The sequence below is a fragment of the Copadichromis virginalis genome, linkage group LG17 (genome assembly GCF_057382275.1).
Source record: "Copadichromis virginalis isolate Kocher_CV1m ecotype Utaka linkage group LG17, C_Virginalis_male_GT1.1, whole genome shotgun sequence".
NCBI lineage: Eukaryota > Metazoa > Chordata > Actinopteri > Cichliformes > Cichlidae > Copadichromis > Copadichromis virginalis.
In genome coordinates this window covers 38,399,762-38,468,483 of record NC_140634.1, presented here as the reverse complement: position 1 = coordinate 38,468,483, position 68,722 = coordinate 38,399,762, and the positions used below count along the sequence as shown (strand labels likewise).

At 40.0% G+C, this 68,722-nt stretch overlaps 7 protein-coding genes across 9 annotated transcripts; 2 read left to right on the top strand and 5 right to left on the bottom strand.

Moving 5' to 3' along the window:
• Nucleotides 1-4,678: 4,678 nt before the first annotated feature.
• Nucleotides 4,679-7,378, bottom strand: LOC146689908 (placenta-specific gene 8 protein-like). The gene is made up of 4 exons (XM_085436446.1): nucleotides 7,250-7,378; nucleotides 5,596-5,701; nucleotides 5,314-5,501; nucleotides 4,679-5,235 (listed from the first exon to the last, which is right to left on the bottom strand). The coding sequence occupies exons 2-4, from the start codon at nucleotides 5,660-5,662 to the stop codon at nucleotides 5,002-5,004; spliced, it is 489 nt and encodes a 162-aa protein (XP_085292572.1). The 5' UTR covers nucleotides 5,663-5,701; nucleotides 7,250-7,378; the 3' UTR covers nucleotides 4,679-5,001.
• Nucleotides 7,379-10,884: 3,506 nt separating this feature from the next.
• Nucleotides 10,885-21,868, bottom strand: LOC146689907 (cornifelin-like). Of its 2 annotated transcripts, none has more exons than XM_085436448.1 (4): nucleotides 21,820-21,868; nucleotides 12,015-12,120; nucleotides 11,696-11,883; nucleotides 10,885-11,417 (listed from the first exon to the last, which is right to left on the bottom strand). In XM_085436448.1, exons 2-4 carry the CDS (start codon nucleotides 12,079-12,081, stop codon nucleotides 11,187-11,189), a joined length of 486 nt encoding a protein of 161 aa, XP_085292574.1. In that variant the 5' UTR covers nucleotides 12,082-12,120; nucleotides 21,820-21,868; the 3' UTR covers nucleotides 10,885-11,186. The 2 variants fall into 2 exon arrangements, with proteins under 2 accessions (XP_085292574.1, XP_085292573.1); XM_085436447.1 differs by lacking the exon at nucleotides 21,820-21,868 and adding an exon at nucleotides 16,821-17,043.
• Nucleotides 21,869-35,093: 13,225 nt separating this feature from the next.
• Nucleotides 35,094-37,269, bottom strand: LOC146689906 (cornifelin-like). Its single transcript, XM_085436520.1, has 4 exons — nucleotides 37,153-37,269; nucleotides 36,035-36,140; nucleotides 35,716-35,903; nucleotides 35,094-35,437 (listed from the first exon to the last, which is right to left on the bottom strand). Exons 2-4 carry the CDS (start codon nucleotides 36,099-36,101, stop codon nucleotides 35,207-35,209), a joined length of 486 nt encoding a protein of 161 aa, XP_085292646.1. The 5' UTR covers nucleotides 36,102-36,140; nucleotides 37,153-37,269; the 3' UTR covers nucleotides 35,094-35,206.
• Nucleotides 37,270-42,843: 5,574 nt separating this feature from the next.
• Nucleotides 42,844-45,414, bottom strand: LOC146689905 (placenta-specific gene 8 protein-like). The gene is made up of 4 exons (XM_085436519.1): nucleotides 45,298-45,414; nucleotides 44,513-44,618; nucleotides 44,191-44,378; nucleotides 42,844-43,323 (listed from the first exon to the last, which is right to left on the bottom strand). Exons 2-4 carry the CDS (start codon nucleotides 44,577-44,579, stop codon nucleotides 43,087-43,089), a joined length of 492 nt encoding a protein of 163 aa, XP_085292645.1. The 5' UTR covers nucleotides 44,580-44,618; nucleotides 45,298-45,414; the 3' UTR covers nucleotides 42,844-43,086.
• Nucleotides 45,415-51,794: 6,380 nt separating this feature from the next.
• Nucleotides 51,795-54,132, bottom strand: LOC146689904 (cornifelin-like). Of its 2 annotated transcripts, none has more exons than XM_085436692.1 (4): nucleotides 54,100-54,132; nucleotides 53,162-53,255; nucleotides 52,838-53,025; nucleotides 51,795-52,755 (listed from the first exon to the last, which is right to left on the bottom strand). In XM_085436692.1, the coding sequence occupies exons 2-4, from the start codon at nucleotides 53,226-53,228 to the stop codon at nucleotides 52,546-52,548; spliced, it is 465 nt and encodes a 154-aa protein (XP_085292818.1). In that variant the 5' UTR covers nucleotides 53,229-53,255; nucleotides 54,100-54,132; the 3' UTR covers nucleotides 51,795-52,545. The 2 variants fall into 2 exon arrangements, with proteins under 2 accessions (XP_085292818.1, XP_085292819.1); XM_085436693.1 differs by lacking the exon at nucleotides 54,100-54,132 and adding an exon at nucleotides 53,973-54,089.
• Nucleotides 54,133-61,774: 7,642 nt separating this feature from the next.
• LOC146689903 (macrophage mannose receptor 1-like) lies at nucleotides 61,775-65,116 on the top strand. Its single transcript, XM_085436445.1, has 4 exons — nucleotides 61,775-62,182; nucleotides 62,402-62,788; nucleotides 63,481-63,831; nucleotides 64,052-65,116. The coding sequence occupies exons 1-4, from the start codon at nucleotides 62,149-62,151 to the stop codon at nucleotides 64,393-64,395; spliced, it is 1,116 nt and encodes a 371-aa protein (XP_085292571.1). The 5' UTR covers nucleotides 61,775-62,148; the 3' UTR covers nucleotides 64,396-65,116.
• A 1,398-nt stretch (nucleotides 65,117-66,514) lies between these two features.
• On the top strand, nucleotides 66,515-67,768 carry LOC146689902 (C-C motif chemokine 20-like). The gene is made up of 4 exons (XM_085436449.1): nucleotides 66,515-66,678; nucleotides 67,014-67,125; nucleotides 67,323-67,422; nucleotides 67,510-67,768. The coding sequence occupies exons 1-3, from the start codon at nucleotides 66,582-66,584 to the stop codon at nucleotides 67,420-67,422; spliced, it is 309 nt and encodes a 102-aa protein (XP_085292575.1). The 5' UTR covers nucleotides 66,515-66,581; the 3' UTR covers nucleotides 67,510-67,768.
• The last annotated feature ends 954 nt before the right edge of the window (nucleotides 67,769-68,722 follow it).

The window sequence follows — 68,722 nt, the reverse complement described above, 5'->3', positions numbered from 1 at the left end:
AGATTTAACTCATTTAAAGGAGTTTAGATTTTGCACCCAGCTGTATAACCCTATTGTTGCAGCCCTACCAGCCACAGCGCCGCCTCAGACCCTCAGGCAGGCTCTTTTAGCTTTACACGTTTTACTTATGTGAAGCATTCACTTAACAGTGTTTTTCACAATGGCTAAAATAATAAACTGGTGTTAAACAATCTTTTCCAGCTTGGAAGCCACGCCTCCTGTGACACTGCTGTGTTACAGTGGATAAGTCAGCCATGTGTGAGATCTCTGAAGCTGTTTGCATTGATAGTGTGATTTGATAAGCTCTTTATCTGCACACAGTTTCCAGGTCAAATTAAGCCCATGCTTTCTGTTTTGTACGACATCATGTTCAAACTGACAGAGATTCATTCATTCAAGAGGATCTTTGCATGCTTTGGATTTTGTGTTTGGCATAGATGAAGTTCACAAGCGGTCGAACTGATTTACCACTGAGGAAATGATAGGTAATAGTTAAACCTTAAAACTCATTTCTTTTATTCAATCTTTAAGCTATTAAAAGAGTCAGATGACTTAACTAAGCATAGACCTGCTGCTGGTCATTGTTTCTTTGTCATTTAAGTGACGCAGATATTCAATTCCTAATTTGATGACGTGACAACAGGTTAGTTCCTTGTTAGTTTTCAGTTTCAGAGCTGTTGGACTCGACCTGAAACAGTGATTTAAATAAAACAAAACAAACAGCAACAGCACAAAAGCTTCTCAGAGGATGTAAGATAAAACTGAAAATGGGGCCTGAACTCTTTATTGATTCAGTTCAACATTCTTAAACTCGTTTTGCTATCAGAACAGGAATAAAACCAAAAACAACTGACTACACAGCTGAGAAAGGCCACATGTTAACTGGGTTACTCTCGATACTGATGACGGTTTTTCTTGTAATGCTTTAACTCACTTTTTAATTTATCCAGTCGCAGTACACCACTTTGCAGTGACACAAGTCACATTTAGAGTTTGTGTTATGTAATTGCCAATTGTGACCACAGGGAGGCACTGTGTGACAAAACTGCTTTGAAAAAATGACAAAGCAGTAAACTTCTCTGATTCTTCTCTCTTCTTGTTTTATGAGAAAGTACATCCGTTTCTGACTCCAGTCTAAAAATAGTCAGGTCACCCAAGAAGTTTACTTTTAATTCTTTTCCTGGTTTTACTTGTTAGGCAAGTCACAGCAAAGAACTCCTGATGTTTCACCTTGTTGGCTGTTTGTCTGCGGTGAGCTGTATTCCTATATGACCTCCTTCCTTACCACAGATTTAATGTAAACCCAGAGAGTTATCAGCTGTTTAAGAATCAAATTGTTTGTATTTGTATCATTGTTTCGGTATTCCTTATAGACCTTCTTTACTGTCCTTCCTCTGTGCTGTGTAATCACTGAATCTTGTCAGATTTGTTTTTGACACCAAGCATCATTGTAAGTACATATAAAACGTGAGTTTTTAATTTACTCCATTTGGATTCTGTGTTTCTATTTATAAAAGACATTTTGTCACAAAGACCCAGTATTTGTGTTTCAGTCTTTGTAATTATGTTCTTTGATTATTCTTGTTCATGTTGTTGGGTTTCTTTAGCTCAGTGATCTTAGTCGCGTCACCTCAGCCTGTGTTTGAGTCTGTGTGTTGTTCACCTCCTGTCACTGTTAGTTACTGTTGTCTCTGTGCTCCATGTTCTGTTTCTGTGCCTCCCCTGTGTTCCTGGTGTGTTGTCTCTAGTGAACATTTATTTCTGCTTTCTTATTCTCTTCATTTAGTCTCCATGTGCTTGGTTCTGTGCCTGTTGTGTTTCCTGTTTTATTTTGATGTGTTAGTGTCTGCGTCGTACCCTCAGGGTGCTGTGTTTATGGTAACATCTTAGTTCCCTGTTTCCAGTTTTCCCCTTAGAGCTTTGTGCTTTGAGTTTCTAGTTTGGGTTATCGTGAGTTTTCTCAGCAAATAAAGCTGTGCTTTGAGTTAACAGATCATCTGCAGGGGAATGGCTTATTTGAAGAGTTTCAGTCAGGTTTCAGAGCTCATCACAGCACAGAAACAGCTTTAGTGAAGGTTACAAATGATCTTCTTATGGCCTCTGACAGTGAACTCATTTCTGTGCTTGTCCTGCTAGACCTCAGTGCAGCGTTCGATACTGTTGACCATAATATCCTATTAGAGTGATTAGAACATGCTGTAGGTATTACAGGTACTGCACTGCAGTGGTTTGTATCATACCTATCTAATAGACTCCAGTTTGTTCATGTAAATGGAGAGTCCTCTTCACACACTGAGGTTAATTATGGAGTTCCACAGGGTTCAGTGCTAGGACCAATTCTGTTTACATTATACATGCTTCCCTTAGGCAGCATCATTAGAAGACATAGCATACATTTTAACTGCTATGCAGATGACACCCAGCTCTATCTGTCCATGAAGCCAGATAACACACACCAATTAGTTAAACTGCAGGAATGTCTTAAAGACATAAAGACCTGGATGGCCGCTAACTTTCTGCTTCTTAATTCAGATAAAACTGAGGTTATTGTACTCGGCCCTGAAAATCTTAGAAATATGGTATCTAAGCAGATTCTTACTCTGGATGGCATTACCTTGGCCTCCAGTAACACTGTGAGGAATAGGGATGGGTACCGGAATCCGGTGCCATGATGGCACCGGTTCTGACATAAACGGTAGTAACCAGACCGAAAAGCAGCGCACATTTCGCTGCTTTATTTCGGTGCTTTTTTTTTTCTGAGCTGTGATACACTTTAGATTCTAGCCAATCATTTTACGTTTCCGAGGATAGTAGGCAAAAGAGGCAAACTCAGCAGCCTGCAACAAGTGCTTTAAGCTGATACTGTGATACTGTCAAAGGAGGTAACACCTCGAATCCGATGAAACACCTGGCGACGCATAGCGTTTTTTTAAAAGCCGAGAAATGCACTGAATTTGATAGCTTGCTGCGAGACCTCACACCGAGCACATCTACTGCGGGTGGGTTGCCTGTTATCGGACCCTGAGTTAGCAACATCCCCCAAAAACCCGAAGAGGAGAGTCCTGGCCCCTAGCCCTGCCAGTGTAGCAGAAATGATGACGGATGATGATGCAGCAGCAGCCGTTCTTCTCTGCGTGAGTAGCTTAATGTTGTTCGTGTTTAATTTACGTTGAGTAGGCTAACCACGTTATTACATTAATGCATGTAAGGTGAACTAGCAAACACCGTCGTAGTTACATGCAGCTGTCTTCTTGTTTGATGGCAGATGCTCCCTTCACCCTGGCCAAAAAGGCTAAAATGACCAAAGAAAAAGAGGAAAACAGCTAAACATGAGAGGTTTTTGGACAAAGTGTGTGGTTTTTTTTTTTTTTTTTTTTTTTTTTTTTTTTTTCCCCCCCCCCATTGTTTAAGCACTGCTTCCAGCCAAGAGTGATACCATATATGCCCCATAGCTGCAGAAAAGGCTAACATTGTTATCTTTTTACAAAAAAACAGCTAAACATGACAGGTTTTTGGACCAATTTTGTGTTCTCCATTCTTTAAACACCGGTTTGAGCACCGTTTAAGCACTGTTACAGTTTCAAAAGTACCGGTTTGGCACCGGTATCGGATAAAACCTAAACAATACCCATCGAGGAACCTTTTCTAGTCCTGACAGGGACTAGAAAGAGAGAGCAGATTTCTCCTGTTTTGGCTTCCCTTCATTGGCTTCCTGTTAAATCCAGAATTCAAAATCCTGCTCCTCACATACAAGGTCTTAAATAATCAGGCCCCATCTTATCTTAATGACCTTGTAGTACCATATCACCCTATTAGAGCACTTCGCTCTCGCTCTGCAGGCCTACTTGTTGTTCCTAGAGTATTTAAAAGTAGAATGGGAGGGAGAGCCTTCAGTTTTCAGGCCCCTCTTCTGTGGAACCAGCTTCCAGTTTGGATTCAGGAGACAGACACTATCTCTACTTTTAAGATTAGGCTTAAAACTTTCCTTTTTGCTAAAGCATATAGTTAGGGCTGGACCAGGTGACCCTGAATCCTCCCTTAGACGTAGGCTGCCGGGGGATTCCCATGATGCATTGAGTTTTTCCATTCCAGTCACCTTTCTCACCTTTGTGTTAATAGACCTCTCTGCATTGAATCATATCTGTTATTAACCTCTGTCTCTCTTCCACAGCATGTCTTTATCCTGTCTTCCTTCTCTCACCCCAACCGGTCGCAGCAGATGGCCCCGCCCCTCCCTGGGCCTGGTTCTGCTGGAGGTTTCTTCCTGTTAAAAAGGAGTTTTTCCTTCCCACTGTCGCCAAAGTGCTTGCTCATAGGGGGTCATATGATTGTTGGGTTTTTCTCTGTACCTATGAAGCACCTTGAGGTGACTTTTGTTGTGATTTGGCGCTATATAAATAAAATTGAATTGAGTTTAATTTTTCCGTCTGATAGTCCTGCATTTGGGTCCTTCCTCCTGCCACACAGCACACACTTAGACACATTTTAAGAAAGACAAATTAATGAGGAGTGAAATTAAAAAAACAAAAAAAGCCACTGCAGGACTCCTGTTTGATCTTTATGGTGTCATGAAAGCTGTGAAGAGCACATCAGGTCTTCATCAATCTCAGTAAACTGTAAACTGATCTGAGGCAGAGTTTGGTGAATCTAAAGTAGGATTGCAAAATGATCATAAATGTCTTGGATTTCATATTTTTATTGATGAAAAAACACTTTACATCAGTTTTAACTTCAGAGCAGATCTAACACCACGTTTAGCTCTCTACATGCAAGTATGTTTTTCTCATTAGCAGAAAAATTAATAGACTAAAATTCAATCCTCTGTATTATTACTGAAGCTATGCAGTGACTAATCTAAAAAGGCGACTCATGCATTTAAACTAAATGTAATTTTTATGATTATTAGGAAGCTGATAGAAATATTTAACGATACTCTCAATTCAAAATGACTTCATTGTCTCGTATCACTGATAGAAACATCAACACAAACTCGGATTTCTGTCACTGTGAGACCACAGCGAATCTTGGTTGAGCCATATAAGCAGCTGGCACTGGTTGTGAAGGCATCATCATGGGTGCCTGCATGACTGGAACAGGCTGCATGTTCACAATGTTGTTATTCTGTATGTTGACCACAGTGGGGCCTTGCTTACGATGCTTTAACTCACGATGCATCTGACACCAGGAGCACGTGGCGCAGCAATAGGAAATTGCAATATCCTTACAGAGAGAGCCCTGCAGAGAGACGGTACAACCATTATTTCTTTCTCCATTTCTGCTTCATGACATTGTCTCATTGTCACTGCTTTATACCTTGATGCCATATCTGTTTCGCATGGCAACCCTTAAAGACAAGACTGCAGGAGGAACACAAACAGGTATCCCACAGGCTGTTAATCCACCAGAGCAACATGTATCACACAAAGGGAGACAGCTATTCTCTCCAAACCTTCCTGCAACGGTGCTGGCGAGGCAGGAGCCGCACCAGAAACCATAGCAGCCTGAAAAACAGAAATACATCACCAAAGTGGTAACATGTCTGAAGTGCCTAAGACCCCAGAAATGACAAGAAAAAGATCTTAAACTTCTTCTTACAAGTACTCGCATCCTCAAAGCAATCCAAGAGACCACTGTCCCAGTCTGTCAAGGGTTTTTCTGCCATTGTGTGTTGAGGTTCAGCCACAGACACTAAATAATTACTCTGTAAAAGCAGAATGAAGTAGAGAAAGCCCAAATACAACAATTGCAATTAAAGTCAGCTTTGTCTTCACCTTTGTCTTCTTTCAGCTGAGACAGAAAGCTAAAGAAACAGTAATCCGTGCCCTTTTTACAACTTGGTTGTATTACTGTAAAGCTTTATATACTGGTGTTACCATTTTGCCCTGTGTCGTCTTCAGCTGCTGCAAAATGTTGGATCACAGCTTTTAACTGGCTGCACAGTTAAAGTGCTTAAATGGTCTTCCCCGACCTTCCCTCTCTGAGCTGCACTTGCTTTTCCACTCACATCAACTAACCGACTGCTCCTGGATGTGTCGAGGACACAGCGGAGGCTCAGACGGACTTTTGCCGTAGCGGGTCCCAAGTTTTGAAATTTGTTACCATTTCACATTAGAGAGGTCTCTTCACTGCCAATTCTTAAACCCAGTCTAAAGATCCACGTCTTCTGCTTGGTGTTTGACCCAGTTTGAGATATTTATCATTCATTTAAAATTCTTTTACTCGTGTTTATCTTGTATTGATGTTTTTAAAAAATGTTTGAATTCTATTTTATATTTAATGTATTTATTAATAAGAATATCTCTAGAATATCCCAAAATCTGACATGTTTGTGAACCAGGACACGGACCCCATTAAGCCAGGTGACGTCTGGTCCCATTTGGCTTTAGTTACGTAGTGAGGAACATGTTACAAGTTTTGAGGGTTTTTTCAGGGTACATCACTTGTGAATCGGGACATTGTTATATATAGCTACTTTGACATAGTCCGATTGATTGCAAGGCTAATTTATGACGTTTTTATATTTCTATTTAACCCTTTCAGGCACAGTGTCACTACAGTGGTCAGCTATTGATGGTACACTCAAAAAAATGAAATTGGGTCGTTGTTACATGTACAAGATTCAAACTTGTAATTTGAACTAAATAATTTCATGTTTCTATGGTGAACGTATTTAAATCATGTACCATTTGCATGAAATTCAACTTAATTTGTTCTTGTTGACATGATACAATCTAGTAAGAGTGGTTAGTTGCCCTGACTTGCCTGGACTGGTTCGTTGTCTCTATGAAATCATCAACACTCATATTGGTTCATTACGCAAGCCTAGCAGTATTTGCCTTGATTAACAAAGTATTTGTTCAAACAACAAGATTTCATTGTGTTTTCCTAAAGTTTTTAACTTATGCAGAATGAATTAAAACAAATTTCACTTTACATACTTCAATAAATCACTTCAAGTAAATGCAAGTATACTACGGTGATGATGATAAAATTGAAGATCAAAAATCTTTTTTTTTCATGTCTAAAGATGAATAAAAATACTTAAGAAAAGAAATCCAGATTGACACTGTCACTATTCATGCATGAAAGGGTTAAGTTTCTATTGTATATTCACCCTCCATCCATAATAAAGAAAACTAAACCAATAAAATATCAGAATCTCTGATAAATGAAATAACTGAACTGGCAGCATCATTAACATCAAGCACTAAAGAAAAAAAAGAGATGACACAACAAACTCTTCACTTACTTCTTATTCTGCACTCTGATGTCTCTCCTCTCCAGCACTCAGTCACACTCTGTTCTTCTTTATCAAAGGAGGTCATGACACACAGTCCAGTGAAACCATTGGACATGTGAGCATGACTGGTACTGAATGTATTTGAATATTCAATTGGCTTCACAGAGGTTAAGTGTGAGTGAACTACTAAAACCAGTGGTTTGATGTAAATATTGGCTACTACTAACACAAATAAGACTTAAAGAGCAACGCTCTAATACATGTGAGTGAAAAGCGCAAGGGACTGAATGAATAACTGAATAAACGTATAACTGACTGCTGGATTGTAGCCTTTTAGTAAAACTTTGTAACCACCGAGAGAACTCTGGGTTCAGGATGAAGGCTACGAGATCAAGCCTGTCATCATCACTAAAAGCAGCTTGTTAAAAACACTTTTAAATTGAGAGTTTCAGCATGAAAACTACTGCAATTTGTAACTCTTGTGCTTATTTGTGGTCATAGATCAACAAAGTCAGGAAAGTGAAAGTGATGGAGGAAGAGAGCCAAGAGCTGTGGCTATGAAGAGTTTGCTGAGTATTCTTGGGAAAACAGAGATGGGAAAGTTGACCTGTGGTTATGCTTGTTCCTAGTAGAGGTGTTAGGGTTTAGTTTACATCAGTGTGCTTACCATCTTTCTCTCTTTTAACTGCGGTCAATAAAATGTCTTTGGTTGTGTGTGGAGAATGCCCACAAACACCCAATATAATACATTTAGAGACTGTAGTAGTTTGTGGGGCAGAGCTTCACTTTCATGCAGTCTTTGGGTGAATCTGATATTTAAAATGAACAGAACCTTTGTCTACATAGAAACAATGTTTGCATGTTTGAAATGTGCCAAACTATGAGTAGGTGTCTGTTGCATGGATTCTTTTTCCTTGTTTCTCCAGATATCACTTCCTTGTTGAGCTAAAATGATAACACTGTAAACTAGTACACTTGAAGGATTACATTTAGATTCCCAAATTTTCATTATTTTATTTGAACTTATACTATATCCATTTGCAGATGCACACAAGTATGGTTTTAAGACAATGCAGCAGTATGAGTGTGCTGGTTTGGGACAAAAATGTCATCTACCTACCAACAAGCAGAGGGTAAGTAGAAATCCTGTCCATAGGCTTGATTTTTTGCATTTGCGCAATATCTCTGTTTTAGAAATCACATGACTATCCAGCATTGCAACCAGGAAAGAGTTGCAGTCTTACACACCTCCCTGCAGCTTCTCTCCCCCTGCTGTGACCCCAAACCCCATCACCATAGCAACTGTATCTGCTCACAGACCGACAAACCAACCAAAACTGACTTAAGCATAAAACAATCACAAAGAAAGAACAACATAGTTTCCTCAGCTCCATCAGTGTGTCCGTTATACCCCATTCCTAAAAGAATGCTTAAAGACATCGTACCATTAGGTAATGATTCACACAAATTACCATCATTTATCTCTGTTAATGGGGTACGTACAAAGGGCCTTCAAGCTGGGAGTGATTAAACCACTATTTAAAAAACATCACTTTGTTTTCTCTGTATTAGTATCTCTGCCTTATAATATAAAGCACCTTGATGTGACCACTGTTGTGATTTGGCACAATATAAATAAAATTGAACTGAATTGAGTGTCTCTGCAGGTCAGTGTATGCCAATGAGGCCATGCAAAACTGTCAATGAAATGATCAGAGCCTTTATCATCCTTTAATCAAGTTGGTTGAACCTTAAGTGTGTTTATGTAGCAATTGGAAGAGAGAGTATTTACGAAATGTAGCGTATCCTCACGACACATTATAAGAGTATGGGGAGGGTTTTTATGGCTTAAAATATATAAAAATAATATAATAAACATGTGGTTTCTACTTGGTGGATTCTCACCAATCACGAGGGGTGTCGGAACGTAACCTCTGGGATAATCAGGGACCTTGGTTCAAGCCCTGACTGGAGTCTTTCAAAGTAGAGTTTGGTTGGTCTCCCTGTGTCTGCGTGGGTTTCATCTGAATACTTCAGCTTCCTCCCACACTCATCTGACATGCATGTCAGGTTATCTGGCTAAGTGGAAAAACTTGCTGTAGGTGGCAGGTAGACAAAGTCCTCAAAGAATACAAAATTAGTCCAAGTTTATCAAAAATTAAATTTGACCCCAGCCTTTAATATGCTCTGAGGAAGTTCATTGGACAGTAAAAGTGTGCTTATGTAATAAAAAGCAGAGATTCTGCAATTCTGCCTGATCTGTTAAGGCTAATGCTGAATGTTCAGTTTCATTTCTGCTTAATCGTAACTTAACATTTCTGTGTCACACGGAAGCAAATACAGGATGTACATTCTTGATGTCACATTTTTGGTCTGTTAGTCATTAAATGCCTGTTGGACTAAACCAGCTTTTCTTACTTTCTCACTAACTGCTAATGACAGTTCAGTTTCTGTTCTGCTTAAACCAACCTTATAGTATAAAATATAAACTTCTAATCAAAGCAGTTTTTCCAGCTTGCATGGCAGCCAGGTGCAGTCTCCTCTTTGTCAGTGTGATTCATCGAACGCATTATTAGGATGCACTTGCCAGGTCATATTAAGTCTTAAACCCTGAGCGTCACTCGTCCATAGAGATTCATTTGTTCAAGAGGCTCTTTTCATGTTTGGATGTTCTCTTTGATGTTGACAGAAGTCACAGGTTTCCTACAGAGGTAAAGTTAGTTAATTTCTAAAACAAATTATATGAATACATCTGGGTCCTCTTTATCTGATGATCTTGCAGCTAAACAATTAAACTAACCAAAGAAGTTAATTTTTAAAACCCTTTCCTGCTGTTGGCTGTCAAGCAGGAGACTGTTTTTCCTTTGCCAGTCTGTTGCTACTCATGGTGATAACTTGGTCATCAGTTCCTTATGATTCTCTCGTTGTTCAGCTGTGTACTTACTTCGTTTCCTTGAGCCTACAGCTTGCATAGTTTCAACTTTCAATTCAATTCAATTCAATAAAACTTTATTGATCCTGAAGGTTGACCCCAAAGGAAATTGGGACAGTTGGCAGTCTTGTGTCGGGTTCTCATCCGCCTTCACCCCGTTTCACCGCTTCACCTTCAGAAGTTAGATCTTCCCCATCTGCCGCTCACTCGGCCTCCTGCCCACTCTGAGGTTTAAATCAGCGCACACCTCACTCAGTCTCTTTCTTTCAGACGCTCAGTTCCCCTCTCTCTCACTGAACCAGCTTCTCCTGTGTTTTGCAGCCTTACAACTCAGTGAACCCCGTTTGGAAACCCTGTGTCATTATGGCTAAGTTGACTGTGTTTTGCCTTAAGAACGTGATTGTGATCACTGTTTGAGTTTGGGGTTTGTTCATCTCCTGCATCGGCCTCTGGGCCTTGTTACACTTGTGTAATTTTCTGAGTCTTTCCTTGTATGCTAACATTTTTTTCTCCCTTTGTCAAGGAGGGATACCCAGCATCATAGTTATAATAAATGGCTCTTTATATTGAAAACACCAGACAAACATACTGCATGACACAAAGCATCAGTGTAAAGTCTGAAACAAACGCTTCATGGTGGATTTTTGCAGTTGAAACACTCATTCAATAAACTCTCAAAAAGTAGGATAAGACTATAAAAATGGGGCCCAGATTGTAGATTGAATGTTTTTATTCAGTCAGTAAAATATTATTAAATATTTTTATTACTATATTATATTATTACTTATATAATCCTTACATTTCTGCACTTGCAACTAAGATTCGCATGGGTGAATCATCATTCCCTTCATTTATGTTAACTCTTAACACAGATAATTTTCTTGATAACTAGGAAATCATGAAAATTAATTTAACATAGTTTAATTTCAAAATGAATATATAACACTCTTTCACTGATAAATATGTCAGAACACACTCAGACATTCTGCATTATCAGATCTCTCAGTTTCACTTTTAGTGAATGACAACTCCTGGTTGAGTCATGAAACCAGTTGCAACTGGTTGCGCAGGCATCATCATCACTCCTGGCTGAAAAGTTGGAACAGGCTGCATGTTGATGACAGTGTTATTGTGTAAGTTGATGACAGTTGGTGTTTTCTTGCGATGCTTTAACTCGCGATGCATCTGACACCAGGAGCACCACTCACAGAAGCAGGAAATTGCAATGTCCTTACAGAGAGAGCCCTGCAGAAAGAGAGTACAAGCATTACAGATGTGGTGTAATTCAGGTGGAGGAGCAGGTCATCTACCAACCAGAGGTTTGGTAGATCAATCCCTGGCTCTTCTGGTCCACATGTCACAATATCCTTGCAGCAGATACTGAGTATGTGTGTGAATGTTTGACAAAAAACATTTAGGCATAGTTGAAATCAAATATGGATGTTTTTGATTCAGTGAGTGAGACTTGTAATTCCCACTAAAGTCCAGCTTTGAGTTCAGTGTCATCATCTCACGGTTCATACCTTGATGCCATATCTGTTTCGCATGGCAGCTCTTACAGACAAAACTGCAGGAGGAACACAAACAGGTATCCCAAAGGCTGCTAATACACCAGAGCCACATATATCACATAAAGGGAGACAGTTGTTCTCTCCAAATCTTCCTGAAACAGTGCAGGCGAGACAGGGGCAGCACCAGAATCCATAGCAGCCTGAAAAACACAGAAACGCATCAACAAAGTTGTAAGAAGTCTGAAAAGATGAAGGCAACACAAATGAGAAAAAAACTGTAGTCCTGAAAACACAAATGCAATTTATGAGACAAATTTAACTGGCTTCTTACAAGTATTTACATCCTCAAAGCAGTCAAGGAGACCACTGTCCCAGTCTGTCAAGGGTTTTTCTGCCATTGTATGTTGAACTTCACCCACAGACACTGAACGATCACTCTGTGAAAGTTGAGAAGCAGGAAAAAACAAAATAAAATGAAAATTAAAAGTACAAATTAAATGAAAGTTAAAATTTTGGAGCACTTTCTATCAAACTACAGCAAAAAACTATATGCCGTCGATCTCTTTTGTTTGAAAAAAGAGATCACTTTTATCATTATTAGAGCATTTTCCTTCAGATTAATGAAAAATTTATTCTTTTCACGGTCAAATAAACACTATACTGAAGAAACCAAAGTCTGTCTTAAGGATTTTGTGGTCATTTTTTAATTCTCCAACTAAGCTTTATTAATATATCCATAATTTACATGACATTTTATGTAAAAAGGTAAATATACTACAGCATTACAGAGAGAAACACCTAAACATCCACCATGAACAAGCATTTGGGGAAGTTGGAAAAAAAAGCTTTCTATAAACATCCAAGTGACTTAAAAACAAACAGCAATACATGGTTGATATATCTCAAAAAGATGGCTTGTGTAATTTGAAACACGAGTACAGTAACGCATGGGTAAACAACTCTCTCATGAACAGGATATGTAGACTGGTTTGGAAGTGAAAATCTATTACGCTTACAGTTCAGACAGTTTAATAACTGTCTGTAACACAGTGTAAAAACGGGAATAAAAGCATAAATATTGATACTATTTTGATTAAAATACGCATTTCACAATGGGAATAAACATTGGTAAAAAGCAATTAAATATAATAAATCCTCATAAAAAGCATGTAAACATAAGTTTAATTAATATGTGGATAAATGTTGTGGAGGCAAGACTTTGTCAGATACACTGAGCAACCAATAGTTGACTGGTCTGACCCTCCCCCTGTGTGCGCTCCTCACACACCTGTGTGTGTGCTCCTTGTGTACCAGTCAGCTAAGAAGGAGATACAGGCAGAGAGAGATCAGTCACTCCTGTTGTGGAGAAGCTAACTGGATGTAAAAGCTTTTACGGCGAAAACACTCGGTGACAGTGAATTCCGAAGGCCGTGAGCCCACGCGAGCACTGTGAAGCCCTGCATAGCATTTGCTACTTCACATGGTAAGCCCCAGTCAGTGCATGTGCGCTAGCATAGCATACTACTTGCCGCTAGCTCTGATGCTAATTTCCGCTAGCCATTTTGCAATGAAAGTGCCCTTTCCGAGGCTAAAGAAATTGACTATGTGCACGTTAGCATATGCTACTTCCGGTGCGGAAACTCCTGTGGGGAGCTTTGTTTCCGGTGTCCTATTCACGCCCTGTTTACGGTCCAAAACAAGTCAAGAAAATGAATGAATCAAGCGGCGATTTACATTTCTATTGATGTCTTGGGCATTTACACAAAATATCTGTAAATGATGTTCATCAACTTGTCGATATTTTTCCCCCGCGCCTCAGGGCAAAAGAGAAAAGGGATTCAAATGTTATATTTCTCAGCGGTCCCTCGTTTATCATGGGTGTTATGTTCTAAAAATAACGAGCGATAGGTGAAATCAAGCAGCCAATTTTATAAGATACCGTTCACGGTAATACCGGTATAATGTTAAGCAACGATAGGAAAATGAAATATCGCGATAGAATGGGAGTAAAACGCGCATGCGCAGGGCCTTTGTTTTCATGCGCACATGGCCGATTGTTGAGTGAAACAGATGAACCAGAATTGGTTTGTAAAAATGGTGCAACTTCAGTGATGTGGAACTGGTTTGGTGTTTGTCCGTCAGATACACAACAAAGCACATTTTTTTGCAGAACATGCAAGCGGCCGTCGTTATTGTCGTATTTGTCGGACTAAGATGCTCTTAAATCTGGGAGTAATCTGGGTCCTAAACTCCGTATGCTTCAGGTCAAACAACACTGCAACAAAACTGTCTAAATTCTTTCATCTTTAATAAAACGATCAGCATTGCTGCTTTACCAGGTGTAATTATAAAGTTTAACTTCCAGGCATCCATGAAAACAAAAGTTATTACATTTAATGGAGTTAGAAGTTAGCAGGAAGCTAGCGGAAGTTAGCTCGCTAGTTTAGCTAGTTACCTAAGCATGATACAGCATGTTCTGACTGAGAGATTTCTGAAAAAATTCAAACGTACAGTTCTGCTATCACTTCCAACATAAATGAAGACAGGAAACTAAACAACAGTGACGTTTGTAGGGTTACTGAAGTTGGGCTAGCTGGTATATAATGATGTGCTACGTGATCGCTAGCGACACAGCTATGTTAGCATAACATAAACAGTGAAGCTGGAGGACGAACACTAACACTTTTCCACTTATAAAAGTTAACGTGAAGGTTCCTCATGGTTAGAGACAAATGCAATCGCATGGCAGGATGCTGTAAACGGACCAAACTTCAGTCAGGAGAAAAACTGAGATAATCCATCCACAATACGAGGTTAGTTATTAATATACTGCAACAACATGGGAATAGAGCAGCTGCTAGAGAATTCAACATTAATGAATCAATGGTACAGAAGTGGAGGAAGCAAGAAGAATGAGTTTAATAAAGTTTGATTTATCTGACTGCTTTGTTTCGCTTAATGTGCCTTATAATCCCGTGCACCTTATGGTCCGAAAAATGCGTACTGCACACTGCAGTTTAATGTTGCAAAGCACCTCTTTTTAACGTCAGTGGATATTATACATGGTTATGCTCAGGATATGTCAGCCCATTTCTACTGGAAATGCCTTTTGGTTAAACTTTCAGCAAGGAATTTGCATTTGCACTGTTAAATTTTTATAAAGCTTTAATGTACATAAAAACCAGCTTCTTGTTTAAGTGAAAATAAATGGAAGATTGTCTTTTTGCGCTAGTAATGTTGTGGAGTTGTATTTTGTCTCGCATCAATTATATCGTCGGTTATATCATTATCGCAAATTTTCAAATATATATCGTGATAAATATTTTTGGCCATATCGCCCTGCTCTACTTCAGAGTCACACTGCCAGCGATCGATGCAGTGATTCTGTACTGTACAGGAGAGACGTCACGGAGGAGATCGTCTGCAGCGATCAGGACGCAGGACACAATGTGATGTAAAAAAAGCATGCAAACTTGCAATAAAAAAATCTGTGAAACAGCGAGGTGAAAGGTGAACCGCGTTATAGCGAGGGACCACTGTAATTTTGAAGGTAAGTCACAACATACCCTTCGTAAATACTAATGTATAGAAACCGTTACCAGCAATCATTCATTTTTTGTGTGGCTTTTTTCACGGTTTGTTAACATGCTGTGTAGGTGTGTACTTGACTAGCTGATATCGACATAACGGGGGAAACATCTGGTTTGACTGTTCTTCACCTGTAGTTTGAATGCTGAACATTTGCCTGTTTAAATCATAAGACCAGTCACTATACAGAGATGTGCTTCTGAATGTGGACGATGTGTCTTCTGCTTGTGTTGAGTGATGTAAACAACTGATTGATCTAAACTCGATTGATCATTAGATTTTTTTATGACACAACAGTGGTGAGTGTTCCCACCTTCTGCTCTTTGTAACTTAACGCAATCTTTCCGTTTTCGAGTTTTGGACATGATTTTGGAGGATATCTTCGCAGTAGCGATTGACAGCAAAGTAAAGCTACCGGAAATATACAACCCCACATCCGATCTCAAACCAGGAAGTTAGCATTTTCTCGTGCACAGGGTCAATTAGCACTGAGTCTGTTGCATTTTCATATTACCATGGTATTGATGTAAAATGTGTGGTTTTTTGCAAAGTTGTTATGTTAGTACATGTTCACTTTTCTCATGGTCCTAGTTATGGTTCTGCACACTAAGTATTAGCAGTGTGAAATTAAGTGCCTTCACACACACTTTGCTTAGCTGGAACTTTATAAATCTTAAGCCAATGTGTATTACTAATGCACTGCTGAGCTATTTTGTATTGTTCTAAATGTGTTTCCTGTGCACTTTTTTCCTTTGGAAATTAGAATAAACTTGCTGTACAACATAGAATAATTTGAAAGAAATTTAAAACCACTAAAAGCAGTTAGTAGTAATAATAAGTTATAGACCTTATCGCTTAAATGTTGAACTACTGTGTTCTGACCTGTCCCCAGGTCATTTTTTTTCCTTTGCTTATTTTGAATGGATTGGTTTTGAGGACCTGAGAAGAATCGAGGATCCCTTTTCCAGTACTGGATGGCGAGCCCCAGTCCAATTAGACGGATGAACTGGTAGATTGTAACCCAACTGGAGTGACTATTGAACATTGACGGACTGAAATTGACTTAAAAAAAAGGACACAAAAGACAATACAAGCTTGGGTCTTATTTTGTTTTCAAGAAGCGTGTTCTACTTTTGTTGAGTGTGCACGACCTGCTAAACTTTAATAATTGTTAATAAATGTAATTTTGTTTTCTACACCTACTGTGTAAAAGTCCTCTGTTGTCAGACACCCTTGGCTCCTATGTCTGATCTGGCCCATATTTCCTGTCTGTCCTCGTTTTGTACTTCTACACTGTTAAATACATTTGAGTCTCTTTTTGTTTCATTTAAATAAACCTTGACGTTTTACAGCCACACCCTCATGATGGCCTCTGCTTCTCCAAAGAGGGCTAACAAACAAAACACACTGCGTGTACACCCATGTAATCCAATAAATTATAACGTCAAAGCTTTCTCTTTGTAAACTGCCTCTAGTATCAGGTACAAACAACAAAGTACTAATCACTAAGTTTGTGTGAAAGGACTTGTAGAAAACTGGAAGGTCTTACCTGCCCCTCTGCGCACCTCTTAATGACTGAACGGAGGCTCTTTGGACTGAGTTTATTTCAGTTGGGTCAACACAAATAACACTGCAAAGCTTGAAACTCTGGAAACGGAAAAATGAAACTCAAATCCATTCAGCAATGCCCTTCATGGCCATTGTGTTTTAACCTGTCAATACAAGCGCGCACACCCACACAGCTGTACAAGCAGGTACTCACAGACTCACGCTGTCTCGGTTAGCTACTGCCTCTAGATGTATGTGGTATTGTTAGTACTGTGTGCTGTTCATTAACATGTATTAATTATTATTACTTACTGCTTCTTTTCATATGTTGGTTGTAGATTTTTCTGCTGTTTTTTTTTCTTAAATTTTTTCAGCAGTTTTTGAAGCAGAGTCTCAGTGTTTTTTTTCTCTCTCACTCCCTTTTCTTCTGCTCTACATTTCTTTCCCTCTTCTTCTGTTAGCTTTAACCACAATTTCTATTTATTCTTTTTCTTTTCTGCTCCCAGGTCTTGTCCAGTTGGACCAATATAGCAAATGCCATAATGGTCCACTCTGAAGTAAATCTGTTGGGCAGTTTTTGGCCTTCCTACAAATATTCTGATTTCTAGATAAGATAGATAAAGAACTTTATTGTCATTGTAGTTATACAACAAAATTTGTTTGGTAGCTCACAGAGGCCAGCAGCAATAAAACCAGAAGCAGCATAGTAACATAATAACCAAGTAAACGTAGTAAAATATAAAGTAAAAAGAAGGCACTTAAATAAAACAAAAAACAAAAAAGAAATGCTAGTATTTAGAATATGGTAGTTTGAGCGCAAACGGTATAATATAATATAATATAACAGTATCTACAATGTGGTAATTTTAGTGCAAACATTAATGCCCAGTAAATGACTTTGTACATTAGCAGCAGACATGACATGGGGTAAAGTAGAGCGAGGGAGAGTTAGCTATTGTGTGCTGGGGGAGGGGTGACACAGGCTACAGCTCTGGGGAAAAAGCTGTTGTTTAGTCTGTTTGTGCGGGTTCTGATTGCCCTTATATCTCTTCCCTGATGGAAAAATCTGTGACCTGGATGGGTTGGGCCCTTGATTATGCGGCTAGCTTGCTTCTGTAAACGACTAGCATAGACCGTGTCGAGATTCAGGAGTTTGATTCCAACTAGGGCTGCCACAAACGATTATTTTGATTGTCGACTAGTCACCGATTATTTTTGCGATTAGTCGACTAATCAGATCGTCATCCATTGGACGTACAACGTACACTTATTGCACCAGCACGCATCTGCTCTTATATAACTATCATTAGCTTACAGCTTTAAGTGTTTAAGGTATTTGCTAGCTAAAAATAAAGACAAGATGATAGTTTATTAAATTTTAATGAAATTTGCAGATTGTTTCGGTGAAGTTTAATAAACTCCTTGCTATCTAAAATATAACAGGACACCGGAGTATATTCTCGAGCATCTCACACTTCTGATAATCAGTTGTCTGCTTGACGTCTATTTCTTGGCTCTTCTGTAGTCTACAACGATCTCCTTTGTTTTGGCAGTGTTCAGAACCAAGTCGTTGTTTCCACACAATTTGGTTAAATGTTGGACGTCCTCTCTGTAGTCAGTTGTCTGATAATCAGTTGTCTGCTTGACGTTTATTCAGCTGTGTAAAAACTATAACTTTAATCTCAACCAAACCGATTTACTCAGGAACAATTAAAATACTGGAAAAAAGCCAAACAGTAACATTATTAAGTTATCTAAGTGACTTATATATAATTTTTAACCTGAGTAGTGAAAGACGGCGGTGGGTTTGAAAATGATTTGCCGGGAGTCCGGTGTTCTCACCAGCTCTAGTGAGCCTTGAATTCCGGCTAGCTATCGAACTGGTGGGTAACAGACGTCTCCGAAAACGTCAGAGCACTTTTGAAAATATGCGGTGTCTTGATAAACTGAGCAGATATTTGCTTGTAGCCTAGCCCGTATGCCGGCTCTCTTTCCCCGCTTTTGCTTCCAGTCTCTTCGTCATCTTCAGTGTCTCAAGGGCGGTATAATGAGTGTTCAGCTGAGCTCCGCAGAGCGCAGGATCTCCAGTGGGATGGAATTTAGGTTTCCAGGTGAATAATATTGATGCCGATTTCAGATTTCAAGCAGTTTGGCTTATAATTGTTGAGTTAGTGCATGATAGAGTAAACTCAATATACTTACAGTAGCGTTTTTGTTTTTTTTTATGTTTGGGAGCTCCAAGCCGCTGTGTCTGCATGCGTCGCCAACGAACAGGGCGAAAAGAAGCAACAAAAAACTCCCAACTAAACCTCAACAAGTGCGGAAACAATCAAATAATCGGGCAACTATGGGTTAAGAAAAGTCCAACCAGGAGAAGCACAGAAGAAGAGTCAAAGTAATTTGTTAACTGGAATGTTACGCTGACCAAGATCTGAGCTCACTCCTGCCAGAAATGGAGGCTGTCAGTCTCTTAAAGAAAATACAGAAGATATTAGCTAATTCAAATTTACAGCTACACAAAACCTCAAATCGGAAGCAAGGTGATGGCTGAATTCCAGCTGATGACCTGGGAAAGGACTTAGACATAGAGACAGACTCTTCACCTCTTCAACATTGCATTGGACTAAGCTGGATCCTTGAATATGATGCCTACATCTTCCAGGCTTCTAAGCAAGAAGGATCCTTCACTTAGTGAGGCATACCCAGACCTTATGTCTCATTGCCTCTGTTCTCAATGCAGCACCAAAAGCATTGTTTCTTCTCAGATCAGTCGTTGATTGAAACTACAGCTGTCGTTAACACTGTCCTTACTCTTTGATGAAGGTGAAAGCCGAACTAGTGCCATGATGAGGGTTGAGTTGAATGCTTTACAGCAGTGATTCCCAAACTTTTTTGCTGCCCCCACCCTTTGTTTTACAAGAAGATCTTAAAGGTTTATTGCAAAAAAAACCCAAACACATTTAATCCTCACATCTTTTCAGTGACTGGTGTGAGCCTGCCTGTTGGTGTAGAGCTTCTCAAACCTGAGTTGCAGTTTTGAGACCACCACTCTGAGTTCATTTTCAAGTCCATCTTTGATCTGTACTTTGTCTTGATTGAAGCCACAGCAGAAAAGCCTACCTCACATAAATAGGATGTGGCAAAAGGAAGAAGTATGGCCAGGGCTCTCTTATCCAGCAGTTGGTAATCTTTGTCCACTACAATCCAAAATTCAACCAGGGTCTGTGACTTAAACTGCAGCCTCTTAGTTGAATCAGAGGTAAGATCAATGAACCGTTCCTCCTCGGATTTGCTGAAGTCAGCAGGGGGTGTTGCACTGAAGGGGTCACAGATCCAATTATTCTTTGGAATCTTGCACCAGGAAATATCTCTGGAAATGTTTCTGAAGGGCAGACATGTGTTCTCTGATGCATGGGATCACTGTATTCCGCAGCCTGCGGTCTCCAATGAATGATTTTGAATTCTCAAATTAGTCCACGTTTCCATCTTTCACTCGCTGCTTCCACATTTGCATCTGCAAATTTAGTTCATTGAGTTTCAGGAACATGTCACTGAGGTATGCCAGTTTCATGAGAAAGTTGTTGCAGTTAAATTTGCGGCTTTTTACACTGAGCCACTCGGTAGGCAACTTTATAGGAGCTGAGGAGAGCATTTGCTGAAACAGAGGCAGCTTTAGTAAAGAGACACTGTTGACCACAACAATTTAGAAGTTTTTGTCTGAAAAAGTCCACTGATTTGTCTTTGTGCTCTGGATGTTTTGTCTCTAAGTGGCGTCTTAGCTTGTTGGGCTTTAAACTGTCTCAAGCTAGCACTTTAAGACAGACAACACACTGCGGCCTCTCCTCATTACCCACCGCTGTGCAGGTGAAGCCAAGCGCAAGATATGCTTCATCATATTTTCTGCTTTTTGCTTTGGAAGGAAGTGGGTTTGTACGCATATTTGGTGATGCTTCATCTTCTGCTTTTTGTTTGTGTCAAAAACCTGTCCATTATGCTAGCAGGTTCTGTTAGTTCCACATCAGTCATTTCCCATCTTTGTTTGTATGTCACCAACTGTAGATAAACGTTCCCTGTCAGTAAATTCGGTCCTTTCTCTCATCACTCCACACGTCTGCCGTTGCAGCCCTGATAGAAAAACCCCGGGGCTTAACACGTTAAATAAAAAGTGCAATATTGTAACTGTTTTTTAAAAATCTATTCCTAATTTGGAAATATATTTAATTTACAAGTTTTAGAGGGTTCTTTCGACAGTATATATCCAAGATAAATGATCACAATTATAATATTTCTTACTGCCTCAAAATCAAATTGAATCAAATCAAATCAGGACCTTGTGAATCAGAATTGAACGAGTTGTAGAAATCTGTGACAATACCAGCCCTAATTAGAAAGTCCACTACACAGACTCGGTGGCACAATGCTGCAAAGGAATGCAATCTAGCTAACAGTGGGACATGGAGAATGACAGCAGGTTTTCTAGACCAAGACAACTTTGTTCACCCATCCTTGGTTCCTGAAGTGGTTCCAACAACAGTTATTTACATCTACATCTATGTTATCACCATATTAAAATAATAAGATAAACATGTGATTTCTTGTTCATGGATTTTCACCTGTCAGGGTCAAGGAATGTAGCCTCTGCTATATTCGAGGGAGTACTGTAGTTACTTTCAGGTGGACTTACTTGTAGTTACAAAAAGTAATCGGATTACAGTAACGAGTTCGTTACTGTAATCCGATTACTTTTTTCAAGTAACGAGTAAAGCAAGGGATTACTATTGCAAAAGCGGTAATTAGATTACCGTTACTTTCCCGTAGGAACGCTGTGTTACTGCGTTACTAAAACCGTGATTTTTTTTTTTTTTTTTGCAAGAATGTCTCATGACAGTGACGTAAGCAAGTGCAACGTTTGTGGCAACAGCTGTGTGCAGATCAACAGTGGATCATATATCGAGTGCGGGAGTATGAGCGTGCAGCGTTAAAAGCGTGGAAGTACTGACCTTATTTTGAGTTTGATTCCATAAAAAGTGACAAAAACATTAGTGTCCGTTGTGCGTGGGAAGAAAACTTCTTTTTACAGTGAAAAAACCCCTAAACTTCCGAGCAAACACCGAGTGTGCAACGACGTAATGGGAAACTCACAGAGAAACTCGCGGATTCTTCCACTGACCGCGGCACACCTGCACCAGGGTAAACCTCCGCCTACCGCAGTCCTGCTTTACAGGTGAAAATAGAGCAACAGGACCGCTGAGTCTTTGACTTTATTTATTTTCTGCTGTGTTTTACTTGCATCTATTGGAAAGAGTGAGTGTAAACACACAAAAAATATTTTATTTTATGTGCTGGAATGTGCAGAAAATAGGTTTAAATGTTAAACTAATTTATTCCAGTCAGAGAATGTTGCATATAATTTAATTTTTGCTTGATGCATAAAGTTAAAAGATTAAAACTAATAAAACAAGTTTTAAAAAGAGACTTTTCCATTTGATTACATTTTGTATGATGGATTATGCAGAAAAAGTAGAATTGGGCTGAAAGATCTATCGCTTTATCACCTCTTCAGGTTGTAAATCGTGTTTTTAAAAAGTAACTAAGTAATTAATTACTTTTGAAAATAAGTAATCAGTAAAGTAACGGGATTACTTTTTTGGGGAAGTAATCAGTAATTAGTTACTGATTACTTTTTTCAAGTAACTTGACCAACACTGATGCTGGATGTTCTTCTGAAGTCCAAAAATAGAATTTGTGTCCCACTACCCAGGTGCTGTTAATAATGTATATGTATGGTAGTTTTCTGTGGTTCTCATCTTAAAAACAACCTTCTCTAATGCTATGACATCCTAATAATATAAGATATCAGAGATACATCTTTGCCAACATGCAGTGCAAATCACTACAATTTTATTTACCTCATGGAACAACCACATATGTATTGAGAAAACCAGCATTGTGGTATTAAATTTAGCTACTATATGAATGCACATAATCTCAGTGTGCTTTGTCATGTTGCCAAGTACTCATTTTGTTGTTGCAACATGCCAGTTGGCCCTCGCAGATGGTCCCACAGATAAATGTCATGTTGGAAATGTCACAAAAAACAGTTTTACGTGGTCACTCTGCTGGCGGGCCGGCGAGGAGCTGGCAGAGCTTGCACTGATCTGCGTGTGTTTTGTGTGCATGTAATCCAAGAAGCTAGACCAAAAAATAAATAAATAAAAAATACTGGGTTGTTTTTGCCTGTGTGTGAGTGTTTTCAAGCATTCATAAGCAACCTAATCGTGCCAACATCTTCTGTCTCCCACCGAGACACAGCCAGACCTTTTTAATGACAAATATTCTAATTTAGCTTCTAATCAAATGCATACAGAAACGCATCACACTCGCATGCTCCTCACAGCAGGATGTCATGTGTGAAGCTGTCTTATTAAGTAGCTGGATTGGTGTTTACTACACATGACAACAAATACAACCAGTGGAACATAGTGCAACGTGATCACTATTTGCAGTTATTTGTGTGCTAGTTTTGATACGTGACATGGGTCAAGTAATTAAAAATAAACTATGTTCAATTAGCTAAAATATTTCCTGAGTTGCAGTTTTGAGACCACCACTCTGAGTTCATTTTCAAGTCCATCTTTGATCTGTACTTTGTCTTGATTGAAGCCACAGCAGAAAAGCCTACCTCACATAAATAGGATGTGGCAAAAGGAAGAAGTATGGCCAGGGCTCTCTTATCCAGCAGTTGGTAATCTTTGTCCACTACAATCCAAAATTCAACCAGGGTCTGTGACTTAAACTGCAGCCTCTTAGTTGAATCAGAGGTAAGATCAATGAACCGTTCCTCCTCGGATTTGCTGAAGTCAGCAGGGGGTGTTGCACTGAAGGGGTCACAGATCCAATTATTCTTTGGAATCTTGCACCAGGAAATATCTCTGGAAATGTTTCTGAAGGGCAGACATGTGTTCTCTGATGCATGGGATCACTGTATTCCGCAGCCTGCAGTCTCCAATGAATGATTTTGAATTCTCAAATTAGTCCACGTTTCCATCTTTCACTCGCTGCTTCCACATTTGCATCTGCAAATTTAGTTCATTGAGTTTCAGGAACATGTCACTGAGGTATGCCAGTTTCATGAGAAAGTTGTTGCAGTTAAATTTGTTGGTAAGATCACTGCCCTCTTCCCTCAAAAAGATGCGGATCTCATCTCGCAGTTCAGAGACCCTGGATAGCACCTTCCCACGTGACAGCTATCAGGACTCGCTGTGATACAAAACGGCTGTGTGGTCGGAGCCCATTTCTTCACACAGTGCTGAAAAAATCCGGGCTTTCACAGGTAGTGTTTTGATGTAATTGTGGCGATGACATCAGTCATTACGTTACTGAGCTCAGGACTCAGCTGTTTAGACACCAGTGCTTCGCGGTGTATCATATAGTGCGTCCTCTGCACATTGGGGTAGACGCGCTTGATGAGCGCTTGCTGCCCTCCTGGTTTCCCAGCCATAGCCTGCGCCCCATTTGTGCAAATCCCGACACAGTCCTCCCATTTCAGCTCGACCTCTTTCAAGTAAGAATCTATGATTTTAAACAGTTCTTCTGCAGTTGCTCTGGCAGGAACTTGTTTGCAGAAAAGTAATTCCTCCCTCATCTCCATCAAGGAATCTGACATACGTTATCAATAAGCAGTCTTTTTTAATATCAGTGGCTTCATCCATCTACAGAGAAAAGCAGCTGTCACGCACCTTATCCTCTATGTCCTTTGACATATCATAAATGCGCCTGCCGATGGTATTATTGGACGAGGAATATCCCGTTATACCCTGTTTGCTGGCTGCTGCGTCGTCAGTCATAGTTGAAACCATATCCATAGCACAGGGAAGTATTAATTCCTCTGCAATCGTGTGCGGCTTTTTACACTGAGCCACTCGGTAGGCAACTTTATAGGAGCTGAGGAGAGCATTTGCCGAAACAGATGCAGCTTTAGTAAAGAGACACTGTTGACCACAACAATTTAGAAGTTTTTGTCTGAAAAAGTCCACTGATTTGTCTTTGTGCTCTGGATGTTTTGTCTCTAAGTGGCGTCTTAGCTTGTTGGGCTTTAAACTGTCTCAAGCTAGCACTTTAAGACAGACAACACACTGCGGCCTCTCCTCATTACCCACCGCTGTGCAGGTGAAGCCAAGCGCAAGATATGCTTCATCATATTTTCTGCTTTTTGCTTTGGAAGGAAGTGGGTTTGTACGCATATTTGGTGATGCTTCATCTTCTGCTTTTTGTTTGTGTCAAAAACCTGTCCATTATGCTAGCAGGTTCTGTTAGTTCCACATCAGTCATTTCCCATCTTTGTTTGTATGTCACCAACTGTAGATAAACGTTCCCTGTCAGTAAATTCGGTCCTTTCTCTCATCACTCCACACGTCTGCCGTTGCAGCCCTGATAGAAAAACCCCGGGGCTTAACACGTTAAATAAAAAGTGCAATATTGTAACTGTTTTTTAAAAATCTATTCCTAATTTGGAAATATATTTAATTTACAAGTTTTAGAGGGTTCTTTCGACAGTATATATCCAAGATAAATGATCACAATTATAATATTTCTTACTGCCTCAAAATCAAATTGAATCAAATCAAATCAGGACCTTGTGAATCAGAATTGAACGAGTTGTAGAAATCTGTGACAATACCAGCCCTAATTAGAAAGTCCACTACACAGACTCGGTGGCACAATGCTGCAAAGGAATGCAATCTAGCTAACAGTGGGACATGGAGAATGACAGCAGGTTTTCTAGACCAAGACAACTTTGTTCACCCATCCTTGGTTCCTGAAGTGGTTCCAACAACAGTTATTTACATCTACATCTATGTTATCACCATATTAAAATAATAAGATAAACATGTGATTTCTTGTTCATGGATTTTCACCTGTCAGGGTCAAGGAATGTAGCCTCTGCTATATTCGAGGGAGTACTGTAGTTACTTTCAGGTGGACTCTTGCCCCAAGGGTTCACCAGATCAGGTAGCTGTGCATGTTTTATTTGGCAGAGTTTATGCTGGACAGAGATGGCAGTAACGCGTTACTTGTAACTCGTTACTGTAATCCGATTTACTTTTTTCAAGTAACGAGTAAAGCAAGGGATTACTATTGCAAAAGCGGTAATTAGATTACCGTTACTTTCCCGTAGGAACGCTGTGTTACTGCGTTACTAAAACCGTGATTTTTTTTTTTTTTTTGCAAGAATGTCTCATGACAGTGACGTAAGCAAGTGCAACGTTTGTGGCAACAGCTGTGTGCAGATCAACAGTGGATCATATATCGAGTGCGGGAGTATGAGCGTGCAGCGTTAAAAGCGTGGAAGTACTGACCTTATTTTGAGTTTGATTCCATAAAAAGTGACAAAAACATTAGTGTCCGTTGTGCGTGGGAAGAAAACTTCTTTTTACAGTGAAAAAACCCCTAAACTTCCGAGCAAACACCGAGTGTGCAACGACGTAATGGGAAACTCACAGAGAAACTCGCGGATTCTTCCACTGACCGCGGCACACCTGCACCAGGGTAAACCTCCGCCTACCGCAGTCCTGCTTTACAGGTGAAAATAGAGCAACAGGACCGCTAGTCTTTGACTTTATTTATTTTCTGCTGTGTTTTACTTGCATCTATTGGAAAGAGTGAGTGTAAACACACAAAAAATATTTTATTTTATGTGCTGGAATGTGCAGAAAATAGGTTTAAATGTTAAACTAATTTATTCCAGTCAGAGAATGTTGCATATAATTTAATTTTTGCTTGATGCATAAAGTTAAAAGATTAAAACTAATAAAACAAGTTTTAAAAAGAGACTTTTCCATTTGATTACATTTTGTATGATGGATTATGCAGAAAAAGTAGAATTGGGCTGAAAGATCTATCGCTTTATCACCTCTTCAGGTTGTAAATCGTGTTTTTAAAAAGTAACTAAGTAATTAATTACTTTTGAAAATAAGTAATCAGTAAAGTAACGGGATTACTTTTTTGGGGAAGTAATCAGTAATTAGTTACTGATTACTTTTTTCAAGTAACTTGACCAACACTGATGCTGGATGTTCTTCTGAAGTCCAAAAATAGAATTTGTGTCCCACTACCCAGGTGCTGTTAATAATGTATATGTATGGTAGTTTTCTGTGGTTCTCATCTTAAAAACAACCTTCTCTAATGCTATGACATCCTAATAATATAAGATATCAGAGATACATCTTTGCCAACATGCAGTGCAAATCACTACAATTTTATTTACCTCATGGAACAACCACATATGTATTGAGAAAACCAGCATTGTGGTATTAAATTTAGCTACTATATGAATGCACATAATCTCAGTGTGCTTTGTCATGTTGCCAAGTACTCATTTTGTTGTTGCAACATGCCAGTTGGCCCTCGCAGATGGTCCCACAGATAAATGTCATGTTGGAAATGTCACAAAAAACAGTTTTACGTGGTCACTCTGCTGGCGGGCCGGCGAGGAGCTGGCAGAGCTTGCACTGATCTGCGTGTGTTTTGTGTGCATGTAATCCAAGAAGCTAGACCAAAAAATAAATAAATAAAAAATACTGGGTTGTTTTTGCCTGTGTGTGAGTGTTTTCAAGCATTCATAAGCAACCTAATCATGCCAACATCTTCTGTCTCCCACCGAGACACAGCCAGACCTTTTTAATGACAAATATTCTAATTTAGCTTCTAATCAAATGCATACAGAAACGCATCACACTCGCATGCTCCTCACAGCAGGATGTCATGTGTGAAGCTGTCTTATTAAGTAGCTGGATTGGTGTTTACTACACATGACAACAAATACAACCAGTGGAACATAGTGCAACGTGATCACTATTTGCAGTTATTTGTGTGCTAGTTTTGATACGTGACATGGGTCAAGTAATTAAAAATAAACTATGTTCAATTAGCTAAAATATTTCCTGAGTTGCAGTTTTGAGACCACCACTCTGAGTTCATTTTCAAGTCCATCTTTGATCTGTACTTTGTCTTGATTGAAGCCACAGCAGAAAAGCCTACCTCACATAAATAGGATGTGGCAAAAGGAAGAAGTATGGCCAGGGCTCTCTTATCCAGCAGTTGGTAATCTTTGTCCACTACAATCCAAAATTCAACCAGGGTCTGTGACTTAAACTGCAGCCTCTTAGTTGAATCAGAGGTAAGATCAATGAACCGTTCCTCCTCGGATTTGCTGAAGTCAGCAGGGGGTGTTGCACTGAAGGGGTCACAGATCCAATTATTCTTTGGAATCTTGCACCAGGAAATATCTCTGGAAATGTTTCTGAAGGGCAGACATGTGTTCTCTGATGCATGGGATCACTGTATTCCGCAGCCTGCAGTCTCCAATGAATGATTTTGAATTCTCAAATTAGTCCACGTTTCCATCTTTCACTCGCTGCTTCCACATTTGCATCTGCAAATTTAGTTCATTGAGTTTCAGGAACATGTCACTGAGGTATGCCAGTTTCATGAGAAAGTTGTTGCAGTTAAATTTGTTGGTAAGATCACTGCCCTCTTCCCTCAAAAAGATGCGGATCTCATCTCGCAGTTCAGAGACCCTGGATAGCACCTTCCCACGTGACAGCTATCGGGACTCGCTGTGATACAAAACGGCTGTGTGGTCGGAGCCCATTTCTTCACACAGTGCTGAAAAAATCCGGGCTTTCACAGGTAGTGTTTTGATGTAATTGACTGTGGCGATGACATCAGTCATTACGTTACTGAGCTCAGGACTCAGCTGTTTAGACACCAGTGCTTCGCGGTGTATCATATAGTGCGTCCTCTGCACATTGGGGTAGACGCGCTTGATGAGCGCTTGCTGCCCTCCTGGTTTCCCAGCCATAGCCTGCGCCCCATTTGTGCAAATCCCGACACAGTCCTCCCATTTCAGCTCGACCTCTTTCAAGTAAGAATCTATGATTTTAAACAGTTCTTCTGCAGTTGCTCTGGCAGGAACTTGTTTGCAGAAAAGTAATTCCTCCCTCATCTCCATCAAGGAATCTGACATACATTATCAATAAGCAGTCTTTTTTAATATCAGTGGCTTCATCCATCTACAGAGAAAAGCAGCTGTCACGCACCTTATCCTCTATGTCCTTTGACATATCATAAATGCGCCTGCCGATGGTATTATTGGACGAGGAATATCCCGTTATACCCTGTTTGCTGGCTGCTGCGTCGTCAGTCATAGTTGAAACCATATCCATAGCACAGGGAAGTATTAATTCCTCTGCAATCGTGTGCGGCTTTTTACACTGAGCCACTCGGTAGGCAACTTTATAGGAGCTGAGGAGAGCATTTGCCGAAACAGATGCAGCTCTAGTAAAGAGACACTGTTGACCACAACAATTTAGAAGTTTTTGTCTGAAAAAGTCCACTGATTTGTCTTTGTGCTCTGGATGTTTTGTCTCTAAGTGGCGTCTTAGCTTGTTGGGCTTTAAACTGTCTCAAGCTAGCACTTTAAGACAGACAACACACTGCGGCCTCTCCTCATTACCCACTGCTGTGCAGGTGAAGCCAAGCGCAAGATATGCTTCATCATATTTTCTGCTTTTTGCTTTGGAAGGAAGTGGGTTTGTACGCATATTTGGTGATGCTTCATCTTCTGCTTTTTGTTTGTGTCAAAAACCTGTCCATTATGCTAGCAGGTTCTGTTAGTTCCACATCAGTCATTTCCCATCTTTGTTTGTATGTCACCAACTGTAGATAAACGTTCCCTGTCAGTAAATTCGGTCCTTTCTCTCATCACTCCACACGTCTGCCGTTGCAGCCCTGATAGAAAAACCCCGGGGCTTAACACGTTAAATAAAAAGTGCAATATTGTAACTGTTTTTTAAAAATCTATTCCTAATTTGGAAATATATTTAATTTACAAGTTTTAGAGGGTTCTTTCGACAGTATATATCCAAGATAAATGATCACAATTATAATATTTCTTACTGCCTCAAAATCAAATTGAATCAAATCAAATCAGGACCTTGTGAATCAGAATTGAACGAGTTGTAGAAATCTGTGACAATACCAGCCCTAATTAGAAAGTCCACTACACAGACTCGGTGGCACAATGCTGCAAAGGAATGCAATCTAGCTAACAGTGGGACATGGAGAATGACAGCAGGTTTTCTAGACCAAGACAACTTTGTTCACCCATCCTTGGTTCCTGAAGTGGTTCCAACAACAGTTATTTACATCTACATCTATGTTATCACCATATTAAAATAATAAGATAAACATGTGATTTCTTGTTCATGGATTTTCACCTTTCAGGGTCAAGGAATGTAGCCTCTGCTATATTCGAGGGAGTACTGTAGTTACTTTCAGGTGGACTCTTGCCCCAAGGGTTCACCAGATCAGGTAGCTGTGCATGTTTTATTTGGCAGAGTTTATGCTGGACAGAGATGGGCAGTAACGCGTTACTTGTAACTCGTTACTGTAATCCGATTGCTTTTTTCAAGTAACAAGTAAAGTAAGGGATTACTATTGCAAAAGCGGTAATTAGATTACCGTTACTTTCCCGTAGGAACGCTGCGTTACTGCGTTACTAAAACCGTGATTTTTTTTTTTTTTGCAAGAATGTCTCATGACAGTGACGTAAGCAAGTGCAACGTTTGTGGCAACAGCTGTGTGCAGATCAACAATGGATCATATATCGAGTGCGGGAGAGAGTATGAGCGTGCAGCGTTTAAAGCGTGGAAGTACTGACCTTACTTTGAGTTTGATTCCATAAAAAGTGACAAAAACATTAGTGTCCGTTGTGCGTGGGAAGAAAACTTCTTTTTACAGCGAAAAAACCCCTAAACTTCCAACAAGCACCGAGTAGCTACGACGTAATGGGAAACTCACAGAGAAACTCGCAGATTTTTCCACTGACCGCTGCGGCACACCTGCACCAGGGTAAACCTCCGCCTACCCCACTCCTGCTTTACAGGTGAAAATAGAGCAACAGGACCACTGAGTCTTTGACTTTATTTATTTTCTGCTATGTTTTACTTGCATCTATTTGAAAGAGTGAGTGTAAACACACACACAAAAAAAAAATTATGTGCTGGAATGTGCAGAAAATAGGTTTAAATATTAAACTAATTTCTTCCAGTCAGAGAATGTTGCATGTAATTTAATTTTTGCTTGATGCATAAAGTTAAAAGATTAAAACTAATAAACAAGTTTTAAAAAGAGACTTTTCCATTTGATTATATTTTGTATGATGGATTATGCAGAAAAAGTAGAATTGGGCTGAAAGATCTATCGCTTTATCACCTCTTCAGGTTGTAAATCGTGTTTTTAAAAAGTAACTAAGTAATTAATTACTTTTGAAAATAAGTAATCAGTAAAGTAATGGGATTACTTTTTGGGGGAAGTAATCAGTAATTAGTTACTGATTACTTTTTTCAAGTAACTTGACCAACACTGATGCTGGATGCTCTTCTGAAGTCCAAAAATAGAATTTGTGTCGCCGTCTAGAATCACACCAGCAGCCTTTCACTTGTCAAGTACAAGTTCAAAAAACTAAATTATACAGCCCACAAAATAAAAAAGAATTAGTTGATAATTAAAAGTATATCTTTAGCTTAAGTCAGCTTCCTCAGCATGTTATTTTCAGGGTCAGGAATCTATATATCCCTGATCAAAGGAGGTTGGTTCAAGCCCTGACTGGGGCCTTTGAAAGTAGAGTTTCCCGTTCTCCCTGTGCCATGGGTTTCCTCTGAATACTTCAGCTTCCTCCCACACTCAGCTGACATGCAGGTTAGGTTATCTGGTTATATGGAAAAACTTGCTGTAGGTGACAGGTAGACAAAGTCCTCAAAGCGTATAAAATAAGTCCTAGTTCGTCAAAAATTAAATCTGACACCAGCCTTTAATATGCTGAGGAAGTTAGTTGGACCTTAAAAGTGTGCTTATGTAATAAAAAGCAGAGATTCCGCAATTCCGCCTGATCCGTTGAGGCTAATGCTGAATGTAAAGTTTAAATTCTGTGTAACCTTAACTTAGCATTTTTATGTCACACGGCTTTACAAAAAACCCCACAAACTACTGTGTGTCTCTGAATCTGTTAAAGCCTGTGAAAAATCTCAATCACTATTTTCCTTCAAGAAAATAAGAAAGCCTTCTGACACAAGAGAACTATGATTTATATGTTTTATAGATGAGTAAAATTTGCAGCAATTACAGGACATTCTTGATGTCACGTTTTCGGTCTGTTGCTCATTAAATGCTAGTGGGACTAATGCAGCGTTTCATACTGATCTATTATTAACTGCTAAAGATGGTTCAGTCTTTGTTCTGCTTGAATTAATCTTATAGTGTTTGTCAGAATCACTTACTACTTCCATTACCTCGCTTTGCAAAGTGCTCAGCCTCAGAGAAACCGGTTTAGACTGCTTTAGATCGTACTTGTTAAACAGAAAACCTCCAATGCTTCGTCATCATGAGCCTCTGTGGGCTCTATGCATGGTGCCATATTCCTGATTTACATGCCTTAATCAAGACTGACATGCAGATGACACCTCGATTTATTTCCCTTTAAACAGACAGAAAAAAAAAAAACCTCTCTTGCTCTAGTTAGAAGAGAATAAAAATTGAATATAATTTGGTTTGTCTTTCTAAAATTCACAATAAAGAATAGCCTTGTTTCTCTATCCAAAAATCTAAGTATGCTGTGTGACCTAAGTGCTGTTTAGACAAACAAGTATTTAATTACTGGATTACTACAAGCCAGAGTGCTGTAATATGAACTTCTAATCAAACCAGTTTTTCCAGCTTGCAAGGCACGTTTCTTTTAATGCTATGCTAAAGGATAGTGTGGTGACCCACTAGAGGGCTACCATCACACCCAAGCTTGGAGGAGGGCGTCAGGTTTATATTGTTGGATTATATATTTCTGAGCATAAATGACAACCATATATGCTTAGAGGTATATAATTGATTGCATATTGATAGGATGTTTGATCCTTAATAGTCTGCAAAGACTCTGTGTGCATTCCAGAGCACTCTGACACACACACACTCCCTGAAGCTATGTTTGTCTTAAGCTCTTTGTCAATGCGATTCATCAAACTCATTATCAGGATGCACTTGCCTGGTCAATTTGTTCAAGAGCCTCTTTTCATAGTTTGGAAATTCACAAATATACAGGTTTCCTACAGCGGTAAAGTTAGTTAATTTCCAAAATAAAGCATATGAATACATCTGGCTCCCATTTATTTGATAATCTTGAAGCTAAACAAACTAACCAAAGAAATTTATTTTTAAAATCCTTTCCTGCTACTGGCTGTGAAGCAGGAGACAACAAACCACTAAAGTTTTATATCCAGACAATGCTAGTACAGTGGGGCAAAAAAGTATTTAGTCAGCCACCGATTGTGCAAGTTCCCCCACTTAAAATGATGACAGAGGTCAGTAATTTGCACCAGAGGTACACTTCAACTTTGAGAGACAGAATATGAAAAAAAAAATCCATGAATTCACATGGTAGGATTTGTAAAGAATTTATTCGTAAATTAGGGTGGAAAATAAGTATTTGGTCACCTCAAACAAGGAAAATCTCTGGCTCTCACAGACCTGTAACGTCTTCTGTAAGAAGTTTTTCTGTCCCCCACTCGTTACCTGTATGAATGGCACCTGTTTGAACTCATCATCTGTATAAAAGACACCTGTCCACAGCCTCAAACAATCAGACTCCAAACTCCGCCATGGCCAAGACCAAAGAGCTTTCGAAGGACACCAGGAAAAGTATTGTAGACCTGCTCCAGACTGGGAAGAGTGAATCTACAATAGGCAAGCAGCTTGGTGTGAAAAAATCAACTGTGGGAGCAATCATCAGAAAATGGAAGACATACAAGACCACTGATAATCTCCCTCGATCTGGGGCTCCACGCAAGATCTCATCCCGTGGGGTCAAAATGATCATGAGAACGGTGAGCAAAGATCCCAGACCCACACGGGGGGACCTGGTGAATGACCTGCAGAGAGCTGGGACCAAAGTAACAAAGGTCACCATCAGTAACACACTACAACGGCAGGGAATCAAATCCCGCAGTGCCAGACGTGTTCCGCTGCTGAAGCCAGTGCATGTCCAGGCCCGTCTGAAGTTTGCCAGAGAGCACATGGATGATACAGCAGAGGATTGGGAGAATGTCATGTGGTCAGATGAAACCAAAGTAGAACTTTTTGGTATAAACTCAACTCGTCGTGTTTGGAGGACAAAGAATACTGAGTTGCATCCCAAGAACACCATACCTACTGTGAAGCATGGGGGTGGAAACATCATGCTATGGGGCTGTTTTTCTGCCAAGGGGACAGGACGACTGATCCGTGTTAAGGACAGAATGAATGGGGCCATGTATCGTGAGATTTTGAGCCAAAACCTCCTTCCATCAGTGAGAACTTTGAAGATGAAACGAGGCTGGGTCTTCCAACATGACAATGATCCAAAACACACCGCCCGGGCAACAAAGGAGTGGCTCCGTAAGAAGCATTTGAAAGTCCTGGAGTGGCCTAGCCAGTCTCCAGACCTCAACCCCATAGAAAATCTGTGGCGGGAGTTGAAAGTCCGTGTTGCTCGGCGACAGCCCCAAAACATCACTGCTCTCGAGAAGATCTGCATGGAGGAATGGGCCAAAATACCAGCTACTGTGTGTGCAAACCTGGTAAAGACCTATAGTAAACGTTTGACCTCTGTTATTGCCAACAAAGGTTATGTTACAAAGTATTGAGTTGTATTTTTGTTATTGACCAAATACTTATTTTCCACCCTGATTTACGAATAAATTCTTTACAAATCCTACCATGTGGATTCATGGATTTTTTTTTCACATTCTGTCTCTCACAGTTGAAGTGTACCTCTGGTGCAAATTACTGACCTCTGTCATCATTTTAGGTGGGGGAACTTGCACAATCGGTGGCTGACTAAATACTTTTTTGCCCCACTGTATGTGTTGGCAGGTTACGGAGAGCTCAACATCTCAACTATTGTTCCTTGTTATTGTTAGTTTGTCAGTCTGGACTGTATATCCATGGTGTTCAAATGTACCATTTGCATTCCCTTCTGAAGTTTTCGTGTAAAAGTCTTTGCAGCTTTTAGAATTGAATCACTCATTTGAGAAGAAAATTCTCAGAAAAGTAGGATAAGACTAGATCTCTGAAAGTTTTTAGTCAGTAAAATATTGTTATTGCGTAAACAATAAAGTACATTTACATTTGTAACCAAACTTCAAATGGGCAAATCATCATTCCCATCATTTATGTTAACTCTCTTAATTTTCTTGATAACTAGGAAGTCATTAGTAAGGGTTTACCATACTAAATGATTACATTCTCTGCTTTCACAAGTTAATACCCTGAGTAACATCAGATCTCTCAGTTTCACTTTTAGTGAATGACAACTGCTGGTTGAGTCATGAAACCAGTTGCAACTGGTTGCGCAGGCATCATCATCACTCCTGGCTGGACAGTTGGAACAGGCTGCATGTTGATGACAGTGTTATTGTGTAAGTTGATGACAGTTGGCGCTTTCTTGCGATGCTTTAACTCACGATGCATCTGACACCAGGAGCACCACTCACAGAAGCAGGAAATTGCAATGTCCTTACAGAGAGAGCCCTGCAGAAAGAGAGTACAAGCATTACAGATGTGGTGTAATTCAGGTGGAGGAGCAGGTCATCTACCAACCAGAGGTTTGGTAGATCAATCCGTGGCTCTTCTGGTCCACATGTCACAATATCCTTGCAGCAGATACTGAGTATGTGTGTGAATGTTTGACAAAAAACATTTAGGCATAGTTGAAATCAACTATGGATGTTTTTGTTTCAGTGAGTGAGACTTGTAATTCCCACTAAAGTCCAGCTTTGAGTTCAGTGTCATCATCTCACGGTTCATACCTTGATGCCATATCTGTTTCGCATGGCAGCTCTTACAGACAAAACTGCAGGAGGAACACAAACAGGTATCCCAAAGACTGCTAATACACCAGAGCCACATATATCACATAAAGGGAGACAGTTGTTCTCTCCAAATCTTCCTGAAACAGTGCAGGCGAGACAGGGGCAGCACCAGAATCCATAGCAGCCTGAAAAACACAGAAACGCATCAACAAAGTTGTAAGAAGTCTGAAAAGATGAAGGCAACACAAATGAGAAAAAAACTGTAGTCCTGAAAACACAAATGCAATTTATGAGACAAATTTAACTGGCTTCTTACAAGTATTTACATCCTCAAAGCAGTCAAGGAGACCACTGTCCCAGTCTGTCAAGGGTTTTTCTGCCATTGTATGTTGAACTTCACCCACAGACACTGAACGATCACTCTGTGAAAGTCGAGAAGCAGAAAAAACAAAATAAAATGAAAATTAAAAGTACAAATTAAATGAAAGTTAAAATTTTGGAGCACTTTCTTTCAAACTACAGCCAAAAGGCATATGCCGTCGATCTCTTTAGTAATCTTTTAATTCTCCAATTAAGCTTTATTAATATATCCATAATTTACAGGACATTTTATATAACAAGGTAAATATACTAGAGCATTACAGAGAGAAACACCTAAACATCCACCATGAACAAGCATTTGGGGATGTTGGAAAAACAAGCTTTCTATAAACATCCAAGTGACTTAAAAACAAACAGCAATACATGGTTGACATATCTCAGAAAGATGGCTTGTGTAATTTGAAACACGAGTACAGTAACGCAACTCTCTCCTGAACAGGATATGTAGACTGGTTTGGAAGTGAAAGTCTATTACGCTTACAGTTCAGACAGTTTAATGTACTTTAACTGTCTCTGTGACCGTTCTCAGTCATCCAGGTCATCGTAGAAGCTTCTTCAGTTCAGTTCAGAACTGAAGCTTCTCAAATGAAATGTGAAACATCTTCAAGAAACTTAAAGAACTCCAGACGCTTTTCTTTTCAAGCTCACTAATCTACTTTAACTGTCCTCTACAACACACAGCTTAGAATCTGGAGTTCGATATGTGGTTTGCCTTTGGGAATAATAATTTAAAAAACAACACTAGAAACACAGGCTATTAAAAAGTATACCTCTCTCTTTCTAAGAACTTCGATACTGTTATACACATTTGAGTCTTTTTTTGTTGTTGTTTCAGTTCATATAAACCTTAACGTTTTACAGCCACACCCTCATGATGGCCTCTGCTTCTCCAAAGAGGGCTAACAAACAAAACACACTGCGTGTACACCCATGTAATCCAATAAATTATAAAGTCAAAGCTTTCTCTTTGCAAACCGCCTCTAGTATCAGGTACAAAAAGTACTAATCACTAAGTTTATGTGAAAAGACTTGTAGAAAACTGGAAGGTCTTACCTGCCCCTCTGCGCACCTCTTAATGACTGAACGGAGGCTCTTTGGACTGAGTTTATTTCAGTTGGGTCAACACAAATAACACTGCAAAGCTTGAAACTCTGGAAACGGAAAAATGAAACTCAAAGTCCATTCAACAATGTCCTTCATGGCCATTGTGTTTTAACCTTTGAATACAAGCGCAGTCACCCACACAGCTGTACAAGCAGGTACTCACAGACTCACGCTATCTCGGTTGGCTACTGCCTCTAAATGTATCTGGTATTGTTAGTACTGTGTGCTGTTCATTAACATATATTATTTACTGCTGTTTATGCTTATGTTGGTTGTTGCTTTGTTTTCTCTGATTTTTTTTATTTATTTATTTTCAGTAGGTGTTGAAGCAGATTCTAAGTGTTTTTTCCTTCCATCTCCTTCTTTTAAGTTTCTCCACAGCTTTATTCTTTCTTTTCTTGCCCCGAGTCTGTTACATTGTGATTGTAATAATTAAATATAAAAGAAATCCTAAAAATATTTCTTTAAAATATGGCTATCAAGTGGACCAATATAGCAAATGCATTTTTGTCCTTCAGACACAAATTCTGATTGCTACACTGGCGGACAGGACAGGGGAAAAAGAAAGAGGAAAAAACCTCAACTAAATCCTTAACAAGGGTGAAAATGATCCAATAATCGGGCAACTATGGGTGAAGAAAATTCAGGAGAAGCAGAAAAACCAAAGGAATTTGTTATCTTGAGTGTCTATGCTAACGATTATCTGACCTCACTTCTGACAGAAATTGAGGCTGTCAGTCTTCCAAAGAAAATACAGAAGATATTAGCTAAGTCAAATTTACAGCTACCGTACACAAAACTGCCTCAAACAGTAGCAAAGTGATGGATGCATTCCAGCTGATGACCTGGAAAAGGACTTAGATATAGGGACAGACTCTTCACCTCTTCAGCGTGGTCTTGGACTAAGCTGGATCCTTGAATATGATGCCTTCATCTTCCAGGCTCCTAAGCAAGAATGATCCTTCACTTAGTCAGGCACATCCTCTATAGCTGTACATTGCTGTACATCACTGTACCGTGCAAGGCCCTCATCCGAGACCATACCACTGATCTATGTGACTGCTAAAGAAAAGAAATGGAATGCACAGAAAAACGGTGGGGTCGAACTCCGGTACATACCCAAATCGTATGTCTCTCTGTTTTCAATGCAGCACCAAAAACATTGTTTCTTCTCAGATGAGTCGTTTATTGAAACTACAGCTGTCATTGGCAAGTTTGTAACTATTATAACTAACTAACTATTCACAAAGGTTTTACACGTACGTATCCAAAAAATGACTCAAGAATTAGAAATAGGGTGGGTTTAAAAACTTGATTTCCCATTTCAAATCGATTTTCATTTGAAGAATATCGATTCATTAAGTCCTGAAATACATTTTTAAATATAAATGAATTTTGCCAGAAATGCCAGAATCTCAGCTAAAAGCTCACAAAAGTATTTCAACACCCACTAAACTGCTAAAACAGCAAACGATTGAAGAGCAGGTAAATGGTTTCCACATAAATATCTGAACACAAATTGCGGTTAGTCTGGCAACAATGGACACGCCTTTGGGTGCTGAAAGCTGACAGATTTGCAATCTCACAGACTGCACAGCTGCAGGCTTTGTCACTCTGTCCAAAATTCACTGATCCAACAGCAAAGGAAGATCAAAACTACACTTGAAAAACATTGTCATGAATTCCACCTTACTTTGGTTGTCTTGCTTCCACCACGAGAAAACCCATTAAAAATCCATTAAAAATCTCTATTTTTCTGCGTGATTCTCTTTGTTATTACCCACCAGTCTACCGTTGTGTAGAGCACTGTCGGCCGCTGTTTTTTTTTAAAAATTTTATTTATTTTCCCAAAATTTGCTCTAACAGGAAAACCTAATTTCTGCTTTTCAATAACAAAGAAATTTCAACTTTTACAACTTATGCTAAATTGCAAAACGCTTATCTGTGTCTCTAACAAACTTCTAACTTTGCTCTGCTTCGCTTCAGCAGCATCAGATAATCGTCAAATGTTGATTCATGGTTTCCTTCAGTTTTTGATCTCCTGCAGATCGTTTTCAAGGGGGTCATAATGCTGTAAAAGACCAGGCCAAAAAGAATCTTGATATTTTTCAGTTTTATTCTCAGTTACTTTGACACGAAGGCATCTGCTGTGATCCTTGAACCTCTGATTAAGTCTCACAACTATCAGCTTTGCTTTTAATCCAAGATAGTTTACACTGAGTGTGTAATTGCAGAGAAATTGTCACGGTCCTGGATCGGTGACCCAGTGTTTTATACCTGTTTAATTTGTTTCTTGATTATTTGTTTTTCATGGTTATCAATGTTAGTGTTTTGGTTCCTGTTCAAGTATTTCTAGCTCTATTCCTGTTCCGTTTTGTGTCTGCTCTGTGCCTTCCTGTCCCATGTTTCAGGCCTCTGTCTCCCCGGTGACTACTCTCTTTTGCTTCCTCCCAGTCTTGTCTCATCTGATTAGTGTCAGCTGGTTTTCCCTGCCTAACTGCCATTTCTTTGTTTCCTTGTCTGTGTGTATATAGTGTATACGAGGATGTTGGTCCGTCTGTCTGTCATGCCCTGCTCTCTGTCTCCTCACGCTTCGAGGTTGTGAGATTGTTACATCTTATTATATCTTATGCTACCTTATACTTCTAATCAAAGAATTGTTGAATCATTATACAGTACATATACAAGATAAATGATCACAATTATAATATAATAATATATTTATAATATTTCAAAATCAAATTGAGGCAAATCAAATCATGACCTTGCGAATCAGAATTGAACGAGTTGTAGAAATCAGTGACAATATCAGCCCTAATTAGAAAGTCCACTACACAGACTCGGTGGCACAATGCTGCAAAGCAAAATGCAATCTAGCTAACAGTGGGACATGGAGAATTTATAAACGACTTTATAAACTTTATAAAATGGGTGAAGAACCTTTCAGACCGGAATCTCACTGAACCTGAAAAGAAAGTATTAGCTAAAGGTCTCAATTTTGCCATTTCTCCGCAACATTCGCCCTAGTGATGGGTCGTTCGCAAACGAAATGGCTCTTAGAGCCGACTCTTTGACGTGAACGACGCGAGCCGGCTCCTTATCGCGAGCTGTCTCCTTATCGCGAGCCGTCACGTGTTTTTTTTTTTTTTTTTTTTCTTTCTCTCAGCCTCTCTCTCGCACTTTTTTTCCGTTTCACTCTGCACGCGAGCCTTGTGCTTTACGCTGGGCAGAGGGGGGAGGGGCGGTAGTTACACTCAGTAGCACAGGAACAGAGCCAGAGAGAGAGAAAGAGAGGCAGGGACAACAACATTAGAAAGGTATAGTAATCATCCACAACTATTTTCGGTTGCAGATGATAAAGGATTGAGAAAGTTTATTCATGCAGGTCCATATGACAGAGAATATGCATGTTCTTTTAGTTTTCATATTATAATTTATATTTAATTGTGTTGTGGTTTGCAGTGTTTTGTGTTCTTTTCACTTTAAATTTGTGAAAGGAAAAAGCTGAAAATTTAAATAGTTAAAACTTGAAATGTGAATAGTTGATTTTTGTATTAGATGATTTATTTATTACATTTTATGTGGAGTGAATAAATAAAAGTATATTTACGGTGGCCCCTAGAGACAAAGCACACACAAACTTCAAATCACGTACGAACTCTGAAGCATGTACAAACTCCAAAACACGTAAAAACATGTACAAACTCCAAAACACGTAAAAACTCCAAAACACGTAAAAACACGTACAAACTCCGAAGCACGTAAAAACTCAGAAGCATATAAAAACTCAGAAGCACATAAAAACTCAAAACACGTACAAAAAACAACAGAAGTGCTCCAGGATGCTGGGTGCAGTGTTGAGCCTTTGTTATCTTGTGGCTACACAAGCCAGCAAGTACCAATGACCGGATTTGGTGTGTGGTAATAACAGGTAAATGAACTTTTTTTTAAAATTATTTGAATATATATATATGAGTGCCTGTGTATAAATACACAAACAATACACACATGCTTTCAATTGTGTAATTTAAGTGATCTAGTAGCTCTGCTTTGGAAGTTCAGTTCATGCTAGAAATGTGTTTTGGAGTTTGTACGTGTTTTGTCTCTAGGGGCCACCGCATATATTTATATATAAACATATATAAATAAAACCACTTGTTTTTACGTTAGTAATTCCTTTTGTGCATAATTGTATATTATTGTTAATAATAAATTAATTAAAGCAACAAAACAACCTGAAGAGCCGGTTCGGAGCCGAAAGAGCCGGCTCTTTTTAGTGAGCCGAACCGAAAGAGCCGGATCTCTAAAAAGAGCCGGAAATCCCATCACTAATTCGCCCATAGTGGACCTCATCACAGCCACAGAAACCGCCATATGGATTAATAAATCATCACAGACAGAAGCAGAGCAAATCAGGATGAAAGTCTCAGCCACCCTCTCCAGTGCCAAAGTCCCGCCGTCTAACCTCACATTACAAGAAAAGAAGGCCGTCGCTTCCCTGAGCAAAGACCACAACATCACTATATTACCAGCTGATAAGGGAAGATGCACCATGGTCCTAAACACAACGGATTACCAGACAAAGATCACGACTCTCCTCAGTGACACCAGACACCAGCGATGGAGGATAAGAAAGACAGATGCAACAACATTGTCATCCCCTATGTAGCCGGTGTATCAGAGAAACTCAGGAGAGTTTTCTCCAAGCATGACATCCTGGTGCATTTCAGACCCAGCAACACGCTCAGACAGACACTGGTTCATCCCAAAGACAAAACTCCAAAACACAAACTTAACAATGTGGTGTATGCTGTGCAGTGCAGCGAGGAATGCCCAGACCTCTACATTGGAGAGACCAAACAGCCACTTCACAAGCGCATGGCACAACATAGAAGAGCCACCTCCACAGGACAAGACTCAGCAGTTCATCTGCATCTAGAAGACAAAGGTCACTCTTTCGAGGATGCCAACGTTCACATTTTGGACAGAGAGGACAGATGGTTTGAAAGAGGAGTGAAAGAAGCCATCTATGTCCACTGTGAGCGACCATCTTTGAACAGAGGCGGTGGTTTACAACACCAACTGTCTGCCATTTATAATCCAGTTTTGAGAACCCTCCCCAGACGCCTTAACGCCCACTCACATCCTGGGCCAGCTGACCTCAGGAAATCACATGATAGGGTGGGGCCAGGTTTCACAATGAGCTCACCCAAAACCCTGGCTGATTGTGACCCACACCCATTTTCACGCCTCGGCTCATGTGATTAGGTAGAGGATCATCAGGGGGGTCCTTTGTCCCTCTTTGGGGGGAAACTCCCACTAGGTTTAAATCTGGGACTCTCCACCATTTGACCCTAGAACTGAGGAAACTTCTCGGATGAGAGGTGAAACGTCTTCAAGCAACTTAAACAAGTCCAGACGCTTTTCTTTCCAAGCTCCTTAGACTATGATGACCTGGATGACTGAGAATCTTCATATTGAAAACACCACAAGGACACAACCACACAGTGCATGACACAAAGCATCAGTGTAAAATCTGAAACAAATGCTTCATGGTGGATCTTTGCAGATTTTAAAACTGAATCACTCATTTGACCAGAAAAGTCTCAGAAAAGTAGGATAAGACAACAAAAATGGGGTGCAGATTTGTTTTTATTGAGCCTGTAAAACATCGCTATTACTTCAACAATAAAGTACATTTACATTTGTAACTAAACTTCAAATGGGCGAATCATCATTCCCATCATTTATGTTAACTCTCTTAATTTTCTTGAAAACTAGGAAATCAACAGTAAGAATTTAACATACTAAATGATTACATTCTTGCTTTTACAAGTAAATACATGAGAACACACTCTGAGCAGCATCAGATTTCTACGAGTGTTACTTTGTTTGAACGACCACTGTTGGTTGAGACATGAAACCAGTTGCAACTGGTTGTGCAGGCAGCATCATCACTCCTGGCTGAAAAGTTGGAATAGGCTGCATGTTGACAACAGTGTTATTCTGTATGTTGATGACAGTCGGGGTTTTCTTGCGATGCCTTAACTCACGATGCATCTGACACCAGGAGCACCACTCACAGAAACAGGAAATTGCAATGTCCTTACAGAGAGAGCCCTGCAGAAAGAGAGTACAAGCATTACAGATGTGGTGTAATTCAGGTGGAGGAGCAGGTCATCTACCAACCAGAAGTTTGGTAGATCAATCCCTGGCTCTTCTGGTCCACATGTCACAATATCCTTGCAGCAGATACTGAGTATGTGTGTGAATGTTTGACAAAAAAACATTTAGGCATAGTTGAAATCAAATATGGATGTTTTTGATTCAGTGAGTGAGACTTGTAATTCCCACTAAGGCTACGTTCACACTGCAGGTCTTGATGCTCAATTCAGATTTTTTGATCAAATCCGATTTTTTTGTCTGCTCATTCACACTACAAATAAAATGTGACAGCAAACGTGCTCCAGTGTGAACGCTCAAAGCGGCCCGCATGCGCAAAAGAAGACGTCACACATAACGCGCTCTGTTTAGACCCAGAGCAAAAAAATATTGTTTGACTGATGGCCCTTAATATAAAGACTTCGGATTGTACATTTCCCAATTTTTGCTTTAAGTTATTGTGTTATTTACATAATAATGTAAATAACCTAATAATTATCCTTATTGCTGTTTTAGAGAGGAGCGGTGCTTCAAAGGATAGTTGCAGATTTCTGTCAGAATCTGCAGATTATACAGTACAAATAAAATGTTCACGTTGTCTTCCCAAGAGTTTCGCTGGATGGCCAGGCAGCGTTCACGATGTCTTCTCCGGCGGTGATAATTGGCGTCTGTCTTGTGTCAGTGACGTAAAAGACGGATTTAATGCGACATGACCGTTCAAACAGCAGTCGCTTTCTAAAACATCGGATATGTATCGGATTCAGTACCGCATACGAAAGTGACCCAGGTCGAATTTGTTCAGTGTCATCATCTCACGGTTCATACCTTGATGCCATATCTGTTTCGCATGGCAGCTCTTACAGACAAAACTGCAGGAGGAACACAAACAGGTATCCCAAAGGCTGCTAATACACCAGAGCCACATATATCACATAAAGGGAGACAGTTGTTCTCTCCAAATCTTCCTGAAACAGTGCAGGCAAGACAGGGGCAGCACCAGAATCCATAGCAGCCTGAAAAACACAGAAACGCATCAACAAAGTTGTAACAAGTCTCAAAAGATGAAGGCAACACAAATCAGAACAACTTGTAGTCCTGAAAATACAAATATAATTTATGAGTCAATCATATTTAAATGGCTTCTTACAAGTACGTGCATCCTCAAAGCAGTCACAAAGACCACTGTCCCAGTCTGTCAAAGGTTTTTCTGCCATTGTATATTGAACTTCACCCACAGACACTGAACGATCACTCTGTGAAAGTCGAGAAGCAGAAAAAGCCAAATTAAATGAAATTCAAAATGTTAATTTTGAAGTTCTTTCTATCAAACTTGTTCACGAGACCTGAGACATTCAAATATTTGTAGCAATGGGAAAGTTTAAGTAGAGAAAAAAAGTATATGTTGTGGACACATGCACATAGATATGAAACCAAAGTGCATGTTAAGGATATTGTGGTCATTTTGTAAGTCGTCAGTTAAGCTTGATTAATATATCCATAATTCACAAGACATTTTATATATCAAGGTAAAAATTCTACAGCATTACAGAAAGACACCCCCAAACATCGATAATGAACAAGCATTTGGGGATGAAGGAAGAACAAGCTTTCTATACACATCCAAGTGACTTTAAAACAAACAGCAATACGTGGTTGACATATCTCAAAAGTAAACATCTGAACAGGATATGTAGACTGGTTTGGAAGTGAAAGTATATTACGCTTACAGTTCAGACAGTGTAATCTACTTTAACTGTCCACTACACCAGACAGCTTAGAATTTGGATGTGGTTTGCCTTCGGGAATACTAATAACACACATAACAGTTTACATAAACCTTAGATTTTTACAGTCACACCGTAATGATGACCTCTGTTTCTCCGACCACTAAGTTGATGTAAAATGAATTGAATGAAAACTGGAACATCTTACCTGCTATTGCTGGACACCCTTTGCGCACCTCTGAAACTTAATGAATAAAAGGATCCTTGGCTCTTTGGATAAGGAGTGTCAGTGGCATTTGGGCCAACACAAACAATGCTGCCAAGCCTGAAACTCTGGAAATGGAAACATGAAACTAAAAGTGACTTTCCATTATGTGGTAATTGCGGGGGCGATCGTGGCTCAAAGAGTTGGCAGTTCGTCTTGTAACCGGAAGGTTGCTGGTTTGAGCCCTGGCTCGGACAGTCTCGGTCGTTGTGTCCTTGGGCAAGACACTTCACCTACCGCCTACTGGTGTTGGCCAGAGGGGCCGATGGCGCGATATGGCAGCCTCGCTTCTGTCAGTCTGCCCCAGGGCAGCTGTGGCTACAACTGTAGCCTCCACCAGTGTATGAATGTGAGAGTGAATGAATAGTGGAATTGTAAAGTGCTATATAAATGCAATCCATTATTATTATTATTAATAACTGCATTCCAGGTGGTTTTTAAAGGAAAAGCAAAAACAACTGAAAAGGGTGCTTATTATAAAAGAGAGTCCTAAGTGCTAAAAGAAAAATAAACAGTTAAGTGTTTTTCAGTTGCTTTTTGGAACAGGAACTAATAATTATAATTATCATGTTTTTCTTAAGAATCCTCAAAATACCGATCTGTAACTTTGATACATATGTGACCACACCATGCCAGTGTTACACACGTAGGGAATTGATAAGAATTTAGCGATTCTTATTCCAACATTGATATCCCTCATTGATTAAAATCCTTATTGATTCTTGTCAATGGAAAATTGTATTTAGTAGTCAGTATAATCTTTTAATGATATAAGTTTGCATATGGTAGAATACTACATGTAATCATTTGTGTTTAGAAGTATATAGTTGGTGGCATATTGAAAGAATGTCTCATTCTAGGAGGTCTGTAACATTCCAGGGTGTTCTGGCGTTCACCCCCACATCCTAGGAGCATGGGAGAGGTCGTACCTTGTTTTATTGTTTTACGGTAGGATTAACGTAGCTATGTCAGTTTTAGTCTAAGTGCCTTCTTTACATATAGATGAACTGTTGGATTTTCCAGACCAGCAGGTTAAGGGAAGTCGTTTATGCGGTCTCACACACGCACACGCACACACACACACTCGTACACCTCCACATTCCAATGTAAGAAACAAACGCTCACTGAAGTATAAATAAAGACCGGGGCAGTTTCTCAGCACGAGTCTCAGTGCTGGAGGCTCGCCCTTGCTAGCAAGAAGTTCTGTGTGTTTCTCTTCTCTGAGTCTCTACTGAAGAAGTGTTTTAGAGTATACCTCTTAACAATTCTCATTTGCTCCAGTTTGAGAGTCACCACCATCTCTAAGTAGCATATCAACGACATTACATTCATGCAAACTAATTACACGGTGCGTGGTCAAATGTTTGTGAATGTTGTTTTCCCTCTTTGTTGTGATCAGTGTTGGGGTCATAACTCCAAAATAGAAAAGTAAAAAAGTTGTTACACATATTACACAGAACACTTTTCTTAAAAGTAGTGCAGTATGTTACTTATTACACCCATGAGAAAGCCATGTTGTACTACTCGTTGTTACTTTCCTGTTACTATGTAAAATGATTTGAAACACAGTGTCTCATAATTGTGTGGATGCCGTAGGCAAAAGTGGTAAGACTTTTGGTGCTCATAACTTCTATACTTTTTGAGATATTGAATTTTTTTTGCAATGTTTTTTGCCTATTTCTGCATATTATCAGTGGCCTCACTGATTTTCCTTGCCGGGTTGACCTGTGTTTTAGCTCAGTGAGATGAGCATCCGTTCTCGGAGTGGGAGGCCTGGGTTCAAATCCCGCTTATGGCAACATTTCTTTCAGTCAACAGTTAAACTTTTTTTAACTCTTTTTCAACACAAATTTAAGCTTTTTCACCCCTTTTCAGCACAATTTTCAGTTTTTTCACTACTTTTCAGCACAAATACCAGCTTTTTCAGCTGTTTTCAGCACAAACCTCTTTTCAGCAGAATTCTGCTCATTCAACTCTTTTCAGCAGAATTCTGCTCATTCAACTCTTTTCAGCAGAAATTTTGCTGATTGAACTCTTTTCAGCAAAATTTTCAGTTTTTTCTGCTGTTTTCAGAAAAAACCTATTTTCAGCAGAAATTCTGCTGATTCACCTCTTTTCTGCAAAGTTTTCAGCCTTTTCACCTCTTATCAGCACAATTCTCAGCCGCTTCTGCTCATTTCAGCACAATTGTCAGTCTCTCCACCACTTCTTTGTGAGAAAGAGTTTGGCGCAGTGAGATGAATAGCCGCCTACAGACCAGAAGGGCCAGGTTTGAATCCTGCTCAGGGCAACATTTTTTTTTTAACGTAGTATCTCTGCCAAGTCAGAATTACTGCAATTTCATAGTTTTTTTTTTTTAGGAAATCTGTTATGTTATAGTATTACTACTAAGTCATAGTATTTCTGCCAAATCATAGTCACTAGGGGGCTGACTGTTTACTAAGTGCATCAGTGTAAATAGGTCATCTCTTGTGTTGGAGTGCCCTCCTGTGGCGCCTTTTGGGTAGTGCCTTAGTAAACGTGAACCAAGCAAAAGCCTCTTTTCAGCAGAATTCTGCTCATTCACCTCTTTTCAGCAGAAATTCTGCTGATGGAACTCTTTTCAGCAGACTTTTCAGAATTTTCACCTCTTTTCTGCCCAAATTCTGCTTATTCACCTCTTCAGAAAAAATTTCAGCCTTTTCACCTCTTATCAGCACAATTCTCAGCAGCTTCTGCTCATCATTCAGCACAATTGTCAGTCTCTCCACCTCCGCTTTGTGAGAATGACTTTGGCTCAGTGAGATGAGTAGCTGCCTTGAGACCAGAAGGGCCAGGTTTGAATCCTGCTCAGGGCAACATTTTTTTCAACTTTTTCAGCTTTTTTCAGCAGACATCTTCAGCGTTAAGGAATCCACACAGCATTTTCGCAGGAAATGCAAATTTTTCTAGTTGCCAATTAACATTATAAACCTGTGGCTACAGCCCCACACACCAACACTAGTCCCTGTCCTAATGAGGACACACATGTTCTTTCTCTTAGTATTTAAGTATGAACGCAAAGCCGACAACACAAAGCAAAGATAAAAACCACCACGGAGAGACTTCAAAGCAATGATTCTACTTTATAACCATGATGATGAACGTTAGATAGAAAGCATTTACGTAGAAAGAGCTTAGAAAGAAAGTGCTTGTGTGAATGGGTGAATGAGGCAAACTGCGTAAAGCGCTTTGGAGAGCTCAGCTGCAGTAGAAAAACGATATATAAGAACCAGTCCATTTACCATAATCGTCCCACAACCTGGTCAAGGAATGGGCTCAGCCTCGACAAAGAACTTATTTTCAAAACTAGTTCCCCTCTTCCAGCTGTTTAACTTTATCCTTGAATGCTAACTGTTAAACATCAAGGATCACCCGAAAATTTGCAGTATTTAGGGGTTTTAAGGGTTTTCCCTCGAAACCTTAGACTTCCTTGCCACACTGATGAGCTTTGTCATTCCTCATATCAGGGTCTTTCATAAGGAGAACTATTCTAGTCAATGAGGAAACAGAAGTCTTTCAACAGTTTTAGTTGTGAAAACACTGATCAATGGGCAGATCTCTGCATCATGTTCTGGTTTGACCAGATCAAACATACTTCATGTCTCAGATGTAAATAGCTGCTGTTAGAACTTCAGGAACCAAGGATGAGTGAAAAAACTTGTCTTGGTGTACTTGCTGGTGTACTTCTCATGTATTTACTTGCAGACTTGCTGTTATTTGCCCTGTCGCAATGTTAGCTAAGTTGTGATCCTTTGAAACATGGTGCCACTGAGTCTGTGTAGTGGAAGTACTAATTCTTGAGACTTTTTTGGGTACATACATTTAAAACCTTCGTGAAGAGTCATTGGTGTAATATAAAGCGTGCAACTCAAGCCTCATCAAGGCACCAGCTTGGTTTTTACCATGATGAATCCAATGTAGCGCTGTCCGTCTCCATTAAGAGCAAGGGCAGCGTTGATGAAATCTGTAATTTCAATCAACAACTCATCTGAGAAGAAACAGTGCTATTGTTGCTGCATTGAGAACAGAGGCAATGAGACATAAGGTCTGGGTATGTACAGGAGTTCGACCTCTAAAAGGGAGTCTTTCTGTGCATTCCATTTCTTTTCTTTGGCAGTCACATGGATCAGTGGTAAGGTCTTGGATGTTAGCCTTGCACTGTACAGTGATGTACAGCTATAGAGGATGCGCCTGATAAATGAAGGACCATTCTTGCTTAGAAGCCTGGAAGATTAAGGTCTCATATTCAAGGATCCAGCTTAGTCCAAGGCCACATTGAAGAGGTGAAGAATATGTCCCTATGTCTGTGTCTGAAGACCTTTGCCAGGTCATCAGCTGGCAGTTTTGTGTAGCTGTAAATCTGACTTAGCTAATGTCTTCTGTATTTTCTTTAAAAGCCTGACAGCCTCAATTTCTGTCAGGAGTGAGGTCTGATCATCATCAGCGTAAGCATTCCAGATAACAAATTCCTTTGGTTCTGCTACTCTGGTTCTCCTGCTCGAACTTTTCTTAACCCATAGTTGACTGATTATTTGATCGTTTTGTTCAGGGTTTAGTTCTTTACATCAGTATTTATTGTAGCTTGAAGAGTTTCTCGTGTGCAGAGGTGTTAAAGAACTATATTCCTGGTGCACAGACGGTAACTGAAATGTTGACTATTGAAAACTGCCTGTTTCATTACTTGTGTTGGTCCACCATCTTGTGGTGTATTTAAGAACTGTTTTTAATATATTTTTGCATTCTTAGCACAATAAGGAGAATGCATTTCCTTAACAGGACTGTAGTGTGAATGTAGGGGTAGCTGTAGCTCAGGTAAGCAGTTCGATCTCCGTGTCCTCCAGTCTGCATGCCAAGTGTCCTTGACGAGATACTAATCCCAAGTTGCTCTCCGGTGCGTCCATTGGAATATGAATGCATGTGAATGTTAGATAGAAAGCACTTACATAGAAAGAGCATTTAAAAAGATTACTGGTGTGAATGGATGAATGAGGCAAGCTGTGTAAAGTGCTTTGAGTGCTCAGAGTAGAAAAGCATTATATAAGAACAAGTCCATGTGTGGGGCCTGTTGCTCTGACCTATGCAATACAAATATTTCTTATTTGCATTGTAATATCTTGTTGTTGTTTTTTTTGTTCCTGTTCTCAGAAATCACACCATGTCAAACCCTTGTACACAGTCACAGTGAAAATACAACTCGGAATAGCTTACATCGACAGTGAATTAGCATTACTTCCATAACAAGTTAGGACACACTCATATCCATACCAACATAGCATATTCAGCATAGAACAGACAAGTGTTTTATAGACCTGCAGGACATTTCCTAAAGGGTTGTTTATTGATAAAAATAAATTTAGAGTAATTTCAGACTAGGGATCAATATTGCTACTCTTCAACCAGCAGCATTCACAGACCGGGGTGAGGTGACTGACAGTTAACATCTTTTTAATATTTAATAGATACTAAGAATCATCACGAAAACACGCACGCACACACACGTTGGGTATTCATATCTTGTGGGGACATATAATTGACATAATGCTTTCCCTACCCCCTTACCCTAACCCTAACCATGAAAAATGAATGCCTAACCCTAACCCTTACCCAGTGGCGGTCCTAGCCTGTTTGGTGCCCTGGGCGAACACCCCCTCTGGCAACGACACAGGAAATCATTCCTGCCTGTGGCCATCTCACTCTACAACTCCTCCATCTAGTGGAGATATCATCTGAATTTCAGGAGCGGGACCACTTCACGCCCCCTCCGGCCTCAGGCCCCCTCCGGCCTCAGGCTATAAACCCCCCCCTTCTCCAATACCTTCTGTTTTCATTTTCATGCCCCACCCTGCCCCCCCTTTTCTTTCCTCTCTTCTCTTCTCCTCTCCTCTCTTTCTTTCCTCTATTTATTTCTCGTTAGTACATGGGGATCTGCCCGGCCCGAGAGCCGTTGCCAGTCCCCTTCAAGGCCTTCCCCAAACCGCAGCACTATTCACACTTCCTCATCCCCATTGTTACCAAGGATGTGGTCCCTGCTAGTGAAATACACTGTAAACACTGCAATAGTTACAGCCATTTTACACACACTCTTTTCTACTCTGTAATGTTCTTGTCAATTTTCTTGATATTTATTTATAATCACTTCTGTTCATTCTTGATATTTATAATTGAGTGATCTGTATATATTAGTGCTATTTCCTAAACGTGTAAAATCTGTAAGACAATGTATTGTTTGGAGTTGGTCTGTTACTGTTACTATTTTTAGTTCTATTTTTCTTCTTGGATCAAATGTAACCCTCATAATTTCCTTAGGGATTAATAAAGTATTCTGATTCTGATTATTTCAGGATGAGCTGCCGTTATCCAATGACACACCTGCTTACCTGCATCTTTTGCTCATTTCTCCTCCTCTTCTTTTCTCTAAACTGAGGACCTGATGGCTTTGAACTTTTCTTGTCCATCTTCCATTGGTTTTAATTTTGCACTCCAGTATGAACACCCATCCCTCAACCCGAGGATCACCACAACATAACCTAATAGACCTACACCTTAGTTCACAGATTCACTTTGTCTAAGGTTTATTTCTGGGATTTCGCATAACCCAGGATTCAAATCATGAATACATAATGGGCTTGGATTTACAACATTATGAATGAAATGTGCTCTATTTTGTAGCAGGGTTAGTTTGATGCTTTTTCGTTCTTTTTCCAGATTCAGTCTTTTGTGTTCTGCTAACCTGTATTTATTTATTTATTTATTGTTGTAGCAGGAACTCTGAGCTCTTGTCTTTGTTTAAATGGAAATAATTTGGACAGACTGCATGACATCAAACATCAGTATAAAGTCTGAAAGAAAAGTTTTATGATGGACTTTTGCCATAGTTGGCTACAAAAATGAGCCCTGAAACTTTGGTTTCATCTTTGTATCTGATTTCGTCATTTTACTATTTTTTACCAAATGAATCTCAGAACTATAGTGAATCACCAACTCTCACTATCATCATCATTTCTCAAAATATAACTGTTAAAGGAAAAAATATTGAGGATTATTAGGAAAATAATACAAATAATTGATCATACAATTCAATTAAAAATTATTAGAGGCTCTGATTTCACTGATAAATACATTAAAGCTAACTCAGAGCAGTGCCACTGTGAGTACATAACACCTCCTGGGTTAAGCAACAAAACCAGCTGTGGGTGGTTGTGCAGACACCATCACCGCTGGTAGCTGGGCAACTGGAACAGGCTGCATGTTGTAAACAGTGTTGTTCTCTATAGTGATTACAGTCGGGGTTTTCTTGCGATGCTTTAACTCACGATGCATCTGACACCAGGAGCATAAGGCACAGAAACAGGAAACTGCAATGTCCTTACAGAGAGAGCCCTGCAGAAAGAGAATACAAGCATTACTTTGCTTTTTCTTTCCACTTTTAGTTCAGAGTATGTCATCGTCTTGCGCTTTATACCTTGATGCCATATCTGTTTCGCATGGCAGCCCTTACAGACAAAACTGCTGGTGGAACACAGAGGGGTATCCCACAGGCTGCTAATGCAGCAGAACCAAGTATGTCACATAAAGGGAGACAGTAGTTCTCTCCAAATCTTCCTGAAACGGTGCAGGCGAGGCAGGGGCCGCACCAGAATCCATAGCAACCTGAAAAACACAGAAACACGTCAATAAAGTGGTAACAAGTCTCAAAAGATGAAGACGATACAAATGAGAAAAAAACCTGTAGTCCTGAAAACACAAATACAATTTATGAGTCAATCAACTTTAACTGGCTTCTTACAAGTATGTGCATCCTCAAAGCAGTCACAAAGACCACTGTCCCAGTCTGTCAAGGGTTTCTCTGCCATTATGTGCCAAGATGCTATAGGATTGCTCTGTGAAAGTAGAGGAGCGGGTAAACCAAAGTTAAAGAAATGCATCTGCAGAAAGAACCGTCTGTTGTGTAGGACATCTAGGCAGTAGATGATCAGATTAGATTCTGGAGCACCTTGTAGCGAAGCTTGTTCATCAGAAACCTTAAATTCTTAAAATATTTGTTCCAGCGATCGCTAAGATTAACTACGAAAAATAGAAAGAAGAACACTGTACTGTATGTTGGCTACAATTCAAATATATATACATGTAAAAAAAAAAGCTTTCTACCTCAGAAAATTACATAGTTCCTTCGATTAGAAGCAGCATCTTTTTATGGTTGAATAAACACAAACAAACTGAAACTATAGGCTCGGAGAAATGAAATGAAAAGTGCATTGTCTGTAATTCTTCAGTTAAATCTGATTTATACATCCTTGATTCCAAAGACTAAGATTGAGCTTTAAAAACGCAACAGGGTCAGACAGAAAAACACCAGAAACACCACGAGGTAAAACACTGACTTTCCTAAAACATCCAAGTTCATTTTAAACAGTCACGAGGTTGAGAGTACAGTTCAATATAACCTGACCTCTACACAAGACAGCTTACAGTCTGCAGCCCTGCATATAATTCACCTTTGCAGATAAACAGTTACCAATACAGAGAGTCAATAATAAACAGGAAAAAAAACACTCATCTCTTTCTAAGAATGTATCAATTTACATAAATTTACTTACATTTTATTCCCTCTGTCATCACATCTCCTACAGCGTTATACATCCAGTATTACACCGTGAACCATAAAGGAATCACACTAAACGATAGATGATGTAAAATTCATTGTAGAAAAGTGGAAGGTCTTACCTGGTCTTGCTGGACTCCCTGTGTGCACCTGTGATAAGGAATATAGGAAAGGATGTACCTTGTAATGGGAGTGGCTTAGAGTTGCCATTGGCTTGACACAAAAATGCTGCAAAACCTGAAACTATAGAAACAGAGAAAGGTGTTACGGCCGAGAGGGCCCGGCTGTGGGTGTGGACTCAAATGCAGACACAGAGGGAGGCAAATGGGCGTGAACACAGTGCTTTATTTACAAGTGTCTAGTGAAATTACACAACAGGAGACTATGAATGCTATGAATTATGAAATGCTATGAACTGTGAACTGTGAGGCCAAACTGTGAACATGAAACTGAGTGCTATGGCTAGGTGCTGGACTTCACGGATGGAAAAAAGGGGCAGCGGCTTGGATGGAGGTACGCAGTCACTATAATGAGAAGAGACAAGTAGTCAGTGGCAGTCCAGTGAATCACAGCTGCAGGATTAGGCTATGGAGGTTAGGGCTTACGCGTTGCAGGTTTAAAGTGTCATGCAAGGAAGGGGTGTCCAGGGGGTTCCGGGTGAGGAGTGTCCAGAGAGGATCCAGAATATGCGTGGAGTGAGGGACTTGGCAGGGAGGCAGGCAGGTGTAGTCCGATGGTGGAGAGGAAGAAACCAGATGACAGAACCAGCGTCCAGGCGGAGATGAGAGTAGTTCGGGAAACGTGACTGCCAGGTGGGTCATGGGTTAGCAGAAGATCTGGCAGAGGTCTGTTGTGAATGCTGGTCTTATATGCAGGTGACTTGATTGGAACCAGGTGTGGAAGCTGATTGGAGTCTCTGCCTGAAGGTAAAACCCAGCGGAGTGGAAAAACCCCGTGCTCACCCGGACCATGACAAAAGGAAATCAAAAGATCATGCCCAGAAGTTCCTCTATATTTTTAATGAACTTTTCTCTTTGTGTTTTAAGTGCGTTCAAGTTCATTTTAAACATACAAACAAATGCAACATCTATATGTCTGTTGAAGATAAATGTCAAAAAACATACACATATAAATTTACTTTAAAACAAAGTTTCCTTTTATTGTTGTTGTGTTTCTTAAAAAAACAAATGGAAACTGCTGATAATAGTCATGATCATGTTCTAGTCTCAGGTGACTTAGATGTGACTGTTAACGTACACAGGTACGTTAAATTTTTCCAGATTTTTTTAGGGGTCTGATAGTTTGAATAAAGACATTTAGCTGTCATATCAAAAGCAGCGTCAGCTTTGTAATTCAAGTAGAGAATCAACAGTTTCTTTATTCATTCATGTATTTATGTCATGGTCCTGCGGCCATGACTCAGTGACTTTGTGTTTGTGTTCCTTATTGTTATTATTCTCTTTATTATTCTTGGGCTGTTTTGGGATGGTTTGTGTTTTGGGATTTTAGATACTGGGTTTTGGGTTTGTGCTCCCTCTATTGGTCCCTGGTGTTAGTGTTCCCCTGTCTCGTCAGGTTAATCAGGTCCAGCTGTGTCTCCCACCTGTGTGTGATTTCCCAGTGTCTCTTTGTGTACTTATAGTGTGTGTTTTCCTCTGCTCCTCGTCGCGTCGTCTGTGTTCATCCTCTGTGTTACCCTGCGTACTCTGCATTTCTCCGTGAATCCCCTGCGTGCTCTCCCTGCTGTTCTCCCTTCATGTTCAGGTTTGCCACTCCCTTTGTGTAGTTTCTCCCAGTTTAGTTCATCCTTAGTTCTGTTTGCCATCTCCACTTTATGTTCAGTATTGTCAATAAATCACCTTCACATCTGAGTAAGTGCTGCATCTGAGTCCTCCTTTCCACTCTTCACACGGCCGCTGCCCCGGACCGTGACAGTACGACGCGACCACAAGATGGACCCAGCAGCGCTTAATCCGTCCAGGGAGATACGGGAGACGCTCATCGATGCCACACAGGAGCTGATCGACCTGTGGCTGGAAAGCCCGGGTGGCACGTCCCAGCGCGCTATAGAGAGGCGGCTACAGCGTCTGGTGACTGGTCTCCCATGGCTTCTGGACTCGCTCTGTTCGTGGGAGCGGGAGTTTCTCCTTTTGGACCTTGGACTTCACCCCCCGTCTGCATTTACTTTCGAGCAGCCCGAGGCGGTGAGTGAGCGGGATGCATTGGCTTCCCCAGATTCCGGGACTTTGTTTTCTGGGGCTATTCAGAGCGGGATGGGAGACTGTACGGGTCGCTTACCTACCTTCGTGGTAACAGATCCTTCGCAAGTGGGCGTGTACAAACCCTCTGGAAAACCGACAGACTCTGTCTCTGCCGCTCCCTCCGAGCCAGGACTGTATCGCCATTCTCCAGCTCAGTTCTGTGTCCAGCCACAAGCTTTCAGGTCTGCAGCTCAACCGTTAGCCTCCCTACGGACACAATTACCTGCTACTGCCACGCCTCAGCCTCGGCTTCAGCCTCGCCTGATTCTGGTCCAGCTTCATCCTCACCTGGCCCAGCTTCAGCTACAGCTTCATCATCGCCTGGCCCGGCTTCATCCTCGCCTGATTCTGGTCCAGCTTCATCCTCACCTGGCCCAGCTTCAGCTACAGCGTCAGCTTCGCCTGGCCCAGCTTCAGCTACAGCTTCATCCTCGCCCGGCCCGGCTTCAGCTACAGCTTCTTCATCGCCTGGTCCGGCTTCATCCTCGCCTGGCCCGGTTTCATCCACGCCTGGCCCGGTTTCATCCACGCCTGGCCCGGTTTCATCTCCAGCTTCAGCCTCGCCTGGTCCGGCTTCAGCATCGCCTGGTCCAGCCTTCGTGTCTGCATCCTCGTCTGGTCCAGCCTTCGTGTCTGCATCCTCGTCTGGTCCAGCCTTCGTGTCTGCATCTTCGTCTGGTCCAGCCTTCGTGTCTGCAGCATCCGCACCATCGCCTGCAGCAGCGTCTTCAGCATCCGCACCATCGCCTGCAGCAGCGTCTTCAGCATCTTCGCCCGCTGCGGCCCCGGCTTCCGTGCCTTCAGCCTCGCCTGGCCCAGCCTCGTTTGGGTCTGGAGCTAAACGGCCGTTTTCTAGACCGCTGGCTAGGCTACTGGCCGGGCGCCGTCGCCTGACTGGCCGCCGTTGCCTTCCGCACGGTCGGCCCCCTGAACTTTTTGCGCTCCGTCACGGCCTTCTTCGTGGACGGCCTCCCGAACTCTTTACGCGCCGCCACGGCCTTCTTCGTGGCCGGCCGCCTGAACTGTGCTTCGGACTCTGCTCCCCTGTGAGTTTTGTGAACGTTTGTTTGGGACTCTGGGGTCTTCGTTTTGGTCATGGCCCGGTCCCTCCGTCCTGGGCCCCCTGCCGCCCGCCCGGGTCTGGTGGTGTGTTTCTGTGGCTGTCAGGGGCCAGCCCTTGAGGGGGGGGTACTGTCATGTTCCTGCGGCCATGACTCAGTGACTTTGTGTTTGTGTTCCTTATTGTTATTATTCTCTTTATTATTCTTGGGCTGTTTTGGGATGGTTTGTGTTTTGGGATTTTAGATACTGGGTTTTTGGTTTGTGCTCCCTCTATTGGTCCCTGGTGTTAGTGTTCCCCTGTCTCGTCAGGTTAATCAGGTCCAGCTGTGTCTCCCACCTGTGTGTGATTTCCCAGTGTCTCTTTGTGTACTTATAGTGTGTGTTTTCCTCTGCTCCTCGTCGCGTCGTCTGTGTTCATCCTCTGTGTTACCCTGCGTACTCTGCATTTCTCCGTGAATCCCCTGCGTGCTCTCCCTGCTGTTCTCCCTTCATGTTCAGGTTTGCCACTCCCTTTGTGTAGTTTCTCCCAGTTTAGTTCATCCTTAGTTCTGTTTGCCATCTCCACTTTATGTTCAGTATTGTCAATAAATCACCTTCACATCTGAGTAAGTGCTGCATCTGAGTCCTCCTTTCCACTCTTCACACGGCCGCTGCCCCGGACCGTGACAATTTATTTATTTTGAAATTTAGTGTTCCTTGATCTGGGACAAAGGAACACACACACACACACACACACACACACACACACACACATATATATATATATATATATATATATATATATATATATATATATATATATATATATATATATATATATATATATATATATATATATATATTAGGGGTGCAACGATATTCGTATCGATATTGAACCGTTCGATACACTGCTTTCGGTTCGGTACGCATATGTATCGAACAATACAACATTTGTAATTTATTTTATCAACTTTCCTTCTGACGATGCTGTCTGTGTTGAGCGCTCAGTGAATCTGCGTTCGACTGCTCCGCCTAGGGTCGACAGTGCAGCCTAGGCGGAGTAGTCGAACGCAGATTCACTGAGCGCTCAACACAGACAGCATCGTCGGAAGGAAGAGCGCAGGGCAAGCTAGCGAGACAGAAGTTAAGCTCTCCTTGCAACATGGACCTCCCCCACCCTCATTCAGATCTGGCGTTTGGAATTATTTTGGTTTTCATGTGACGTATGACGCTGAAGGTAAGCGAGTCATGGACTAAAGTAAAACAGTATGTTGGATGTGCCATGCAATGCTCAATTACATGGGTGGGAGCTAGTGTGTTAGCGCAGTTAGCTCGTTAACGTGTTGGCCGTCTAGCCCCATGCACGGGGCGATCGGCGGTAGCTCGTTAACGGAGATTTGCCGTGTTGTGGCGTTAACGTCATTTCAACAAGATTAACCTGAAAGCACTAGTGGGAACACAACGAATATGACTGCACATTTACGCCGACATCATCCTAGTGCAAAGACAAAAACAACAAGCATGCTACTAACTTTAGCCGAGTCATTTAGACAGCTGTTTAATATGCTGCTGAGAATATAGCCCAGAAGAAGCGGATAGTATAGCTTTTATTTTGGAAAGAGACATTTCTCTGTAATAAACTCTCTTTTCCAAAGATGAGTGATTCCTCAATCAGATACAGGGCTCGCAATATCGCTAGCCCGACGTCCCGGGGCTAGCGATTTTTTCAGTCGGGGTACCAAAATCTATCTCTGCCCTGCCCGTCAGGCTATTATAGGAAGGAAAAATATGTGTCAATGCTTTTGCATTCTTTCGGAAATGTAGCTGGGTAATTATATCATTGGCATCGGTGAGCCACTGTCAATATGTGACATATTGAAATCGTGTTTGAATTTGCGCTTGTTTTTTTGCTTTCACTTTGCAATCGCGTGAACTGTGTATAGAGAGCGACAGCACTGATCTGTGAGTGATGATAATTTGTGCACCAATTCCTCTGACATCGTCTTATTAATTGTTAGCTTACTATGCAAACATGAGCTGCTTCCAGCTACACTGCAACAGGTTTAAGCTGCTGAGGGTTTTACTTGAGTATTTTCTCTTCACTCACCATTTTCACTCTCTTAGTTTTGATATAACTTTTTACTTATTAGTTATCATTCAAAAACACCCAGAGGCGGTCAAGTGGGAGTGACTGTTCTTACAGACACTGGGAAAGTGTGCACGAGTTGAAGAAGAGCTGTCTAAAACTGACAGTGGCACTACGAAATGTGCAATGACTGCATTAAACAAAGAAGGAAAATGGAGCGCTGATGATTGTAACAACACAAAACCTTTCTTTTGCTATGATGGTGAGATTTCTAAATAAGGTCTTTGTCAGCATTCTTACTTAATTAATTTTAGAATTTTAAGTAAGATGCCATATTGAAATGAAGAAAGCAAAGCAATGAAGTAAAGTAAGAAAAGTAAAGATGATACGGGGAAAATGTTAAAGTCAAAACGTAAAGCCTAACTCGTACTTTTTCTTCTGTTTGTTTTTTTGTGCCCTGTTTTGTTTCGCCTCACATTTTAATGTCGTTCTTACTGAAGCCCGATGTCCTCAGATTCAACCAAACATCTGTGTTTACTCATGGCAGAAATGTTGATCCCGATCAAAGAAAGCAAATAACGGGATGAGGCCTGAAATTACTGCAGAGTGCACCTTTGACCTGGTCTCCATCATGAACATGGAACAGCAGGAACTGGTGAAGGAGGCAGCCAAGAACACCAACACATCTGGCTGGGACTGTGCTACAGCTGTGCTCTTGATCTCTGGTTCTGGGTCAGTGATCAGCTTCTCTGCTATGATAACTGGACCAATGAGACAGAGACTGGACAGTTTGACATGTCTGTAGAAGCAAGTAGGAGAAGACGAGTGGTCCAAGAAAAAAGATGAAGAGTTAAACTTCATCTATTCTTTCTGACAGGCTTACCGGTGATAGACCTTATATTTCTAGCAAGTCTGGAAAAATACAATATTGTTGCATCGTCCAGGCTACAAACAATAATAACTTTTCTTTTGTGTTTATTCTCCGTTTACTTCTTTGAACACTGTTATATATTTATTACAGGATGACCACACTAGTATAAAACACCTCACTACACATAAGATGTGTATTATTGGGAAATTATACTTAAATATTGATCTATATAACATTGATAAGAATGAGTGTTTTTCCTTGTGACACTTTGTGTTTGCAGACCAACATGAAAAACTGCAGCGACCCAACCAGTCACTACGAGATTTTAATCTTCTTTGCATCCAGTTTCATCCAGCGAGAACCAACAAAGTCTAATAACAATATGTGCATGATGAAGTTACAAACCTTAATATAATTCTGTTCGTATGTTTTTAATGACTATTCGGTGTGGACCACATTTTTCTACAGTCATGTTTCAGTGTTTTTCTCTGAGCGGTGTGACATTCAGTGTTGTCTCCATCGATGTGGGATGTGCCAGCCTTTGTGGCTGGTCTCCTGTCCCTCTTATTCAAGGTAAGTGATGGAACAAACACTTGGTTTCTTTTTCATTTGCTATAAAAATGATTTGTAAACAACTGTAAAGGAGCCAGCACCCTGTGTTCACCTTTATGGGTTTATTAATCGCTCAGGGACACTTTCACTCTCAGCACCCACGGCAGCCAGTTCTGCAGTCAGCTGCACCCTCCCCCTCCATCTCCGGTCTGTGACATCACTGAAAAGGGGGAAAACCTCATCATAAATCATCCCCACCTGACCCACCAACCTCCCTGGCACCACCCGTCCCCTGCAGTTGATCCAGGGACCACACCTCCACCACAATTAGATTTACTGATCACTGCAAACTTTGATATAAATCTACTAGAATTTGACACATCACAGATAGTCACACACTTGAGTATTATCACTGGCTCACGTGGCTGACATCCACCAGCTGTGTGTGCTTTTTAAATAGGAAAAAAGGGATTCGTGGGAGTAAAAGTTTCAGTTCATCTTCATAAAGTACACTGATAGAAAGCAGATGTCAAATGCTGCATCTTTAGAGTAGCTATAAATAACCATATGATATGAATCTCACCTTCAAAGTGGATGAAAGGCATTATGTTGACAGATAATTTGAATTTATTGAAATGTTTTTGTTTTTTAAATGTGCAATAGCTGCACATTTCCTGGTCCGGTTTTGAATTTAAGATCGGCCTGTCGTCTTTCCTGTTTTCCATGGCTTCATCTAGATTAGATTGTGAATGACTGACTTCTGTTTTGAATGTTCAAATACATAATACAGAATCCTCTTGTTAGAGCTGAATGTTTCATTCAATGACCCAGAATAAGAACAGATCAGAGTGAAGCAGGGACAGAGGAACAACCTGACGTAAGTAGAAACTTTGTAGTGTAATTTGACATTATTGGCTCAGAATAGAGGTTAAAATGTATTTCTTTAGAGATTGATATTAATGTATTTTCACATATTAAATGTAGAGCCCATGTTTTATTCTTGTTTGCTGTCACAGGGGGTGGCTATAATGACAGAAACAAAAATAGCAATATAAGGCAGTGATAAAATAGTCCTGCAGTAAAACAGTTTGTGTTAAAACGGCTGTTCCAAGCTGTGAAATTGCAAAACAAAACAAAAAGTCTCAGCTTCTTGTTTATTTTCCTTGTTTAGTTGCATTTTTATCATCTGCACATTTCCCTCCTTTGTTATTGCTAGCCGTCCTTCTATTGAGCTTTCTTAGACAAAGCAGTGAAACCATATTAACTTTGACAATTGTCTTTTCTCCACTTCTAAAAACAACAACAATTTTAAAAAAACTAACCACACACTGAAATACTGGGTCTATCAAACAGAGCAAAGATGCACTGGAGACCTTTTCTGCTCATTCTAATGGGTAAGTAGATCATTTTACTGGAAAAACTACAAAATAATTCACTTCAGATTAGTGCACTGTTACTGTGTAATCACTAAAAGCACTGAAACTACTCGTTTTAGGCATGTGTTGCTTTCTTTATGTGATGTCTTCCCTCCTGATTTAACTTTCTTAACAACTTCTCTGACATCATTACGTTTATACATTTATGAAGGTGTATATTTGTTTTTTTCTTTTTAGGTCAGTGTTCCTTGTTTTCATGCCAGCGCTATAAGTACTATTTTATTAAAGAGCCTAAAACATGGGACGAAGCTCAGAGCTACTGTAGAGAAGGATATAAAGACCTGGCCACATTGCCTGACGTGACATATAGGGAGACTCTGTATATAGATTCTACAGAGAATCAAGCAAACGCCTGGATTGGGCTGTACAGCATCTCAGGAAGAGAAAACAGGATGTGGCACTGGTCTCTGCCAGGAGTGGAGTTCCATGATAAAGAGATGAAATGGAAAGTAGGGGAACCTAATGATAAACCTGAACATCTTGAGAACTGTGGACGGATTAAAAGCCCTGATGGGCTGGTGGATGTTGGCTGTTCTAACAATCACGCTTTTGTCTGCTATAATGGTGAGAATAAGGCAATCATTAATTAATTAATTAAATAACTGTTCATATTTAAATATAATTCACCTCTAATGAATATGAAAAGAAGCACTGCTTTTTTTTTTTTTAGAGCAGAGCAGACTGTATGTTTCATTGATTTACTGCACCATCTTGTGGTGCCAAATGGTATTACACAAAATAACATAAAATTCAAATTCAAATTTTATTTGTCACATACACAGTCATACACAGTACGATATGCAGTGAAATGCTTAGACAACTGCTCGTGACCTAAAATAAAAGACTATGAAAAGGAAAGGAAATAAATTGTGTAAATTTAACTGGGAAAGAATAAAACTTCAGAGAACTGTTTCTCTGCCACACAGAGCAAAGACATCCTGAGCATGATGTCACAGCAGTGGGTATTCCCCTAACGTTGCTACAGAGAGTAAAACATGAACGTACTTTTACAATCATACTTCAGCTTTGGACTCTTTTTTAAGTCGCATTTTTTGTTAGTGGGTTGTTTCGACATGCAGTATGAATTATTGAGCTAGTCATTAATTATTGATCTTATTATTACAATACAGCACAATGAAAGGATCACAATTTTCAGTATTCCAGGTTAATATTTTCCAGTTTTCATGAAAAAAAACTATTGTCTGAGATCAAAAAATGTGCATTTCTTGTGACACTTTTTTCTCTTTATTCCACAGAACAAAACAAATCACTCCATTTGATTGACACAAAAAAAAAGTGGCGTGAGGCTCAGAGCTACTGCAGACAGCACCACACAGACCTGGCCAGTGGAGCAGAACAGTTAAAGGAAGCAGTCAGTAAATTATCTCGTAAACCACCATCATGGATCGGCCTGTTCAGAGACACCTGGAGGTGGTCAGATGGGAGTAATTCTTCTTACAGACACTGGGAAAGTGTGCATGAGTTGCCTGTAGAGCTGTCTAAAACTGACAGCGGCACCAGGAAGTGTGCGATGATTGCATTAAACAAAGAAGGAAAATGGAGCGCTGATGATTGTAACAACACAAAACCTTTCTTCTGCTATGATGGTGAGATTTGCAAAGATTCAGCTTTTACATCTGGTTTCTGTCAGTTTTCTTACTGAAGGAATAAATGTTAAAATAATTTTTTAAATCTTTCTTATTCTCACTGAAAGAAGTGTACATGAGGAACGCTGGTATAAGTTTCATCATCAAGCTAAATAACACAAACTACTATGGAGTTTTCTTCTGTTCTTATAAACGAACATCATGTGTTCTTTCATGACAGAAAAATGGATCCTGATCAATGAAAGCAAAAATTGGGACGACGCCTTAATTTACTGCAGAAAGCACCATGATGGCCTGGTCTCCATCACAAGCAGTGAACAGCAAGAATTGGTGAAGGAGAAAGCCAAGAATGCCACCACTCCGTATGTCTGGCTGGGACTGCGCTACAGCTGCGCTCTCGATCTGTGGTTCTGGGTCAATGACCAGCTTGCCTGCTATCAGAACTGGGCCAATGAGACAGACACTGGACATTGCAACCTGGCAGTAGCCATGGAGACAGGAGGAGAACATAAATGGTTCAAGAAAGATGATGGAGAGAAGTTTAACTTCATCTGTTCTCTGTGACTGGTTTTAAAAGCAGTGTAGCAGCCATGGGTTAAAAATGTGCCAATACTAGAAACAGATGACACATAACAATCATTTAAGTTGATCAGGCATAAAATTATGACCCCAGACATGTAAGGTGAATTACACTGATTATCTCTTCATCATAGAGCCTGTTAGTGGGTGGGATACATCAGGGACCAAGGCAACATTTGGTCCTCAAAGCTAATGTGTTAGAAGCTGTTTTTTATTTTTCAAACTGTAGAATGCTTTATTCCTAAATAAGTTTAAAAGCGATACGTACTGTAGAGTAAAATATACCACAGCATTTGTATGCTTATATAAACTTTCCATAATCTGACAAAGATACAAGATTTATAGTAATACTTATCCTGAGCAAGTAACAATTTTTTATTTAAAAAAAACAACATACAAAGAGAAACAAAAACCTTTGATTAAAGAAAGAAAAATAATAGCATGAGGCCTTAAAATAATGCAGAGTGCATGTTTGACCTGGTCTCCATCACAAACCTGGAACAGCAGGAACTGGTGAAGGAGGCAGCCAAGAACACCAACACAGCCCACGTCTGGCTGGGACTGTGCTACAGCTGTGCTCTTGATCTGTGGCTCTGGGTCAATGACCGGCTTTGTCTGCTATGAGAACTGGACCAATGAGACAGAGACCGACTGCAGCAACGGAGAAAGAAAAACAAGAGTTACAATCACAGCCTAAAAACACTGTTAAAAGTACGTTTTCTCTGTTTCCAGGCTAGAAACAAGCGACACATAACAACGATAGCATTTCTTTGTTTTTATTTTTCTTTTGAAGTTTATTTCTTTGTATTCTGTCACATATTTGTTACAAAATAGGAATCTGTTCTAGCTCAATAACTCTTCACCTGTTAGATAACATAAGGTGATGGCTTTGTAGTGTATACAGCAATTATAAGCTTATTTATTTTTATTATTATTTTATTAACCTTTATTTAACCAGGAAGATCCCATTGAGATTAAAAACCTCTTTTTCAAGGGAGACCTGGCCAAGATCGGCAGCAGCAGGTGTCTCACAGTTACAGAAATTACTCAAACACAGGCAGCAACAACACAAATGCAACAATAAGTGAAAGAATACAAATAAAATAAAATTCAAATAAAAATAAAATCTGCACGTACCTGAGTCTGGCACAAGGTAAGTCAAAATATATAATATCTAATATGTAAATAACTGTCTTAACCCCCCAAATGCAATGTTTATATATAATTATTTAAATTTAAGGACTTAAGTAAAATGTTTATTTTTATTTTTCTGACCCTGTTTAACAACGTTGTCAGATTTTCCTGTGAACTGGGAACACTGGTATAACTGATAATGAAATTTGAAACAAAAATATTAAACATTAAATATTTTTATTATTAGTGTCAGTAAAAAAGTGTGTATTGTTCAGGATTTTTTTAAGTAATTAAGAGAACACTAGATGGTTCACATGAGCCAACAATTTCACAGCAATTAAACATGTTCACATTTCCCATATGGTCTGTGCGACAGTGTAGAACCACCCCTCATTTCTTTACATTCTGCTTGGAAAATGGAAAATGGATGCAGTGATGTAGTGAAAAATTTACAAATAAAAATGGAAACGCAGCAGCTGAGGCAAAAAGAGTTTGTGCAATTTTTATAAGCTTTAAACCAGCATGTTGATTCTTCAGAACCAGACATGATGGTCAACACAAATTATACATTTTGTGTATATTTTTATTCACAGGTGATCATTTTTCATTTAGTATAGTACAATATTTAACATATTTTTTGATTTCCCAAAAAATGATTTATTTAGCACAATATAGTGGGCTACATACTGAACTCAGTATCACACTATTGGTCTCATTAATATACACATCCTGGTTCCTGTGCCAAATCATTGACGGATGTTTTCTCTGATTTCTTAATGACGTGACCTTCAGTTACTTTGTATCTGCTGTAGTCGTTGTAGCTTGAATCAAATTTGTTGAGGGCACCTTTGGGATGTTTTTTAGATTGAACAAATCCCTCCCTCTGTGCTCTTATGAAAGAGCACAGAGGGAGGGATTTGCTTTGGAAAAAACTGTATATTTGCCCAACATCTGTAAAGCAGTGGGTGTGATTTATTCTGCCTCCACCTTTCTGTTTGACTTTGCTCTTTTATTTAATCTCTTAGTGTTTCTGTGCAATGAGCAAAACAACAAGAACAACAGCAGCAGCGATGAAGTTTCATGCTTTTGTTTTCATTCTTCTCTTCATCTGCACGTACCTGAGTCTGGCACAAGGTAAGTCAAACAGAATGGACTGGATGCAGAACTCAACTGTGACATTTCCACTTAAATATCTACTTTTAACAGAATTCACAGAAATGTAACCATGCAGCTCTTCACAGTATCTTCTAAAAATCTGACTAAAAATATGCACCCATCTTTTGGTGGGGTTTTTTATGCCACATCTTGGGTTAACCACAGTTCCTGAAGCCTCATTCCTTTGTCTTTGTTTCTGAACACCTGTTGTTTTTTTTAGTGAGGGGATGTGGGAATAATACTGGACAGCACTGTCCACAACATTTCCAAGCGGGGTGGTTTATTTCTCCGTTACTCTCTAACTTTCTCTCCAGGCTCGTATGGCAAGTGCTGCCTCGGCTATGTTAACGACATAAAAAAGAAGAGAAACATCGTCGGTTACACTATGCAGGAACCGAACACTGTCTGCAACATGACAGCTGTTTTGTGAGTATACAGTGTAAGATCCTTCACTTCTGACTGGTTTTGTTTTCCTGCACTGTCAAATTCCAGCATAATTAATAAGCACAGACTGACGGAAAAAGAAAAACCCAATTTAGGAAGTGCATGATCGACATTTAATGAAGTGTGTGAGCTTCTAAAATAAGCTTGAGAACTTTAAATAATGATACTCACATATGTAGGTTTCAGATGAAAAAGAAGTCCAAACCTGTGTGTGCCAATCCAGACGATGATTGGGTCCAGAGGGAGATGAAGAGGCTGGATCCATCAATGCTGCATTAGGTAAAAAGATACATACCATGCTCTCCCAATGTCATACACTCTCAGAGGCTATGTACATTAACCATAATACACACCGCCTCTTTACAGAACGAGAAAAAGCAGAAGAGGGGACAGTGGACATCTTTATCTAGCTGTCCGAGATCGGATATCATCTTTAGTCATGTACACAGTTTACTAATACAGAAATATGTTGTATACTTAATGTTAGAGCCAGTATAAGTAAAATAATTTATGTGAACCATCTATGATACTATTCAACTGTGTGTGTATGTGAGAAAAATGTATCCTTAACATGCTGTTAACAGATAAGTTGAGGTTTTTTAAAAATATACACAGATTTGCTAGAGTTGGACTTTGTGTTTTTCTTTTGCAAATAAAGAGCAAAACCAAACAGAACCTTTGGTTTGTATACTGCAACTTGATGATAGAAAATTAAAAACACTGCACTGCAACAGCATCCTTGAGATGTGCTTGAAAGGGAAATTTGTACAACCAAGATATGCAGAACAGCATCTCTAAACACAACACATATGGAACTGTAGATGGCCTACAGCATGGATCCATCCATGTGCATCCATCGTGTCTTGTATCCGCAGTTCTGGCTGGTGGTGGGGGTGTAATGCTGTGGGGCACGGTTATTATAGTTAGCTAAAACTAAATACAAAATTAAAACTAGATGTAAAAACAAAACCCTGTAGTTAACTAAAAATTGAAATAAAATCTAAAAACGATTATGTGACCTTGGAAAACAGAAAAATAAAAAATAAAAACATGGGAGAAATATTTCCATTTTCAGTATTTGTAATATTGGTAAAAAAAAAAACATTATGAGCTGGTCTGATGAGGGATTGATGAATGTATTTACTGAGACTCTTAATGCCAACAACAGTGTAACTACTTTCAAAAAGTTCTGTATTTTTATTGTAATTTGTGCTGACTTTTGACATAAAGTATTTACAAATTAAACTAAACTAATTAAACCAAACACTTTTGAGCAAGAAATACTAAAAACAGTCATTTGAAAACAGAAACTATAAAAACTCTGGTGTTGTGGATATTTACTTCACTTTGGTACCAACTTACACTGCAGCATATTATTGAAACAGTAGATTGACATCATGGATGTAAAGCCAACAAATCTCCAGTAACTGTGTGATGCTGACATATCGATATGGACCAAAATCTCAGGGGAAGCTTTTAGCACCCTGCTGTGGCAGGTGAAGGCAAAATGGGGTCCAGTACTCCTAGAAACTATTGCAACAACAAAATCGTCTTCAGTGCAAATTTTTGACAGCTAATC

What these genes read in the sequence shown, in the direction of transcription:
- LOC146689908 (XM_085436446.1), bottom strand. Translation starts at nt 5,662, where the DNA reads ATGGCAGAAAAACCCTTGACAGACTGGGACAGTGGTCTCTTGGATTGC. An exon ending in CTTTGAGGATGCGAGTACTT is followed by an intron (nt 5,502 to 5,595) that starts GTAAGAAGAAGT and finishes TCTGTTTTTCAG; the next exon opens with GCTGCTATGGTTTCTGGTGC. An exon ending in GAAACAGATATGGCATCAAG is followed by an intron (nt 5,236 to 5,313) that starts GTATAAAGCAGT and finishes GTCTCTCTGCAG; the next exon opens with GGCTCTCTCTGTAAGGATAT.
- LOC146689907 (XM_085436448.1), bottom strand. Translation starts at nt 12,081, where the DNA reads ATGGCAGAAAAACCCTTGACAGACTGGGACAGTGGTCTCCTTGACTGC. An exon ending in CTTTGAGGATGTAAATACTT is followed by an intron (nt 11,884 to 12,014) that starts GTAAGAAGCCAG and finishes TGTGTTTTTCAG; the next exon opens with GCTGCTATGGATTCTGGTGC. An exon ending in GAAACAGATATGGCATCAAG is followed by an intron (nt 11,418 to 11,695) that starts GTATGAACCGTG and finishes CTCTTTCTGCAG; the next exon opens with GGCTCTCTCTGTAAGGACAT.
- LOC146689906 (XM_085436520.1), bottom strand. Translation starts at nt 36,101, where the DNA reads ATGGCAGAAAAACCCTTGACAGACTGGGACAGTGGTCTCCTTGACTGC. An exon ending in CTTTGAGGATGTAAATACTT is followed by an intron (nt 35,904 to 36,034) that starts GTAAGAAGCCAG and finishes TGTGTTTTTCAG; the next exon opens with GCTGCTATGGATTCTGGTGC. An exon ending in GAAACAGATATGGCATCAAG is followed by an intron (nt 35,438 to 35,715) that starts GTATGAACCGTG and finishes CTCTTTCTGCAG; the next exon opens with GGCTCTCTCTGTAAGGACAT.
- LOC146689905 (XM_085436519.1), bottom strand. Translation starts at nt 44,579, where the DNA reads ATGGCAGAAAAACCTTTGACAGACTGGGACAGTGGTCTTTGTGACTGC. An exon ending in CTTTGAGGATGCACGTACTT is followed by an intron (nt 44,379 to 44,512) that starts GTAAGAAGCCAT and finishes TGTGTTTTTCAG; the next exon opens with GCTGCTATGGATTCTGGTGC. An exon ending in GAAACAGATATGGCATCAAG is followed by an intron (nt 43,324 to 44,190) that starts GTATGAACCGTG and finishes CTCTTTCTGCAG; the next exon opens with GGCTCTCTCTGTAAGGACAT.
- LOC146689904 (XM_085436692.1), bottom strand. Translation starts at nt 53,228, where the DNA reads ATGGCAGAGAAACCCTTGACAGACTGGGACAGTGGTCTTTGTGACTGC. An exon ending in CTTTGAGGATGCACATACTT is followed by an intron (nt 53,026 to 53,161) that starts GTAAGAAGCCAG and finishes TGTGTTTTTCAG; the next exon opens with GTTGCTATGGATTCTGGTGC. An exon ending in GAAACAGATATGGCATCAAG is followed by an intron (nt 52,756 to 52,837) that starts GTATAAAGCGCA and finishes CTCTTTCTGCAG; the next exon opens with GGCTCTCTCTGTAAGGACAT.
- LOC146689903 (XM_085436445.1), top strand. Translation starts at nt 62,149, where the DNA reads ATGCACTGGAGACCTTTTCTGCTCATTCTAATGG. An exon ending in TTTTCTGCTCATTCTAATGG is followed by an intron (nt 62,183 to 62,401) that starts GTAAGTAGATCA and finishes TTTTCTTTTTAG; the next exon opens with GTCAGTGTTCCTTGTTTTCA. An exon ending in CGCTTTTGTCTGCTATAATG is followed by an intron (nt 62,789 to 63,480) that starts GTGAGAATAAGG and finishes TTTATTCCACAG; the next exon opens with AACAAAACAAATCACTCCAT.
- LOC146689902 (XM_085436449.1), top strand. Translation starts at nt 66,582, where the DNA reads ATGAGCAAAACAACAAGAACAACAGCAGCAGCGATGAAGTTTCATGCT. An exon ending in GTACCTGAGTCTGGCACAAG is followed by an intron (nt 66,679 to 67,013) that starts GTAAGTCAAACA and finishes CTTTCTCTCCAG; the next exon opens with GCTCGTATGGCAAGTGCTGC. An exon ending in TGCAACATGACAGCTGTTTT is followed by an intron (nt 67,126 to 67,322) that starts GTGAGTATACAG and finishes TCACATATGTAG; the next exon opens with GTTTCAGATGAAAAAGAAGT.